General features: G+C 37.6%; 1 protein-coding gene across 1 annotated transcript; it reads left to right on the top strand.

Moving 5' to 3' along the window:
- The first annotated feature begins 33,836 nt into the window (after nt 1-33,836).
- On the top strand, nt 33,837-54,066 carry Rnd3 (Rho family GTPase 3). The gene is made up of 5 exons (XM_047547132.1): nt 33,837-34,238; nt 34,697-34,784; nt 45,980-46,089; nt 49,092-49,226; nt 52,004-54,066. The coding sequence occupies exons 1-5, from the start codon at nt 34,089-34,091 to the stop codon at nt 52,253-52,255; spliced, it is 735 nt and encodes a 244-aa protein (XP_047403088.1). The 5' UTR covers nt 33,837-34,088; the 3' UTR covers nt 52,256-54,066.
- The last annotated feature ends 18,023 nt before the right edge of the window (nt 54,067-72,089 follow it).

Genomic DNA, 72,089 nt, shown 5'->3' with positions numbered 1-72,089 from the left:
TTATTAGCCCTAAGTAATATGCTGAGCACAGAGTGAGGTGTTTGGCTGGACATGGTGCTGAAACCATTGCTGTCTCCTCCTCAAGGGAATGGCAATATTGTAGAGAAAAGGAATGAGCAGATAAATGAAGACGATTAAGTGTTAAAGGTATTCTGACAGTTTGGTATGGGTGATGCTGATAAGCAGGGCTGGTTTAAAATCCATTTGGGTGGTAAAACTGTTTTCAGTAGTCAATGTTCACAGGCAGAGTAGATTCCTGGAGTTCAGCAGGGTTGAAATGAGTGGCAGTGACAGGGGAAGATAAAGTACGTGAATCAATAGCAAGGTATGCCAGCAATCACCTAGCTGCACGTGGGATACTAGGATCTGGCCCCAGAGCCAAGTAGTTGGAGCATTTACACGCAAATGTGTTCACCATTCAGGGCAAGAATGGGCAAAAGAGAAAATCCAGAAAGTCATCCAAGCTAAGGGTGGACTGGACACAGGAAGAAACCACCTTTAAGTGAAGAAAACAGAAGACAGTGTCAAAAATCTAGAGAGAGGAGGAACATGAACGTGATGGATTCAGATAACTCGATTTCCTGTGACTCTGGGGAATAAGGAGATCACAGTGTAGCAACCTTTGCTTGCGGGTGGGGAAAGTGGAGTAGAAGGTGCCCTGTGAGTTCAGACACTGAACATGGTTTTAGACAAACATGTATTTGAGTTGTGGCAAAGAGAGATGATGATGATAGAAAAGTCAGTAAAGAAAAAGTTATCTATTGATACACAAAAGACTTTTAAAGTCAACACTGTTTGCTTTTTAATGGAGTTATTGGGGGAATCATTTGTGATGAAGTTTTCTTAATAAAAATAAAAGTGAGGTGTGACATAGAAACCATTACTCAAAGAACTACAAACAGCAAAGAAAACCACAAAATGCTTTCTGATAATATGTTCAGATAAGCAAATAAAGAATAGACTGCATGATCTCTATCCATATATATTTTCCTCAAATGCTCCTCTTCCTGTTTAATGTATAAAATCCATTGAGGAAATCTAATTTTAAAATTTCTAGAATATTTTGAGACTATATTTAGAAGCCTAATTTAATAATGTCTAGAATATTTTAATAAATCTTCACATTTATTCCTGTGTTTAAAGAAAAATTATTTTCAATCATTTCCACAAAAGATAAAAATAAAAAAATACAGCTCCTTTGAATTAGATATATATACACATATGTACACACACATATATAATACATATATACACGAATAAATACACACTTTTAGAGAATCAGATTGAAGATAATATTGAATTAAAATGAACAAATAGAAGCCCAGTACTTCAGTCATATCAAACACCTAGGTATTGTTCAGATGCTAAAAGAATTTCTTGGAGTAGTTTTTCCTTCTCTGAGTTAAGACTAAAAATTAAGTTGTTCACAATGTTATTTATATAGTTCAGAATGTCAATATTTCCCAAAAATACCTATGATGAAAATATCACTTGTGTGTCCCTGGGCGCATGCAACTATTTAAGAATGATTTCAGAATGATTTTTTAAAAATTCTGTTGTCACAGTGCCATTTCCCAGCAATGGTGGCAGCTCCAGTAACCAGACAGATACTGGTTTTTCTGGTTCAGAAGAATGTTGACAGAAAGCACCACCCCATGATTCACGTGTCACATCAAGGTTTAAATCATTCTTCAGCGGAAGAATTTCCAAGTTTATTCCTTCCCACAAGCTTGGTATATAAGTTACTCTGCTATCCCCATGGTTACCAAAAGGGGAGAAAATAACCAATATACTTCAAATTTCAACTGCTTTGCTGTTCAGTCCCACACACTTTCATCATTCTCAATGACTTTCATCTGAACACTGTCTCCTAGATGGTTTCATCTTTTTTTTTTTTTTTTTTCAATTGATTTGGGTAAGACTTGGCTTCTTCCCCTCAAAAACAATGCAACAATACCACAGTCATATAAAAATCATGCACCTTCTACCCTCCTAGACTTTTGCGCTCAGCTACATTGTTTAAATAATCTGAGGGGACTGAACTGGAAGGAAATTATCCAGGAAAATGTTTGTCAGAGAACCTCAGTGGGAAAAAAAGCAAACTGGAAATATGGAACAAAAGATGTGCTGAGTTCAGTTGTTTGCTTTTCATTATAATCGATTTCTTCTTTTATATATGCAGAAAAGGGATGAAGTGAGATTTCGAAGGAGGAAGAATTCATATCTGTTTGGAAATAAGAGATGTTGCTTTCTAGAGTCTGATCCTGAAGGTGCAGGAAGAGCTGGACCAGAGCAGGATGGAGCTTATTATAAGAAGACAGCACAGCCTCAGGAAAGGCCTGCGAGTTGACATTTGGGCCACGATGGGTTTAGAGTTAGGGGTACAGAGAGAATGTAGATTGCAACTCAGAGGCCAATAACAGATCAGTAAGTGCGCTCATTCTTCGGAGGGCCTAAAATGCACCTCAATCTTCAGACAACTGAAAGGAACTAAGAGTATTTTTAAAAAGTAGTGATTAAGCTTCCTAAAATGCAATCCTGACCACATACTGATATCTTGAAGTACTGTATAGAACAAAGGCAAAGAGGGGATTTAGTCATGGACTGTGGACTCTAGAAAAGCCAGTGGTGTCTACTGTCACAATACAGAGACTATCATGTGTCTCCTTCACTAGGGCTATCTACAGCATTTCATCCTCACCCCTTGCCACCACCATCCCAGCCCACTCTCCTGTGTTGTGCATACAGACAAGCCCCCTCCGTCATCAACTCTTTACCCTGGGGATGTTTCATAAACGATGCATGCATGCACTACACACCATCTCTCTCTTGGTATTTAAATAAAGAACCAGAGAACAAACAGCCTGAGATCAAGGGAATGCTTTCTGGATAGTACACTGGTTAGCTTCACAGGAATGTTCTACACGCTGTTTTTGGACCTTTCCTATCCCCTCTGCAGCCCTCCCTCTGACCTCGAACAGCCCTATGGAGATCCCCAGTACTTCCTAATGTTCAGGGGTACAAAATGAAATAAACGACTGCTGAAAGTATGCAGTGAAATGTTGTGCATAGAATATCCAAGGTTGGCATACTAAAGGCTGTGGACCCTGATATGCTGAACTCAGTGTCAGACCTTGCCTCGGAGACACAGAGAATCCACACAGCCCACATTAATGGGAACAATATCACCTCCATGATTGGTTCTCAGGGAATAAAAAAGATCTTACTGGTGTTATGCATAAAACACAACATATATATATATATATATATATATATATATATATATATATATACACACTACATAAATATATAGTATATCTGTGGTATTAAATTGTCATGGGGGAAATTTTATTAACTTACTAATATGTTAGGAACAAAATGTCCTGACATTATTTCCTTAGGACAGCAATGAGATGAGAAAGGTTGAGAAATGCTGTCATAGGAGCTTAGGAGCCTCAGCCTTGCTGCAGTGCATTCACAGGGGAAGTGGAAAGAGGGGGAGGGGGAATTCATGAGAAAACCCCACCTGACTCTGTCGCTGAGCCAAGGTGAAACTGTCTGAATCCTGTAGCATCTGCTCCAACAAGGTGGAAGGTAGCTAAGGCAGAGTATGAAATTCCCAGTCTCACAGACTTCAGAGATGGCCTGCTGGGTGGCAGCTGCGGAAGTGACAGGCTCAGGCAGCTTTGGAGTGGCGTGTTAAGCTTGAGGGTGGGGATTTCTCATGGCCCTCCTTGGAACTCAGGCTTGTAAGGACAGAGCTGGGCTTCCCCCAGCATTGCTCTCCACCCAGAAATAGACAAGCAAGGCTGAGCTTAGCTTTAAGTGCTGGTTCTCCGAAGGGTCATGTCTCTCCCTTCCCATGGGATGTGGAGGTACTCATAAGAAAGTCTTTGACTACATTGGGTCTTCTGTGAACCAGTAGACTGGTACTGAAGGACACTTTGCCAGTCAGTTTCTGCTTGGGGTGATGACATGTTTTCCCCTTTGTGACTGAGGGACAAAGAGATGGAGACAACCAGCCGTGGTCTGGGGCCACCCATGACATCAGACAGAGAGTCAGCTTTGCTTCTATTAGAGTCTCTGTGTAATTGTTTTGTCCACCCACAAACAGTTGGAATCTCGCCCAGTATCTGGGACTTGGGAAGGGGTTGGGGAAAATGAACTGGAGGGGAGCAGGCTGCTCTGTATGGAAAGCATGGAATGTGAAGAACTGTGGAGCAGAGGAGGAGGGCAGGGGGTGAGAGTGAAACTGCAGAAAGTGAAGGAAGGGTTATCAAGTCCATTTTGGCTCAGGAGGAAGAAAATATGAGGAAAATTGTTCTGAAGACTAATTGGCTAGATATGTAATTTTCTCTAATTACGTTATATGAGAAAATTATGCATATTTATATATGCCAGAGACTGCATATCCCGTACAAACATGCAAACACATGTATATCTCATCTTATGTGTGTGTGTGTGATATTTGAGTATGTAATTTTCTAATTTGATAATTATTTAATGAAGTTCTTTTTTCAAGGTACCTTCCTTTGAATTTCTTTTCGTGTGCCCATATGTAAAGTAGAAAGTGAGAGGATACTTCCAAAAATGGAAATGTGTCAAGGGAAGCAATGGAGACCTGATGAGGCTGTCACTCTTTAGATCTTAAAGGGATTTCTTGCAAAGCATGAATAATACTCAATATAATTACTCACTGAAGAATTAGGATGCATAGGATGCATTTTTTAATTATAGTTTATTGACATAAATGTTTATGGACTTGCGCCGACAAGTCTCAAGAAAGGTAAAAACCTTCTAAGTCCTGTGGGAGGAGAAACAGGTCCACAAAAGGAAGTAATATTATTATCCCACGTCATTTCATGTGAAATCAGCTTTGGAATTCATGTTCATACCTTTTATGGTTAAAACAATGGAGGCTTGATTTGCATTTGAAATATGTGCTCAGGTTCATATCCAGTCAAATCCATCTAAGCTCACACACCCATGTCATCCTGACAAAACTGAGGTGCAGCTGAAAGTAAGAATTCTCAGCGTCATTCAAACCAACATCTTAACTATGTCTGCCAAGCGTGGTGGAAGGATGGATTTAACCTCAAATCCAAGAAAGGAAACATCTCAATCATCCATACGTCTAAGGTTTTTGTCCACATCATTTTGTCAGTTCTGCACTTATTTCAATGATTATGTACACGTGCAGATTTTAATAATGTCACATTTACTCCTTGGTAAACAGTCCAATCTAAGTTTCAAGAGGAAAACTAATTACATGAGGGAGCTAGCTCAGCACAGAGAAAAAAAAAATTATTTGTCATAAATCAAATATGCACCATTGAAACCACATTCTTTCAAAAACAATGGCTTCCATCTGTACAAAAAAAATCACAGTATCTGAAAATTGTAAGCTATTGTGCCTCACTTCCCCTATCTGTCCCACTTAGAGAACAGTCACCTGTCACCAATACCCCAGTAATGCATGTATACATAAATCTCTGTGCCTCTTAAAAGGCACTGCCTGAAGTTTGCAGCATAGGCTTCTCTCCAAGCTGACACATACCTATAGAGGAATTTCCTTGCATGAGCTGTGCCTCACAACGTGTGTTTCTAAGTATGTTTTTGTTTGTTTGGTTGACTGGTTGTCATGAGTTCACTAATCTTCACTGTACACTTTATATGGAAGAGTCCAATAGTGTCATTACTAAATTCAGATTCTAAACAAGTATTTAGGCATAATAAAACTGAACAATGTAAGACAAATATGCTTTATCCAGACTCAATAAATCTTCTCTGCCATTTCCTTTCCAACACAACAAAAGAATATTTTTGCCATGAAGAGCATTTGTTCACAAGAGTTCCTCCATGTTTTATTTTATGAAGGAGCAAGGGTTAAAAGAAGTATAAGCAAATGCCAAAATGCATGAGACTCTTTTTGCTGTATTTTCCCTTCTGTTGTCTGAAGAATTTTTAGTAGTTTTATTGTTTTCTCTATTTGAAAATCCAGTTAATACAAACCCTTTTCTAATTGTGGAATCTGGCTTTGACATCATGTAATGAGCCACTCCTAAGAAAGTACAAAGCAGGAATAGCATGCATAGTTATACTGCAATTATTAAATCATCTTTGCAACACAATAAAACCCAGAATATGATGAATTAAAAATCAACTGTTTTCTAGGCAGTAAGAGAAATAAAGATCTTTACAAAAACAAAAACAAAAACAAAAAACAAGAATCTTTACACGAAAAATTGTGTTGTGATATTTACAGAGTGAAATAAGTGATCATTTCTCAAAAGAAATATTTTGAGGAAAAAGCAAGTTTTCATATAGAAACACACATTGAGAAAGGATTTCTTTTCTGGGAAACTTTTAAGTTTAAGCATGTAACACCAATACTAATGGACTTCCTTTTAGTTAGTCACACATTTGCCTTTTCCTGAGGTGAAACCAACTGTATGAACTACTAGTTCCCACAGTATTTCACCTTAATTGGAACAGAAGCTAAAAAGACAAAGATAAAAAACAGATTTCAACCAAAATAGAAAGTCCTCTTCTATGACCTAGGTCACTATGGTCACTATAAATACAAAGTCAAATGATCCTGAATCATGCATAAATGAATGCAATTTTTTTTCCACCTGAGGTGATATTTGAAAAGGAAATGAGAGCCTGTAAAGTACACCATAAGCTCTTCGTAATCCCAGTAATGTGTTAAAATACCGAATACTGAAAAAAAAAATCACAAAAAGGTAAGAGTCTAAAATAAAAAATTAAAATGAAAAAAAAAAAACCCAGAATATTATGAAAGAAAAGAAGGGTGTCTCATATGCTCTAAATAAATTAACTGAACCTGTAAGAGTTGAAGAATTTCAATTACTCAAGTTGCTGAAAAGGGCTGCAATATTTCTGAGAAAGAGAATTAGTGGCATGCAAAACACAAGTTGTTTGCATTCTCTTGTGACTTGTCCATAACCAATTCAAGAGTTATTTAGAACTGTCTTAATTTCACTAAAAATCCAAGAGGAGTTTATAATAACCTGTGCAGTAGGAAACCATTCAACCAAAGCTTGTTAAAGTCTAATTTTTATGATACGACTGCAATTTTCAGGTTTTAAATTTAGGTAACCATGGAAAATACACTCCAGAGAGATTATTCTACCATATTAGTCCTATTAATAATAACAAACCTTCATTTAGATGATCAGCAACCCTTACCATGTTTTCTAGAATATGATCTTTTAATTGGGCAACTTCTGAGAACTGACTTGTCCATTAATTAAAAAAAAAAATGCTTTCAGGATAAAAGAAACCCATTGAAATACTGACTTCAGACAGCCTGGGTCCTTCTCCAAGTCTCCTCATCACTTCGTATCTTTCATGTAGATTATGTTTAAAAACATCTTTCCTAAATTCCAAGTCAGTCTGTAAAGCCAGTGGATTAAACTGCTCAAAACATACAGTCATTTAACAGTAACAACCCCTAGAAACCCATTTTTTTCATCTGTAAAATTAGAAGACTGAATTGATTGATCTTGAAAATCCTTTCCAGATTTACAGTTCCTGTTCTAACAGCAAAAGAAATACAGAAAAGCTTCAAACAAAGTTGGACAGGAAGCTAATATTTGTAATGTCACACAGAGAGATTAGCTCAGCAATTTCCATTAATAGGAGTCATATGGTGAAATCCCCCAGAGCTATTTAGAAACAAGTCTCTGATTGCTTGGAACTGCAGGTAGAACCAATTAGGCTTTTTTGTTGTTGTTGTTATTATTAGAAAATTCAAGGCATTCCGAAGTTATGCTCTTTGTCACAATGGGGTAACAAGGAGGCATTTAGAGAAGAAAGTTGTGTTTTTCAGGTGAACTTGAGAAAAGACAGAACTGAGAATGACAAAGGGTGGAGAAGAATAAGAACGGGAGGTGCTGTAAAGGTCACAGCAACAGAACTGGGCTTTGGGTTGGCATGTGACCAGTCTTTCATTCAAGACCCGGGGCTTGTTGACAGTAGGCCAGCCTGGGACTTGTGGACAGCTGGCCAACCTACCCACTGTACTTAATACCCTAAACAAAAGGTATGGAGACATTATGGGCAGTGTGCTCATCGCTTTATTTTGGGTTGGTTGTGGGATAATGTAAGACTAGACAAATACCAAAGCCAAAAGAGGGGAGAGGGCAATCAAAGGATGTTCTCAAAGATTAAGAGAAACACTCTAATGTGTTTCCCTCCTTCCAAGTGGTGCCTTTGGATGAGTGGCTGTGAAGGGTGTTGGGAAGGTAGTGTTACTTTTCATGATCACATGCATTCATAAATTGTTCTCAGAAAACTGGGTAAAATGGTTCCCAGTTGCTAGATGGTTCACATTTCTGTAAATAAGAAGTTTCAGGTTATTAAAAATGAGAATAAAACTATTAGGAGGAATAATTTAAAAAAATAAAAACAAAAGAATATACTTTTCACATTCCTAAGATTCACTTTTCAATTCTTCTTAAAACTTTCAAAATTTAATAGCAATAAGATACCTAGATTTTGAATAATTTTTTATTAAAATATTTGAAAATCAATTTTTTTAAAGTCCAGTCTACTACGGACTTGCAAATTATTCTTGATTCATACAAAATTAATGTATCCTAAAAATTCAACAGTCTAATCAAACCAGTGTGTACAAAACTGTTAAGAACATGGAAATAAAAAACTAATCATTCCTTCTCTGAATTCTCCCTTGATGATCCATAGGTAGTCTTAGATGTCCTTTCTCCTTTGTCCCCAGTGTGTTTTTATGTTAAAAACTTGTCATAGTGATTTCTTTACAGGTGTTTCTGCTCATGTACTAGAGACTATTTGCAAACAGGGATTGTTTTCACCTTAGAAATTCTCTTATTACTGAACAGTGACCATTCAGTAAGAATTTGCTCAATAGTTTGGTACTATCTTGATTTATTTTTAAATGCACATAAAGATAAAGGTCAAACAAATAAAAATCTTACCCAATTATGTAAAGTTCTTAATGGTAATATTGGTAGACTTAAACATTAAAAAACTAAAACTACCTGGGAGAAAATATTTGCATCATTTTGATAAAAGGAATATTCCTAAAAGACAAAGAATAACACTATAACAAGAAAAATTCAAATAGCCAAATGGGAGAATAATAATCATTAAAAGATGAATGAAAGTACAAAGGACTAGTGAAAATATGAAAGGTTAAAAATCAGTAAACTTCTAAGTTTGCATATTTCATGGAGCCAAATTTTAAATAGTTGATAAGATCAGTGGTTGAGGGAAGTGTCCACTCTTATTGTTAGTAGGTGTGTAAAATGATACTGCTCACTTAGGGAAAGGACTTTTCAGTTTCTAACCTATTAAAACTTATAACGGGTGTGCTTTGAACCAGTAATTTTGCATCTTGCCACTTATCTTAGAAAAATACTTACATAAAGAAGTGTGTACCAGTTTATGGCAGCATTTTTATTGCTGTTATATTAGTGAAGAACTGGAGACAATCTAAATATTTATTAATAAGGTTCAGGTTAAATAAATTATGGCCTGCCCTTGTGTAGAAATATGTGCAGTCACAAAAAGAATTTCTTAATAAGGAAATATATCCAGGAAATAGGGTGAAAAAGAAAGTGGTTTTTTAGGCTTGGCCTATTTCACTTAGCATGATATTTTCCAACTTCATCCATTTACCAGCAAATGCCATGATTTTATTCTTCTTTATAGCTGAGTAATATTCCGTTGTGTATATATACCAGAGTTTCTTTATCCATTGAAGGACATCTAGGTTAGTTCCACAATCTAGCTATTGTGAATTGAGTTGCTGTGAAGTTGTCCCCCATTTGTGTGCAATGACTCAAAATGCAGTCTGTAAAAATAAAAAAAGACTTTAATAAAAAAAAGAAAAAGTGGTAGAAAAGCATGTACAGTATGCTCCCATGTTTTTATAACATATATAATCCCAACAAAAACTATACATGTTAGCATCTGAAAAAGTGCCTGACATTAAGGTTGACAGAGAGTTTCATTTTATTTTTTATATACTTTTGCATTGACTTAAGTTGCTACTTGATAATTTTTGAAAACACTTTTCAAAACTGTGAAATGCAGAGTGAGAACTTTGTATGCTTAGAGTAAAATTTGTACAATTAGGTATGTTGTTTAGTTTTATTATTAAATATGTTTGATATTAAATATTAAATACATATTTTTTTTTCTCAAAATTATCTCTTCCACTACCTGGGACCCTTTTTCATTTTCTGGCTGGATTAGCATCACATTCAAAGGGAATGAGATTATCCTTGGAATTTTAGGTAGGACTGCCCAGCCCCCAACTCCAGCTCCATGAATACAAATAAAGTCAGGGTTGCTTTAGGATGGAGGAACGGGTAGACGCTGGATAATCAACCAACAATGGCAACTACAGTTTATCCTGAAAAGGAACAGTTCTCTTTTGCCCCATCACTTCATTATTAAATCCCTAAAGAACAACTTTTAACTCCTTTTAATTTCTTTAGATAGTTACTACTGTATTTCTAAACAATATTCTTACACTGCTGTATCCTGATTAATTGCCTTTAGATGTTATCTGTGGAATTTAGTTTATTTACCATCTCTACCACCACTTCTACACACCCTGTTGTTTGATAGTTTGGCTGGGTTGGATACCATATATATATACATAATTTCTTGTTCAACCCATCAAAGACAATATCTTATGACCACACTTTCTCTGTTGTGGTATTACCCATTCCCAGCACCTCCTACAGATTTTTTACTCTATCAGCCCCCAATTTCTGCCATCTATTATTTTTATACTGACATGTTCATAACATTTTATAAACATAGGTAAACTTAGCTTTAATAAGCCGAGCTAAGTTTTCTGTACTTTGACTACAGGTTACTACTGAAGGTTAAAAATCAGCAATACTGTTCTTATTACAATGTCATTATTTCTCATTTTGTTTAAGTTTCTTTTGAAATTTTCACTGCTTTTGTTCTTGGTCCATTTGCCTTCATCATATCCTCAGTTGCTATAGAGTCTTCCTTTGTCATTTATTCTCTGTAGTTTCATTTCAGCCCCTGTCAGAGCAATACTCCCTGGAGCACTTTCCTCCCTCCGTCAGTCCAGTTGCCCTGTGACCCTCCTGGGAGCTGGCCTTCTTGGACCCTCTTCAGCAGTCTTCCTCACTTGGAGACATTATTTACTCAAGTTCTTGTGTCATTGTTTGGAATGCTGAATATGTTTAAAGAATTTTATTCTATAACCATGTGCCATGATTTAGATCTTGAATGTCTTCCAAAGGTTCATATGCTAAAGGCTTAGTTACCCATCTGTAGCACTACTGGGGGGTGGCAGCACCTTCAAGAGAAAGGGGTCTAATGGAGGGGCATGATCTTGCAGGGGATACTGGGACATTGGACCCTTTCTTTCTCTTTCTCTCCCTTTCTATTTCTGGCTACCATGAAGTGAGCAGCTTTGGTCCACCATGATCTCCCCATCATAATGTTCTATGTCACAACAGGTTGCAAGGGAACCAACTGACCTCGGATTGAAACCTCTGAAACTATGAGTTAGAATAAGCTTTTCTTTTTTATAAGTTGTTTATCTCAGGTATTTTGTCACAGCAATGGAAAGCTGACTAACATACCATGCTGTTTGATAGTTTGGCTGGGTTGGATACCCATTCCCCAGCTTCATTGACTTTTCATATTCAAAGTGACATATGCATATGTTTTCTCTGAAAGCTTTTAGACATTTCTCTTTATTTTAAATGTTCTGAAATTCCCAACAGATATTCCTTAGGTATGTGTTTTTCTTCCATTTTGTGTAGACATTGTTAAGTCCCTTCTATCTGAATGTTCATGTCCTTCTTTATAAGAAATTTGTTTCTGTTATTTTATAATAAAATGTCTTCTCATCTGATTTTACTGCTCTTTCCTTCTAAAACTCATTATTTGGACAATACACTTGCTAGACTAATTTTAAAATATTTTTTCACTTATTTTTTTATTCACACATAGTCTTTTGACTTTACTTTCTAAAACATTTTAGATACTTTCTCTTACAAACTTTGTGTTGCTATTTGTTTTCTCATTTCAGCAATGATTTTTAACTTCCAGGAAATTTTTTTTTCTTTGTCCATTTTATTTCTTTTCTTCTTTATCAAGGAAATAATATATCCTCTTGAATCTATCTAAGGATGCTCTTTAAAGATGTTTTTGTTGTTCTCTTCTGTTTCCTGAATTCTCTTATTTTTTTTCCAAAGTTAGATTTTTGATCTGCTTCCTTCTCGTTCATGCTGCAAGTTTTCCACAAATGCTTTTGTTTTGTGGATACATTATCATACTAATGAAAAGAGAAACATAAAAGTTCACTGTGAGCTCCAGCATAGAGGGGGATTGTCAACTAACAAACAGAGAGCTAGCTTCCTTGCCTTGGTGTCTCTCAATGGCAGTTTGGAGGTTTTCAGGTGGATTGTCAACTTCCACATTATCTGCCCTTATTTTCCTCTGGATAGTTACTTCAGTTACTTTAGAAAAGAATGTTTTGGTTATTGTGTTTGTGCCAGTAATGGTGTGGTGGTGGGTAGATGCCTCCATACCAGGCATTTTGTTACAAACTGGGCTGTGCCAAGAATTTAATTTCTCTGCTGTCAATCCACTAATTTTTTTTTTTTTATCTTCAGTAGTGCTTGCTTTTTATTTTATTTTATTTTATTTTTTCTTAATCCTTTTCAGTTGTCTTCAGAGAAGATAAGCTCTAGTCAGGGCCATGAGTCCTCATGGCTGTGTTTTCCACTGACTAATCATCCGCTGGTCCATCATCCGTGTTTATCTTCCAAAGATCTGTTAAAATCCTTGTCTGCTGATGTCTTCTCCCATACTTTCTCACTCTTGTGGAATTTTATCTTCATTATTCTTTACTGCTATTTTTAGTGGCATTTCATGTGAGGTGAGGTGAGGTGCTGGAGGCAGGAAGGGAATAAACACGGGTATTCCATCCGCCCTGTGGAATCAAAAGATGCAGAGAAGCTTCTAAAGAAGAATTTTCAACACCAGTTTAATATATTTTGCAGGAAGATTTATCATTTTCAAAGTATCCTGTCATGCAATGATTTAACTCTTCACCACAATTTCATGAGATAGACAAAATTATCTCTAATTTACAAAGAGCAAAAATCAGATGCCAAAGATTGTCGTGCTCCCTGTTAAAATACTAGTTAGATCGCAACTCTAAGTGCTGCAATTCCATGATCAGTGCACCATCACCAGCAACACAACTACATTAAGAGGTCATAGCCTTAGATATGCATCTACTTCAATCACTGGCATGGTTGAAGATGTCAAATGGTATCAGGTAAAGAGCCCTTGGCTGAAAGAGTCAGGAGATTTAAAATCTAGTCTTATTTCTCCTTTTAACCACACCTCTGTAGGCTTTTTATTTACTCATCAGTAAAGTTAGAGTGTCAGGTGCAATGACATTTCCAAAGTTCTTTTCAGCTTTCATGGTTTATGTTCCTATCAGCCTAGAGCACATGTCTCCAAATGATATTTGTTTGAGACTTAATGAACTTTATTGTATGTTCTGAGCATTCTGCTTTAGATTTAAGTATACAATGCCCTGCCCTTAGTGGGATGGACTGCATCAAGAATTTTCCCAAGGCACCAAATTAAATCTAATGATATTTAATAGTGAGGACTCTTGCCTAATCGGGACAGTCACACTCACTTAATTGAGATGCCTCTAGGTAATTGTGGGGTATATCTACAGAACTTGGTGTGACCAGAAACCAGTGATGTTTTGGACTTCTTCAAATAAGATGAATTGCTAGTGACATTTCAACAGAGCAAACACAAAGTAAGAAAACCTTTCTTCAGAAACATAATTTTTTCTAGGTAAGAAGAATCAATTTTCCCAGGAAGAAGATTACTCTCCAGTTCTTTAGTAAAGATCAATTAGTAAATGGCATTCTTACTTCCAGAGGGAAGGTTCTTCATTGAGGGGCTGTTCCAGAATGTTGTACATTCAGCCTATCACAGCAGACACAGTTGAAGGCTGTCTGCCTTAGAAAATTGTTTAATCTATAGTAAAAGATAATGGAAAAGAGGCAGGTGATTAATGTGGAGCTTACAAAAAAGGAAGACCTTAAACATCTCGCATGCACACACACACACACACACACACACACACACACACACACAGATTTATTACCTAAATCAGAGATAAACTCAGGTTCACAGATTCTTCTTAACAAACTTCATATCTTCGACAGATAATTTAACAACTGGATGCTATTAATCCATTAATCTTTCCCCTTTTTGATTGAATGAGGTCTCTCTTTAGTTTCTTAAACTGCCACTGTATTGAGGTTTGTTGTCATTATATTATGAAAATCTTGACTTTTGAATTTAATTCACTCTGTTTCCTCTATTTGGCCTTTATGACAACATTTCCCTTATCACAATCATATAGGAAAATTTTATAATACAGAAATTCATTATTTTAATTTTTTTTTCATTTTTTAAAAACACATAGACTGAGCTGGAGTTGTGGCTCAGTGGTAGAATACTCAGCACGCGTGAGGCATTGGGTTTGATTCTCAGCACTGCATACAAATAAATAAAAATAAAGATCCATCAACAACTAAAAAAAAAAAAAAACCCACATAGACCTACAAAATGTGAATTGATTCCCTCTTCAGGAGATTTTGGCTTTATGTGATGTATTGTGTAGCATACACTAGGGAACACGTCCTAGAAGAATCACAGTATTTCCTATAGGCATAGAGTTGAGCACTCTATACATACAAATAGTTTTTAATCCAAATACTCCTAAACTACAGGTTCCATATAATCACTGTACTTGCTAACAGCAGACCCATACTGCTTAATTTATTTATTTTTCCCAAAGGGGTGGAGCTTCTTAGATAATTCATTTAACAAAGTCAAAGGGGCATGTTTAATTATTGCTTTTCAGCAGTTTGCATGACATTTGGGCTCTATAATACCACGAGATTTCTTCCACCCAAAGCAGGAATGTTCCATGCCCTTGATTTCACTCCCTCTGAACCAGGTGAACACCTGCACTGTTATTAACAGAGGTATTTTACAACTCGCCCAGAATGCAGAGTTATTTTTCTCTACCCATCTCACTTAGGCCCTCCCGCTGACTCAAGAGACCAGTGGAAATTTAACAAGTTAATATGATGAAGTTGGGGGGTGGGTTTCAGCACCTTAAAGAGAGACTCAGGTGGACATTAACAAAGATAGGCAGTTATTTAGGATCTTTTTCCCTTCCCTTTGGTTCTTCCTCAAACTCTATAACCTGTACTGACAAGTGAATTAGCAGTTTTCACTGTACTATTTTAGATATAATAAAATATTTACTATCTTTATAATATCTATGATTTTTATTTTCAAATTTTAAATACTGAATATTTTTCAGATTAGTCTGAGACTCCCTAAGTACCACTGGAAAGTTGCTGACAATTTGAAAAACAGAATCATTGAGCCATTTTCTTAGTCGATACTGCCCTCCCAGTAGGTACTGAATAAATGACAATTGCTGATTAGTTAACTGTGGTAAATGAATTTCATAAAATACCCCATACAATATTTTACCAATAGTCTCCCTGATGATTGCTAAATATGCCAACAATATTTATTACATTATTTATTTTTCTAAGGAAGGTCACTTTATGAATTATTGAATTCCTACAAATCTCTATTTACTTTGAAATCCAGATTCATTGGATCAATTTTTGAGGTCAAAGGTGAGCTACCACTTACAGTCACCAGATTTCAGCTACAGATTCAGGTTGCACCTTGAATGCATTTTGCAGAAGAGTTTTATTTTTTACTGTGAATTTTAAAAGAGTATGGAGAGGAGGAAGAAAGGTTTTTGGATGAAATAATGAGGAAAGCAAAATGGAGAGCGGAAAGGCTGGTGGATTTGCAGAAGCTAATTAGCTTGTGGCTTTCTTTGGATGTCCACTTTGTGATCTTCCCAGTGCAGGCCCTGAACTCTGTTTCTGACCTCATAATATGATGCTAATGCTTTCCCACCTCATGTAGTTCCTCTGGAGGCATTTTAAAGCTTCCTGAACCTAGTAGCGCGTGATGAAACAAAGGCTGTTTTCTAGTATCTGAAATGTCTAAATGTATTTTATAAATACAGAAGTCCAGAAAGTTGAACAAAGATACAAAGTATTTTGCCTTAAAAAAATCTAGCAAAGATATAAAAATCGCATTTAGTTATACACTTAAACAACTGCCTTTTTTGGGAAAAAAAGATTTAAGTAATTGAAACAATGCCACTAAGAATTCATATTTATTCTCTTCTCTGGACTGATTGTGTGTGTCCCCTTCCCTAAATTCATATGTTGAAATCCTCAATGGGACTATATTTGGAGATGGGGTTTTTAGGATGTAATTAAGATTAAATGAGCTTCAAAAACAAAACAAAAAAACAGGGCCCTATTCAGATGGCCTCATAAAAAAGGAGAGGGAGAGAGAGAGAAAGGGGGGGGGGGAGAGAGAGAGAGAGAGAGAGAGAGAGAGAGATGCGCCCTTACATGTGCTCAGAGGAGAGACAGTCTCTGGAGACCATGACAAGGTGACCATCTACAAACCAGGAAGAGTCCTTCTCAGAAATTGAGTCCTCCCAGACCTTAATCTTTTACTTTCCAGCCTCCAGAACTGTAAGAAATTTTTCAAAATTGTTTAAACCATACAGTCTGTGGTATTTTGTTATGCCCATCTGTGCTAAAACATTCTCCATATGCATTAAAAGTACCAGAAATGAATAAAATATCATGAGTGGAAATCCATGGGAGTCCTCAGAATAGCTCTAGTGCAATGCCATCTGAAATGCCTTATAAATTGTGGCATGTAACTCTAAAAATAAAAATGCACTCTATTGTTTTGAGGGAGGGAAGGTCTGACTCTGGCATATTTCTAATTATCATAAGGCTTGGTAGGGTGACCAGTCAGGAAATGTGCCAGGGACTCAGAGGCAGAGGCAGGAAGATTATGAGTTCAAAGCCAACCTCAGCAACTTTGTGAGACCCTAAGAAACTCAGTGAGATACTGTCTCTAAATAAAATACAAAAAAAGGGATGAGGATGTTACTCAGTGGTCACCTGAGTTCTATACTCGGTACCAAAAAAAAAAAAAAAAAAAAAGGGAGAGAGATTTGTTTTGACCATGATTGAGAGGGTCACACATGCTCCCTCTGAGGTGGGAGAGTACTGAGAGCATGGTATAATTCCTGTGGACTTGCAGAGGTTGTTCTGCCCTCTGACACTGAGTTAGCACCATGACAAGCAGAAATATTAGCGTGGTCAGTCGTGAATCCTACCTTCCACGTCACCCCAATTAAGAGAATGCAATCAAGCCATCAACCATACACAAGAAGAAAGAAATGAACAGTTAAGGGACTTGCCCACAGTGCTCATGCACCATAAACCAAGAGAAAGTCAAAATTTGAAACTAGGTCTCTCAAATTTCATTGTTCAAGCTCTTATTCAGACCACTATGCATAAATCCTCTTGCTGTATGTGGAGAACATAGCGGAGTCTAAGAAAAATGCCGCCAGAGTTCAGGGAACTGGGAACTATTTATTAACATCCTCCAACATGTTCATACTACTCAGTAGGAAACCACCTAAAATATTAGTTATTTTTAAAAACACTAAAGCTATTCTAAACAACCAGCTGTTCGGTGTTATTGTTTTTCTTCCTTTACAAATTAGGTGGGATGTGGACAAGTCACATGGTCCCCACATATGTTCAAGAGAAGTAAACAAACTTATTTACTTCCTTGGTTGGTTCTCATTTTGTTGTCTTGTACAGAGCTACATTCTCAAAAGAAAAATAATGACTTGGTTGTGTGCCCTTTGTCAGAATCATTTGTAAACAATCTTCTGTAATGGAAAAGAATCAACCTTGAAATAAACTAAAACAGTTATTTTTCTTGACTGAAAGTACTTGCCTAAAAAAGAAATTCAATTCACTTTCAACTTTCAAAGATGCTAAATTGTCTTGTTCATGGCATGGACTATTTTGGGGAGAAGATAAATAACAACCAAAAGCAATCTCTGAATTTCTAGTCATTCAAGTTGTTCCCAGTTTTTATGTCTCTGAAATTATGTAATTCAGATTGTAATGTTATTTACTCTGTCCTATAAGCAAAATCTCCAACAGGTAATTGCTTTTAATTATAGTTTTTATGTAGCTTCTAGTATCCAGGATTTTATGTTCCCAATAAACTGGGGATGGGTTATTCTGTACAGCAATTCATGGCTTGACAGTTTAAAATTTTGCTAGTATTTATCAAGAATCCCATTTGCTATTGATGCACAGCTTCATACTCTCCAGGGTATCTTGTGAGCACATTTTGGTGAGCCAAGATGAGTGCATAAGTAAATTGTCCCACTAACACCAAAAACCCTACATTTCATAATAAAGGATCAAAGCGGTGCTCCCACAATGAGTGAGAAGTCAGCTCCCTCCAGGAATGGATTTGGATGGTGCGCAAAGAATATTAAATTGGCTTCTAGTTTTGCTTCTCTTTGAGTATACTGTAAGAAAAGTACGAAGTGCAAAAAAAATAGGGGCAAATAAAAGTCTGTAGTATAGAATTTTAAGGATCTTTAATAAATACTTTAATACTTTCTTCATCCCACTCTAAATATTACTTACCATCATAGATAGAAGAAACTGTAAAAGATCTAACATATGAGGAATACAGTTAACACTAGTACATTGAATTCAGGATGCTGCATGAATAGAATATGACTGCTCTTGACACACACACAAATGTGGAGAATTTATACCAGATGATGGATATGCTAATTTGTTCCACTACAGTAACCATTTTACTATATATGTATCTTATAAAATCATGTTGTAGCAGGACATGGTGTCCCACACCTGTAATCCCAGTGACTCCAGGAGGTGGAGGCAGGAGAACAAGTTCAAAATCAGCCTTAGCAACCTAGTGAAGCTGTAAGTGTGATGAGGCCCTATGCAACTTAGCAAGACACCGTCTCAAAATAAAAAATAAAAAGGACTGGGAATGTGGCTCAGTGGTTAAGCACCCCCTGTATATATTTTTTTAATTTATTTAAAAACACAAATAAAATCATAATGTATACTTTAAATATACACATTAATTTACTTTTAAAAATTAGCAGATATCTCTGGGGAGGAGATACTAAAAAACATGATGTTAATAGCAGTTATTAGAATAGTTCCCTAACATGTTTCCTAAATTCCTCCTGCTACATTTTGTTATATATTTCCTCTTGTTTAGTCCTCAGTAGGAATGAAGTCCCTTGTCAAAGAATCTGGAGATTTTCTAGTGACCATCTTTTTAATTAAAGATTTGCATGGATATTGTATCTAACTTAGAATTTGCTTTTTAAAGTGAAGAATCTCACTTTCCTGACTCTTTCCTCACCTAATTTCAAAATTCTGTCTACACTGAGAACTGGAAGCAGCAAAAGAAGGGATTAAAAATCAAGGTTGTAGCCGAGCACGGTGGCACAGGACTGTAATCCCAGAGGCTCTGGAGGCTGAGACAGAAGAGTTCAAAACCAGCCTCAGCAACTGCAAGGTAATAAGCAATTCAGTGTACCCTGTCTCTAAATAAAATACAAAATAGGCCTGGGGATGTGGCTCAGTGGTCAAGTGTCCCTGAGTTCAATCCCCCGTTTGTCCCCCAAAAAAGTCAATGGTGTACACACAATTCTGCCACAAATTAACTATGTGTCTGAATAACTTCAACTTCTCTAAGTTTTCTCATCAGTACAACGTGGAGTTTGGACTGAATTATCTCTAATTATTCTTGTATCTGTGAAGTCAGCTCTGATTCTACCCTGAAGTCCATCTAGTTCCCCCAGATCAGTCAGGACTCCAGAGCTGCATGCAGGACACTGAATCTGTGCAGAGAGGTCATGTCGTCATCTGACCTGCATTGCTACTGTGTCTGAATCCTAGTGTCACAACAGTCTTTTAAAATTATTGGATGACCAGGGTAAAAGAATCACTTTATTGTCTTTGTTGACCTCAAGATTTTTTTCCTGCTAATCTTGATCATTCTATTAGCTTTGAAATGCTTAGCTTTGTTCTCTAGCCTATCAGCTGAAGATATACTTAAATGACATTCCTTTGGGTTGTGACTGATTACTTCTCCAACATATCATTTTATAATATGATCGGGACAACCCAAACTGACCAGCCTTTCCACTTAGTAATACAAATATTTACTCCCTTAATTATTCTTACAAATCACCCAAGAAAATATTTACCACTGCCAGTGCTGGTGCTGGCCCAGTAGCACCACAGTTGACACTGATCCTTTCTGATAAGTCCTGCACACTGTGTGGCCTTGAGTTCAGTGATCCACCCTAGAACCTGTGCTCTCTGCTTGCTTATTTTCCACTTCCCTATTGGGTTAATTCTATTTAGTGCATTATGTCTTCTATTGATCTACTTCACTTGAGAGACAGAAAGCAGCCCACGCAGAGAGAATGACACCTAGGAACAAATTTAGATAACATATGACAAAAGAAAACAGCATGGAAGGAAAAAAAATAAACAATAAAAAAACATAGCAAACTGAACTACGTCAATTGCTACATTAAATCCAAATGGGTTAAATACTCCTGTTAAAAACAGATTATGAGACACATGATAATACAAGACCTAACTACATGCTGTCAAAAAGAAACATGCTTTAAATATGAGGTGAAAATAATTTGAAAGTAAAAAATATACATCATCTAAACACTAATTATAGAAAAGTTAGTATGACTGTATTTATATCATAGACATTATACTTTTAACAAGAAACATTAAAGACAGGAGAAATATTTTATAATAATAAAAGTCTGAATTCATCCCAAAATGACAATTTTGAATGAGATATATCTAATAGCTGCTTTAAAGTACATGAAACAAAATTAGACAAAACTAAATAGAAAAACAGACAAATGAACAATCATCTTTAAACACAGCCCACTCTCAGTAATTGATAGAAAAAGTAGATAAAGGCATCAATAGGAATACATTATATTCGAACAGCACTATTGTGTCCTATAATAGCGCACCAAAATCAACTAATGACAAATATGCATTCCTTTCAAAACCACATGGAATGTTAAGCAAAACAAACCAAAACAAAGACAAAAATATTAAAAGTACTCAATAAACTTCAAAGGACTGAAGTTACAGAGCATATTATCCAATCCAAGCAGAATTAGATTAGAAACCAATAAAAAAATTAATAAAAGTAGCTTGGAAATTAAGCAACCTACTTTTAAATGACCCACTGATGAAAGAGGAAGTCACGAAAGAAATAGAAAATAATTTGGCCTGAACTATAATGAGTAAAACATTGAACCTTGTAAGATGCACCTAGCTTGGAAATTAAGCAACCTACTTTTAAATGACCCACTGATGAAAGAGGAAGTCACGAAAGAAATAGAAAATAATTTGGCCTGAACTATAATGAGTAAAACATTGAACCTTGTAAGATGCACCTAAAACAGTGCCTAAAGGGAAATTAACAGTTTTTTAAATAAGACCTAAAATCAATAATATTCCCTTTAATATTAAAAATCTAGAAAAAAAAGAAATAAAAATTAAGATTTAAGGAAGTGGAAGGAAAAAAATAAACAGATCAGAAATCAATTAAATAAATCTCAAATTAGAAGAAATTAAAAAAATAAAAAGTTGGTTCCGTCAAAAATTAATAAAATTGATAAATCTCTAGCAAAATTGTTCATGAAAAAGAGAGAAATCACAAAACACCAAAGTCAAGAATTTAACAGGGGAGCAGGTATGGTGGTGCACTCCTATAATTCCAGCGATTTGGGAGGCTAATGCAGGAGGATCACTAATTCAAAGCCAGCCTCAGCAACTTAGTGAGGCCCTCAGCAACTTAGTAAGAACATGTCTCTAAATAAAATATTTTAAAAAGGGCTCCTGGATTCAACCCCTAGTACCAAAAAAAAAAAAAAAAAAAAAAGAATTAAACAGGTTATTACCACAGATCCTACAAACATTGGAAGGATAATAAGAAAAAATATTACTCTATCTCAACAATTTTGACAACAAAGATGAAGAAATATGCTTTGTGAGCTTATATCCAAAAATGATGATAATCTCTATATAACTGCATATATTTTAAAATTTGGAAAATTTCACACCAAAAAACTCTACACAGATGTCTTTAAGAATGAATTCTGTCCAACATTTAAGAGAAAATAAAAAAAATAAAACAAAGCAGTTGTACCCAATCTTTTTTGGAAAATGTGGAGGTAGGGGTTACATCCCAATGAAACCATACAACTCTAATTCCAAAATCTGAAAAGAATAAGGGAAGAGAATTTATAGGTCAACACCCTTCATTAACATGAAAGCATCTACAGCAAAATTTTAGTAACTGTAACCCAACAATATGTAAAAAAGTATGCTGCATTATGATCAAATAGTATCTATCTTAAAAATACAATATTATTGCACTAAGCAACTTAGAAGACCCTATCTCAAAATTAAAAAAAAAAAAAATTAAAAGGACTGGGGATATGGCTAAGTTGTAAAGTACTCCTGGGTTCAATTCCTGGTACCAATTGATATAAATCACTGTATTCACAGTAAAAAGGAGAAGAATCACATGGACATTTCAATGTGGAAAATTGAACAAGTCCCAGGAACCTGGGAATAGAAAGGAGCTTCTTCAATATAAGAGGAATTTATGAATAACATGCAACTCACATCCTGAATACTTTTCCACTAAGACAAGAAATAAATTAATTAATGTTTATTTTTGCCAATTCTATTCAACATTGTACGTGTCCTAACCATTGCAGTAAGACATAAAAATTTTAGACAACACATCTGTATGAGAATCCTAAAGAATCTACACAAAAAAAGCAAAAACCAAAAAACCTACTAGATCTACAAAATAAAATAAGTGATTGCATGATCTGAGGACTGGAATTGATATATGAATACCAATTATCTTTCTAGGTACTATCGATGAGCAACTGTAAATTAAATTGTGATAACACAAAATTTAAGACGTTTAGAGATCCATTTAACAAAATACATGTAAGATCCATACATCAAAAACTAAAATATTGCTGAAAAAATTGACTCAAGTAAAGGAGAGATGAACTATTTAACATAATTTAGGAGACTTGGAATTGTTAATATTCCAATTCTCCCCAAATTCATCTGTATATATGATCACATACCCAGCAGAATTTTTTTGAAACTAAAATTTATATGGAAATACAAAGGGCCTAAAATAACCAAAACAGTCCTGTGAAAGGAGAATGAAGTTGGAGAACTCCATAAGATTTAGTGTAAAGCGACTGCAATTAAAATACTGTCATATCTGTGTAAGACTAGATAATAGATTATTGGTACAATACATAAAGTTTAGAAATAGTCTCCTCCATTTTTGCTCAAAAAGTTTTTTTAGAAAGATGTCAAAAACTAACTGATAAAATAATTTTTGAACAAAAAATGCTGGAGAAACTGAATATTCATACCAACAAAAGTGAGAAATGACTTACTTTTTTCTTTTCTTTTCTTTTTTTTCCCCCTAGTACCAGGAATTGAACCCAGAGGTGCTTAACCTAGGAGTCACTTTCCCAGCCCTTTTTATATTTTATTTTGAGACAGGGTCTCACTAAGTTGCTTAGGGCCTCACTAAGTTGTTGAGGCTGGCTTTGAACTCAATATCCTCCTGCCTCAGCCTCCCATGCTGCTGGGATTACAGGTGTGCACCACTGCACCTGGCTAAATTGACTTTTTCTTTTTTTACATTGTACAAAAAAAAAATCAATCATGTAAGTTTTACAGATGAACATAAAAGCTAAAGTAAACCTATTCAGTAAACACTGGAGACGATCTTTGTGATATTATGGTGGGCAAATATTTATACACAGAATGAAAAGAACGCTGACTATAAAAAGAAAATGTACAAACAGGACTTATCAAAATTCAAAAGATACTAAATTAATTCAAATCATAAACTGAGATAAAATATTCACAGTGAATATACCTGACAAATAACAGATTCAAAATACCTTTTTTAAAAACTCCCACAAATCAATAGAAAGAAAAATTCCTAATCAAAATGGGCAAAAGTTTTGGATGGAGACCTCATAAAGGAGAATATATGATTGGCCAATATACACATGAAAATATGGTAAACACAGTAGGTAAATGAAAATTGAAATTACAAAGAGAAAACATTATCTACTTGCTAGACGGGCTAACATGAAAATACCAGAAAGAATGTAGAAAAATGGAAATGTTCACACATTGCTGATAGGAAGTAGAATAATCTAATTGCCTTGACAACTGTTTAAAAATTTCTTCTCAAGTTTAACATATGCATAAGCTTTGGCCTAGCAATTCCACTCCTAAGTGTTTACCCCTCAAAATGAAAACATGCCCAGAAACAGTCACATACAGAAATGTGCAAAGAATATTAATTTATGATTATAAAAAATTGGAATCAATCCAAGAGTCTTTCAGCAGAAGCATAGATAAGTAAATTGTATAATGTTCATATAATGAAATACTACTTACAATAAAAAGGAGCAAACTATAAATACATGCAATCACATGGATGAATCTAAACACCATCATGTTGATGTTATGCAATACCTAAAGTTCGAGAATAAGTAAAATTAATCCACAGAGATAAAATCAGAATAATGGTTGCTCCTAGAGGAAGACAGATTGACTGGGAAGGGAAATGAGAAAACAGTGCAGTGTTCTGTGTTTTGCTTGGGATATTGATGATGTGAGCATACATATTTGTCAAAATGCATTCATCCATATACTCAAGATCTATGCTTTTCGCTGTATGTAATTATACCTCAATAAAATAAATCTGGCATGTATGATATGACATATTTATGCAGTTATAGTTGTGTGTGTGCACATAAAGAAACCACTTTGCTTGACCATATTGCAATCTACACTTCTATGTTAGATTTGAATGGATTTTTCTCACTGCCATTTAAATGATATTAGAGTAGATGGAAATCCTGTGCCTTATTGGCCAGTGATCTAAGCATGTCCCATGGTTGGATTTATAAGTCCAAATATAAAACTGTCTGCAGAGAATCTAAGGTCTAGAAATATAGGACAAATATCCCAAATCCTCTAGTTAGGAGCCTAGATTCTGTGGTTTCTGGGAAGTAGGCAATAGACTACACAGTTCTTCCTGTTGTTCTAAAAACAATTTTGGTTGAAGGCCACGGTATACTAGAGCCCTACAATACCTTAGTGGTCATCCAGGCCAATTCTAACTGTACAGATGGAGAACTTGACATTCAGAGAAGTTAAATATTTGCCCAAGAACACACAGCCAGTTACTGGTAATCTGAGGCTAAATTCAAAATACCCTTATTCTCAACACTATGAGAAGTCACTATATCTGAATGCTTCTCTCAGCTATATCAATTATTCCTCATTTTCAAAACAAAAGTGAGTGGACCATCAGAGCATTCAGTCTAAACATTGACTTTCGAGTGTCTCCAACTCCTTTAAGGTTCCCTTTGATCTGTATTGAAACCAGATTTCGATTAGAAAGGGAGGAGTGTGTGTCTGCTTGCCTGAGCTCATCACCCTCTAGGTCCGGCTCATGACTGAGAAAGAACTTTATTTCAAGGTAACTGTGCTTCAGGTTTTTATTGCAACCTCACTACAGTGGTTTTAAGATCTTCACTGAATTTAATCTACATTTATTCTGCAAGGGGAACACAAACATTTCATTTGCATGTTAGTTTAAAAGTAGTAATATAATGGATTCTTGCTCTTTGATATTTAAGGAACATTTATATATTTAAGATATAAACAAAACTTTGCTTTCCAAATTTTAACCTCATTATTTGTTGTCACTGTGTAATTTTAGAACACCTAGAGATCTTGCTTGTGTCCCAGATTTCCTTTGGAGACTGGGTTTGTAGTCTAACGATGTTTACATTTTAAAGTCAACTGATTTTCCTCATAGTCGTGAAAGCCTTTGGCAGGCTTCTGTTTGGAAACTGGATATCAGGGATCTGGAATTACCCAAATAATTTGCCCTCCAGAGGACTTTTGTGCTTGCCCCCAAGCCTATACCTTGTTCTAGATCTGAGACATTCTAGACTGTGATAGAAACAGATTTTCAGGGTTTGATGGCAGTGCCCAGATTCTCTATCCTTTCACCCGAGAATGGTGGGAATCCTGTGATAAATTCTGTCACTACCAGTCTGTTTGGGAAGACTTAAGAAATCTTGTAGTCCATGGGCTGCCTCAGTTAGGTGAGAGCCACAGAACTGCAAAATCTTCTGATTCCTTTTAGGAGACGTGAAGAAGTCACATGAAAAGGGAGAAACTTGGCAGAGAATAGCTGGGGGGAGGAAGAATGACTGAGAAGCATAGGCTGTGTGGCATTCAAGGAGGATCAGGAGCCACACTGAGAAGGCTGGGGGAAATAAAACCAAAATTTCAATATATATACATTTTTTTCCCAGAAAATCTTTAGATAAACTTTTGAAAAATTCCAAGTATTGTTTTGGAAAATTTCCAAGACCTGTTAATTATAAAGTCACTTGTTAGCTTTTATGGAAAATGAATCAATGTTGAATGATTTTCCTTGTACTTTATAATAAATAAACCTGTCTTTAATGATGCTAGTATTTGTCTTTCTTTCTAATTCTTGTGTTTTAACAAAAGTAAATACATTCACATTTTTCCTGTTTTTCTTTCCTCACCATGTCTTGATTTCTGAGGCACCACAAAACTGGGATTCACAGACCTATTTTAGTTACATGTGAACCACCTTAAGTGCCCTCAGGCCACCTTAAGAAACTTTAGTGACTTTACATAGTTTAAATATTAACCTAGAATTCTACATGTGGGACTCAATGATACAGGACACTCCTGAAAGCAGTGTCACTATTGCTGTGACAATATGGACCCAGATCAGTGCATTTTCAGAGGCAGCATGGAGACTATAAGCAAGAGCAAAGGGTACTGACATAAATCCTCAGTAAATATTTATTATGATTGATGGCTCCATACTATGTGCTGATGGTAGTTTCTTGTTCTGAGTTAGAATTAAGATGAATGATATCATGGATGTATTAGAATCTCTTCTTTGGTTTTAAAACACAGGACAGTTCCTCCCCCCACACCCTCACAATCGATTAATCTTTCTAGTCACAAAACATTGCATCAGAATGCTTCATATTCATTTAACCTATGGTCAGTCTGCCCTAGTTTGGTGACAATGATGTGACCTACAGAAGAGTCTTGCATAAAGGCCGGGATCAGATTGTGATGAGTCATTTGTCCTTGACTTACATGGCCACTTTCAAGGTACTAACCGTTCATAATCACATTCCACAGTGCTCAATGAATGAGTAACACTTCAGCTGGCATCGGAGAAAGCAGTGTCTTTCAGGGAGAGCTTCTAGAAGCTGTGGTGGAAAAGAGCAGAGAGGATCCTCAGGACTAGAAGATACTTAGAGAAGGCAAGATTCTTGTTGGTTACATAAGGGTACTTTCCTTCTCTCTTTCAAATCTTTTTTAAAAAACAGTGTTTTGCAGACTTTATCTGGACCTACCCTACCTCAGATATTTTTTAATGCTGTTTTAAGCAGTTGAGCATATTTTCAATGATGCCTCCTTTCCCCCAAACAGTATCCTTCAAAGGAAAGAATAATATTTGGAATTTCAGTTTACAACCTGGACATAAAGAAAAATTTAACTGAAAGGAACCTTTAGGATAAGAACGGAAAGTCTTCTGAATAATTAAGTGAAAGCAAAATGAAATAACTGTGGTCCCACTTCTGTGACAAAAATTTAGAAAGCAACAATATTTTCATAGTTTCACTGTTATTATCAGATAAGTTATAGATTCATTGGTTAAGTATAGTCATGCCTCTTTAGCTGACAATTCAATCTGAGGTTCAGTCAGCTCTACTGACATCAAACTGGTTGAGTTAAAAGGAAACATTCCCCACACATCCCACCTACCACGCAAAAAAAAAAAAAAAAGTACATAGGAGTGGTTCTGATATACTAGGTCTGTCTGGAAACACTAGTGAGTCATTATGACCTTTGTTCATGGGTCACTAAGGATTCATGTTCAAACATAACCTCATTTAAGGTACTCAACTTTCAAATAAATATTACAGACAGAGTAAAAGCCATCTCTTTTCAATCTCTCCAGAAAACATCTATATATTTTTTTACCCTTGGTTGGTGGGTTGATTTTTTTTTTTTTTTGGCCAAAATAATAGCCGAACCCCAAACATTCTAGAGCTATTTATCTGAAGAATAAGCTGGGATTCAGTGCTTTAAGCTCTCCTCTTTGCCTTTGCCTAAGATAATGACTCTATTCCAGGTAGCCATGTCAATTGTTTTCTGCTTCTGTACTCTGAGTTCAGAAATGATAAAATAGTGGTTAGTGTGTGTGTTATTGTTTATAAATCTAATCTAACAATTATTGCTTTTTCATTAAATATGCAAGGATTTCAACTTAGTTCTTATATACTCTTTTGTTGAATATTTCAGCATTAGTGTAAGAATTTCCAAAAAGGATTTTTTCAGAAACTTAATAGGACATCTCTGATTCCATCTTTTAAGTCTTAGATTAAAATATCAAATGCCACTTGACAATGCACATAGCCATAAATAACTCAGCTCAGTCATATCTCATTAGATTGGCACTGAAGCTTGGGTAGTCTCGAAAGATATTCTGACTTTTGCTCAGTAACGATCATTGCTTTTCTTGAATACTTCTAAAATGCTGGAAAAGCTATATCTCTGGAATATACTATATTCTTTTCAAAGAGAAAAATTCATTTAAAAAAACCATCCTTTAAACTTTTTCTTAGAGAAGTTCCTAAAATATTGTTCATATTACATTAATAAGTTGATATAAAAATAATTGAATATTTAATATATTAAGATAATTTGGTATTAATCTGTTATTTATTACATTTCATCAAGAATCAAAGACAAATTTGGGAAAGGCAGTTGAAAAGGTTCATGCATGCTCTGTAATATGCACAACTAAAATTGTATGGTCCAGGTCTCTAAAGAATAAAACAAAGCCTGGTGCAGTGACACATGCCTGTAATTCCAACAACTTGGGAGGCCAAGACAGGAGGATTGTAAGTTCAAGGCCAGACTCAGCAACTTAGCAAGACTCTGTCCATAAAATAAATAAATAAATAAATAAATAAATAAATAAATAAATAAATGCAACAAATTCTGTGTTAAATTTGTTATAAACTGAGAAAGGGACAGATGATTGGGCAATGACTTACTCTTCAGCATTCACACAGCTGTGTTATTTCCTGTTGGCTACCATATAAAGGTTATAGTCACACAGCAGCATAAATCTTACTAGCAGTCAGCATTAATGAGGAAAAACAAGACCAAATACTTCAACCAAGGCTGGAGGACTCTTACCATATAGCCTAGACAACTGATCAATGCTCTCAGCAGGTGAGACTGGACTAATTTTAAGAGAAAATAAAAGATTCCCTTCCAAGAGAACAAATTCTTCCCAAATAGTGAGTTCAAGCTATTGAATTTTATGAACCTTCTTTTCTCATTTTCTCTTTCTTAGGTGGAGAGGGGAGGAGAACCCTCTTATTTTGTAGCTGTTATATAAGTAGTTAAGGGATCACCCTCTTTTGATCATGCCCCCAAAATAGACAACTGTGAAATTGCCACCATTTTAGTACAGAGTATTTTATACTCTTGCCCTTACTCTTCATGCTTTTAAAACTATCTAATATCAAACATCTTATTAGAATCTCAGAGAAATCCCATGACTCACATCCACATTTTCTGACATAATGTCTATGAAGGCATCCCAATTTCTTGTGTTTGCATCAGTTTTCTCTCTGCTCCTCTGATGTTGTCTGTAAGTGACCTGTACCTTCTCCTCATTGTGTGCTTGCTTCTTCAAACACTTCTTCTCAAATCTGAGGAGAGGCAGGTGACCAAGAATAAACAATCAGATTATGCCTTTCGGTATTCCACTGTGAGCTGAGATCTCCATGAAGACTCTGAATTTGAAAAGGGAGGTGTCTGTAATATCCATCTAAAGAGGAATATTCCAAAGGATAGGGTATGAATTTCTAAGCAGCCCTATTGTGCAAAGTAAGATAGAATCTCCCCCCCTCCCAAGGATGAAACAAAGGAAGAGAATTTTGGGATTGCCCAAGGTCAGGCAGTGTGTTGGTTTAACCTGCGCTAAAACCATGGCCCTGACTTGTAGTCCTGTGCTCAAAGAGGGAACAGAGAGCCGTTGTTTTATCAGTCCTCTACCATCCCTACATGCAGATCTCTCAGTTAGCCCTCCCTCCAGGCCCGGGATCAACCCTCTTTGTGTCAGAGGGAATGAAGTTTCCATGAGAGGAAGATTCCTCCTAGTTAGGGTTAACTGCAAGGAAAATAATTTTGAAGCTCAAATCTTTTGGGGGAGACTGATTATACATTATTAACAAAACCATATAGAAATATTTGCCATTTGTTTTCTCTTCTGTTGGTCTTAGGGGTAAATCAAAGAAAGGAGAAAGTAACAAGAAGACAAAGAAACACAGGAAGACTAACCAAAGGAAGACCATTAGGCGACACATGATCCCCTAGATGGGGCTTTATGTCTTCTAAATAAATGTGTTTCTTAGGGGAAATTTTTCAACGCAGTCTGATGTTTTAGTTTTCTCTAGGACTTTTGATGTATTTGGATCTCCTATTCCCACTGAAGATGAGCAGTTTCATTAAGACAGCTCAGCTAGTGAGTGACTTATGCGGACCTAGAACTTGAGCCATTCATTCGTCTGCTTATTCATTCATGTAATCATGCTGCTACCCTGCTCCAGGTCTTCCGGTGTCCGACTTCCCATTGCCCTGAGAATAAAGTCCAGATCCTATGATCCGTCATTCAGTCACTGCTCATCCTTCTGTCCCCACCTCTGCTCCCCTCCTTCAGTGGACCTCAGCCATTCTGCCTTCCTTCTGTTCCTCAAAGCTGCCAACTCTTCCCTCCACGTAACCTTTCCACGGTCTGTTCCCTGCCTAAGTGTCCTTCTGCTGGGCCTTCTCATGGCTGATTTGTCCTCATCATTAAAGACTCAACCTTCATAAGGAGGTACTGCCAGGTCTCAGGGTCTAGTTGACACACTAGTGTGCTTTATCATTCCATCCTGTTTTTCTTCACAGACCTTAGCATGTTCTTTCTTATTTAGGTACTTGCTTCCTTATATATTGCTTATCTTCTGTCTGGAACGTATGCTGTATGAGAGCAGAAAACAGGTCTGGCATGTTACTGCTGTATCTGTAGTTCCTAGAATAGTACATGGCATGTAGTAGATACTTGTGATAAACTGAATGTTAGATGATTTGAAATATCTATTAAATATACATCACACATCGAGTGCTAGAGAATCAAAAAAAAAAAAAAAACAACAAAAAAACAAAAACAAAAAGAATTCCTACCTTGGAAAGACTAAAAGCTGGGGACATAAAGCCATTGATTTTCAACTCTATAATACATTCTTCAAATTCACTCAGTTATTGGCAGATTCTTGGAGATTCAGGTCACCTGATTTCCATCTACTACGACTTGGGATTATTCACCAGTGAGGTGGTTATGATTCTGGTCTTGCTGGGGACAGACCTTTTAACACCTGTGTTCCTGTTATAACCATTGGTAGTGCCCAGTTTGCTTGTCAAAGTATGCCAGCTTAGACAATAAATTATGTGGTTACCTTGTTCACTAATAATTCAATTCAAAACAAATAACTGTTAATGCTAGTCAGAGCGTTTTAACCACATAGGCCACAATAATTAAGCAATATGAAAGGCCAAGTTCTATCTATGGAAAGGGGCAACTTCACAAGTCAAATAAATGAAAAAAGATGAGATGGACCCAATTCCAATGACTAAATTCACAAATGAAAGCAGGATTCCCCAAGATGTGTTCAGTGATTCTGAGAAAAGGAAATAAGAGTTACAGGGAAATATACCTTCAGGACTCTTTACTGTGCCAGAAACTCTTTTGCAAGCCTCATTTGCATTTCCTCATATATACTGTTATAACTCCTATTTTCAAGATGACGAAATTGAGGCTTACAAAGGTTAAAAAATTCATCCAATGTCACATAACCAAAATATGTGAATCTCAGGATCCAAATACACTTCTTTGTGACCTCCCTACCCAACCATTATGCCCACAACTTCTCAAATAAACATGTAAATAATTTGATAAAAGTTTATTGTGCTTAAGTAGGTTTGGGAAATGCTAGGTTCTTAAACTATGTTAAGTGGGCCACTTTTCCATAGGACTTTTTCATGTCCCTAACAAATCTAAGTGCCTGGTAAGTCTTCACAAACTGGTTAAGGGACCATTTGTGTGAGGAGAGGGCTAAAGTTCTTCAAAGCAACTCCAGAAAATGATGCTCTAGAAAACCCCAGCAGGGCCAGCTATGCCCTTCTCCATGGCTCTGCAACTGTATGAAATAAACCCATAAATCCAGTCAAAGTCAGTGCTGTCCTTTCAGGGGACACTCCAAAGTTCTTAGGTCTGAATGGAAGGGGAGACCATTCCTGGATGTCCTACACTTCATGGTCCCAGCCATTTCTACTTCCACCGGTGTTTTAATTGTCTTTCATTGTGCCTTTCCACTCTCCATAATGAACATTTTTTTTTTCCACCTCACCTTCTCACTTAGAAGTCTGGAAATTTCTATAGGAGAATATATAAATTGGTTTGGGCCAATATCCTTACTACAATTTAATAACTGAAACCTCCTGACCATGTGGGGTACAAGAGATGAAGATGAGTTTTCATAGAAAAAAAGAACAAAATGTGTGGGCTATTTGATGTTTTTGAGGTTCTTGCTGGGAGAAGAGTTGGAAGGCTAGGAATACTGATGTGGAGGAGGGAGTGGGGAGAGCTGGAGAGTTGTACCTAAGTTTTTCACCTAAGGGTATGTGGGCCTTCTGAATCCATCTGAGAGTGGTTGATTCCAAGGGAGATGGTGGCTACAGGTTAAGGAATTAAAGGAAGAGGTGTAAGGGTAGGGGTGGGCAGGAGACTGACGCTGTGTATTTGGTATATTAGTGCAATAAGGCTGTTTCCTGTGACCTCTGTCACTCAGTTATGAGCATCTTCTGCAGTTCTTTCTTCTCCCCTCACACTCCCTCTTCCCACTCCTCCAAACCTTTTTGTCTCCTCTTGAATGACTGAAATTGCCAGGTTTCAGAAGTCAGCCTCTTACTGTGACCCAGCAAGCCAATTCTTGCATCTGAAACAGCCTGGCTTAGCTATTGTTCCATGGACTATGTACCTGACACAGACCTTTTAATTTTCTTTGTAATATAACCATTTAACCCTTTGGCACCCAAGATTTGCTTCCTATGTTTTTTAAATATGCCTTGAATTGGGTGGGAAATACTTAAGTTCTCACAAAAATGTTCATGAGGTTTCTGGAGAAGATCACTTGTGAAAACCTCTTTAAAGGAATTTTTGTACAAATCGATGTGCACAGATATCTGTTTCTGCTTCCTCTGGACTTGTTCAGTCCCATCCATCAGAAAATCCTACTTGGGGTCTTCTAGGTGTCCCAGAGCTTTGCTCTGAAATCCATCCTGCACAGCCACCCTAGAGGGCGCGCTGCTTACATTTTCCGCAAGCAAAGCTACAGCGCTCGCTCCCAGGCTCCATAAAAGGGGAGGAGGCGGATCAGTTTCCTTCTCTCATTGAGAAAGAAGAGGATTGGAAGGCTGGGCGTATAAAGCCGCGCAGAGAGCGTGAAACAAAGCAGTCAGATCGGAATTGGACTTGGGAGGCGCGGTGTGGAGTCAGAGATAAAACTTGTTGGAGGGGAGTAACGAGCCGGCTCTTCTCGTTCTCCTCCTCGTCTGCGCTGCGCTTCAGGGGTTCCCACCAGCCTTGCGATTTATTTTTATATATGTTTTTTATATAGAGAGAAATATATATTTTTTTCTTCTTAAGAGAAAATTCCTGTTTCAAGAGAAAATAAGGCAACATCAATGAAGGAGAGAAGAGCCAGCCAGAAACTATCCAGTAAATCTATCATGGATCCTAACCAGAACGTGAAATGCAAGATAGTAGTGGTGGGAGACAGTCAGTGTGGGAAAACTGCGCTGCTGCATGTCTTCGCCAAGGACTGCTTCCCCGAGGTGAGTGAGGCAAGCCCCGGCATTTAGGGGGGCAGCCCATGAGATATTCCTTCTCGAGGTGCGTTTCCCCTCGCTTCTCACCCTTTCCCACTTTCCCCGGTCACACCGCTCGGAAAGGGAAAGTGCACTAGAAGCTTTCAGGGGTTGGGACGCGCCGGCACACTGGGTTTTTAGCTCCAGAAACTTGTTCATTTCTATGTGCAGAGCCGGAGGGAGGGAGATTTGGGTCAGCATGTCTCCGAGAACCGGGTGGGCCGACAGGGTTTCGGACAGAGTCCACGTGTTTAGTGTGTAGTCTGATGTATGATATTTTGTGTTTGTGTGTGTATTGTGTGTGCGTGGGATCTTTTTTTTCCACTGGGAGCTGGGGAGGAGATAATTTCAGTGTTCGATGGTGTCGTGTATTTTAAAATAATCTCTTTGCCCCCTTTCCTTCCTCTTCTATTTTGTTTGTCCAGAATTACGTCCCTACAGTGTTTGAGAATTACACGGCCAGTTTTGAAATCGACACACAAAGAATAGAGTTGAGCCTTTGGGACACTTCGGGTAAGAGTCATCGGACCGCGTGGCGCTCGGGGCGGGTTTCTAGTCGCTGGGGGGTGCGCGGCGGGCTAGTTCCACCCGCTCTCTGCGCCCTTCTATTTATTTTGCCCCCGCGAGGGATTCCCACGGCCCCTGTTGGGCGAAAATTTTATCCTTTCTGCTTGGGGGCGGGGTACAATGTGGGGAGAGGGGTGGCAATCGGGAGAGGAGGGCGCTGTGTGCCCTCAGGGTGACCCCGAGGTTGGGGCGGCCCCTGGCCCGGTGGCCCGGCGCGGTCTGCCCTCGCGGCCTTGCCCGAGTGGCCTCCGGGCTGCCAAGGTGGCTGGGAGAGTGCGCGCGCCCGGGTGGAACTGCCGGCACTCGGCGGGCGCCCCTACTGAACGTGACCTGCTGTTTGGCTGGGAGGCGGGGAGCGCTGGCGGAGGTGGGGGAGGTGGGAGAAAATCCCCGAAGCGGTGCGGTTACAAGCGGATTCCGCGCTTGGAGCAGAGTAACGTGCAAAACGGCTGCCGGCGCCCGTGACGCCTACTGCTAGGAATGCGCTGGCGGCGAGGGCAGCGCAGGAGCCCGGTAGGAGATGGGCCTCTTGCTTGCTCCGCGGGCGCTTCCGCAGCTGCCACCTGCACGCAACCTCCTCTTACCCCTCCCAGTGATCGCGCCGCTCCCCTACACCACGCCAGGCCCTCACTACCCCTGTTGCATCACCTTCCGCTAGTCCGCGGGGCCGCGGCTAGCACTCTTCCCCTTTGACCTTCCAGTCTACTTGAATTATTGGCGCCGTGGTGGGTTATTTTCAAAGGTCTGGGGTTCAAGGTCGGGTTATTACCTTCCCATGTGCCCACCCACCTACCTGGCTTGCTGTGGCAGAGAGGGTCAAATACCCCCGAATGGGAAGGCTTCCAGCCCTCTCTACCTTAAGGCTTTACGGCGGGTCAAGGTCGGTGGGGGCGGGGGCACCACCTGAGTATCTGGGGCTGGGATCCAAGTACTTCTTGCCCTGGTCATCAGTGCTCTGCTGTAAGGAATTGCTGTTTGCTGAAAGGGGAAGGGAAGCAAAACTACCAGGCAAGGCAAGGGAAAGGCCTCTGAGCATAGGGAACTGATCTGCTGGTGGATCGAGCCAAATGCTGGGCGAAACTAGCGAGGAGGAGTGCACAAGTGCCAACAAGCAGGTTTTGCTGTCAGACGGGGAGGCCCCGAGGTCGAACCGGGCTCGGTTGGGAGTGGCTTCGTGGAGGTGCTTTTGTAAGCCTTCCCACAACCCTGGGCTTGAACCTCTGTAGCTCCCGAAAGACGTAGGGGATTAGAGAGCAGGAGAAAGGGGCCACACCAACAGGGTCGCCAGAGGCAGTACAGGCACAAAGGCAAGCGAGAAGTCTCGCACGAGCGCCTCTCACGGTGGGTGCCAGATGCTCCCACTGCTGCAGATTTAGTTTCCCAGTGGAGAGTCAGGCTCTTCCTCGAGCTGCGTCATGGGCAGCAGAACCAGGACCTTGCATTTTGTGTTGTGTATTGGGGGTTGCCCACACAGACTTGATACTATCGAAAAGGTGTTGATGGACGAAATTCCAGTGGTTTTTTATTTCAATATTACTATAATCGGAATTATTCACAGCTTTGCACTAATGGGCTCCAATTCCCAGACATACCATGGAAATCGTTTGCCTAGTGGTCAGGACAGCTGATATGGTACCAATAATTAACACCAGTACTCTCTCCCCCACCCAATCCTGTTTGGACCTAATACTTGATAAGAATTATTTAGGCATGGGGTGGGGCAGTGGATCTGATCCAGTCTTTGATACAAAGCTGTGTTTAGATTTAGCTCCTGGTTACCAGGATTTCTGAGTATAAATCCTCTACCTCCCTGGGTCTCATTTTCATCGTTTGTAAAAACTGGACACTGAGCTAGATAATGTGCAGGGTCTGTCCCAGCTGTGCACTTCTTGGCTTTAGTACACTGGACAGGCAAGTCTTTTTGTTTCCCAGGATGTTGGTTGGCTTCAGCTCTTAGTCCCAGTGGATCTGGCGTCCTGTGATGGAGTTTTCACAGCCTACAAAGCAAGCCAGGTTCTGCCCAGAGCCAGGCTTCCTGGTGAATTTAGGAATGAGACTTATTTGGATTGGAAGGAGGAATGGGTGGGCTTATAGGAATGCTGGGTTATGCATCCCTGTCTCGAGCTTCAAGAGTCACAGGACCACCAACAGAGATTTTAGATTAGGTGCCCAAAGGGAAAAATTGGCTTTATTTTAGGAGAGAAGAGGCACTTTTTTTCAAAGACTAGAAAATAAACAAAATAGGCACAGTTTATAGTTGGAACTGTTCTTCAAGCATGCAGATAAATATCACTTCAGATATTTTTTAAGCATTTAAACAAAACATTGCAGTCTACACACATAACAGAATGCCTTGTACACAGTAGTCACCCAATAAAATCTGATGAATGAGCAGATGAACAATGATATGCATGGTTTCCAAGGAGATGAGGTTTCCTGACATTTATTACCACTGAATTACCTATGCTTTAAGAATGGCAACTTTAGAAATATTGCCTTTCATCAAGTTAAATGTAATCACCTGAAATGAAGTCAGTAGTGAAATAATCACTTGCATTTTTATTTAATGAAACAAAAACCTATCCATACTTAACAAAATATAAAGGTTTGAAGACTGTAGTTCCAAAAGGATTGAAATGCAAAATTTTCCAGTGTGAAATCTTATTTAGAACTTTAGACTTATACACTTGGAAACAGAGACATAAGAGAATTATTTAGAAGTCCATTATGGTGTTTTGTGAGGTGAGATGTTAGTTAAACAGTCACCAAGCACTGCTTTAAGAATAACCTGTTCACATCAAAAGTGGTTTGTCATTCATGAATAAAATGCATCTAGCAGGAACCATTGCATTAACAACTAATCATTTCAACTTTCAGAATTTCTCCATCTCATCACAAGGTTTACATCACAATTTTCTGAACAGGATTAATTTTTTTGTCAAACTTTGGCCCTTGAAGACATTTGTTTAGTTCAAGTTGTGAAAATATTTGCATGTACCTTATGCCTCTTGATATATTTAGTTTTTCCAATTGCTATCAACTGGAGAAAAGACCCAAGCCTAGTTTGTAAAGTCCTAAATGTCAATTTTTTATTCTTCTCAGAACTTTGTGAAAGGGATTTCTATTGGAAAATTGGGTGCATTTCATTCCTCTCACATATAGAATAGTATAAACTTTGTGCTTTGCATGGTATTCTATTTTGTTCAGCCTCTTACCAATGAGGCAACCATTTAGGAGACAGAAGCAATTTTTCTCTTATCTGGCCTTCATAATTGCACAGCATCTCATCACATTTCTCCCAGCAACTATGTGATCATACATAAACAAAACGCTGCCAACTTGGACATGGGAAAGATTGAATGAAAGTAGGATATCATGATGACTCTTTGCATCTAGAAAAAAAGGACATAATTTATTTCGTACTTTTAAGACCTAATATTTCTTTCCTTTCTCCCTCCTTTTTTTCTCCATCTACTATAAGCAGGCCCTCTGTCAGACTGTTGGATGCAGTGCTAATTAAAACATGGTCCTGCCCTTCTGTCCATATAGCCCAGTGGGGCAGTGGGGAGAAGGAATCTCCCCGTTTCGTGTAATCAACCTATGAGGAGCCCCGTATTGTCAAGATCTTGAACCCTAGTGCCCTTTTCCACCTGGTTGCCTATGTATTTCCCTTATCAGCTTCCCAAGACTTTATAGATCCTCTAGATCATCTTCAAGTAGGGAATCCCCCCCACCCCCAGTCACATGCCAGTTAAAGCAACCGCAAATGGCACTTTGCCTGTTGGTTTCACTCCAACCTTCCCAAAAGTAAACATAAAAATTCCACCGAAATTATCTAAAATGGGAGATTTATAAAGGTCATCTTTGGTCCTTTTTTTTTTTTCATTTTTCCTAACAAACGTTATTATAAACATTTTTTCTTAATCATTGCAGAAGTGCTCTGTATGATTTTCAGATTCTCCCAATGAGTTTTTGCAAAACGGTGGGCAATGGTTTCAACATTTTAAAGTGATAAGTGAGACCAAAGTAATCCTAGTATCTTGTGCTTCAAAGTCTGCCACATTTGCCAAGCTCAGAAGCAATTTGTAGCAAGCCAGATCCCTACTAATAATAGAAACTTAGTCATTTAAGGATCACCATATCTTTTTCTAAGAGGTTTGATTGCAGTGTAATTTCAGCACACATGATTTAGGGAGTAATAATCATTCGAGCCAGCTTTTAACCAAGGCAAGTTAGTGCACATATTATTTAAGGCATATTATTAGTTTTAAAATATTCAATTCAGCTACTAAAATTCTCCACAACTATGTTTCATGAATACTCTTTTGAATCTTTTTAGGCCCTGAGGGCTAAAGTTAGCATTTCCTGTATTATTTTTTTAGCATTATTAACAGATAATGTGGTATTCTTTAAATTTTACATTTATAGAAACAGGGAGGAAAGAAAAATCTTAATGACCTTATGGCTTCACTTGGAAGACATCCCCCTCTATAACCATAAATCTACCTCTGTTATTACACTTATAACTTATCAGGTTTGAAGAAGGGTCTTGGTAACAGGTGCTCCAGTGAAATATTTTTTAACAGGAATGGAAGTATCTCAGCAACTTCAGGGATAAGTATATAATTAATCCAGAAAAGTGGCTTAAAAAGAGATCACTGGTTCCCCTCCCCCCATTGCCTTTCTGTGATTTGACTTATAAATGGATATATCTGGGCAAAATTTATAGACTTGTACAAAACCTGTCAACCTGGTTGACTTTGTGCATACACAGCTGGTGCTATTGGGACCAGCAGTTGGTACCCACCTGAGAAAGAGCGTCTTCTGCCAAAAGATGCTCACAATCTAGTTAGAGTGAGGAGACAAATTAGAAAGGTCAAAGAATGGATGACTATAAAATAAGAAATACTCAGGTTCTTCTAGGGTAATGTCAGAAACCAGGCGAGGAACCCAGATTAGGGGTCAGGAGGTTAGATGGGAAGAAATGTTTGTGAACTGGAGCTAGAACAGGGTAAGGAATTCTTGGCTTGGCATCTTTCTGAGAAAACTCCCAGGACAAATGGAGGGCATGGAAACATTCAGAGCGAACCTGGAGTTCTGAAAGCTGGATTTCTAAGTAACAACAAGAGCCAAAGGGTTGTTGAAGGCCGGGCCAGCCCAAGCCCCCTGACTCAGGTCTTCTTGCTCATGGAAGCCAGACGCAATTCCTTTCCTTCTCTTGAAGCTGACTCAGTTCTTTGGAAGTCTTTACATCCCTACCACTTGAAAACATTATTTCAGGTATGGCTACCAAGGAAAACAAGATTTCAAAAGTTCAGAATTCCAACTTGAAAGGGAAAGCAAAAAATTTGGAGAAAACCACAGAAGTGTGTGTGCTGGTGGTGTGACTATCAAGGATAAAATTGCAGAAAATCAGGTTTTTCATTAAGTGGTAATGATCACTGAGAGCTTAGGGTTTCAAAACTAGGTTCAGTTTTTAAATTGGGTGTTCACACTCTGAAGGATAAGGCAAAACAGATAGCTTGGGTGGTGTTTTCCAATAACCAATACAGAATACTGCATTTGGAGATCTGTTTACCATGCAACAATATCCATTTAGAGCATGGAACCTCCCCAAAGAGAGGAGGAGGTGTGAATTCCTAAGTCTTCATCTGTCTCTAGATTTTTTTTTTTTAAACCCCATTTAATGCTGTGTTTTTCCAGTTTGGTTTCTTGTTAACTTGTGCATTTCAGTGAGGTGTCCAGATTGGTCATTCTGATGCCATCTGAAATAACCAGATGTTTCCTCATTAGTCCAGTTCTTTTGCATGTAAATATGACACCAAGGACCAATACTATCTCCAGTTAGTTCATGGTGCCTGGTGGGCTATGCCAAATGAATTAACAGTGCTTCAGTCCTTTTCTGGTGTCCTTGAAATATCTTTTCAATTACTACATATTGGCACATTTCTCAGAGTCCCCTTTGGCAAAAACAGGAATTTTACTGACATGGAATGTGAGTTGCCTCCAGAGTTTGACCAGGTGTTGTGCACATTGGTTTTGAAAAATGAGCCTGATGACAAAGTATGTGGAAAGGGGAATTCACTCATGGGACTTCACTCTGAGGAATCTGATTCTCATATATCATATGAAACATAAAAGCTTCAATCTGTTACTGAATGATAATGTAATTTTCAAAAAATTATGCCTACATAGTTTTATCCCTAAACTCTATGACTCACCATGGTTCCACTGCAAGTAAAATATTTTGATTCTTCTATATTTTTAAGTCTCTCAACATGATTAGAGTTTAAAGCTAACATTTCATTTAAAGCCCCAAAATAGCAATTTTATTTCATCCTAATCCTGACTTCTTATCCAACTGCATTCATTGCCCCCAGAAATAGAAAATATTGTGTCAAGTTTTATAACATCATGTAAGTGCCCACAAGTTTTCAGAACATTAAGTCTGATTCTATAGAGGAAACAAATTAAATATCATTCCTGGGAACGTTTGTGGCATATTTTGGGGCATGGTATTTGTTGTGTCAACAGTTGGCAAAAGAATTTTAAAAAGTCTTATACTGAGCCAGGTATAAAAGTTCTGCCCAGGCTTGATTCACATTCTTGAGACTGGTGCTCATTTGAAGTTTTCACTGTGGTAGAGATGGCATGAGGAAGTGCACTCTTGTAATAATTGGGCATATCATGCAGTCTCACATTAGCTGCTATTTGGTACAGATGTGCTCTTGCCAGTCACTAAAAATACCAGAAGTTAATATAGTTTCTCTGCCCAAAACTTGCAGTATCCCTAACTTACTGTTCCTGGTAGGAATTTCTAATAGGGAAAAGGGATGCTTTTCAAATTAAGGTTCAAACCTAAGAAGCTAGAGTTATGAAATATTCAACAAGAAGAGTTCTCAGTTCTTAAACTCCTCTAAATCCTCCCAGTGTTTGAACCGGTTTTGCAAAGGTCCATAAAGCCTCCCTTTTGGGCATGAATCTTCTGACATATACATTTAATTATGTACATATATGGTGTGTTTTATCTCTGTAAAAGGGTGACTTCAACAGGTAAGTATGTGTCTGAAGAATTAGTTTCTGGGCGAGGCACTTTGTGACTATTCTTAGTCTGGAAATTTTGCTCTCACCTGAAATTAATGATCTTGAAGACAAAGATGGGTAGAACTGCAATTTCAAAAGCCTTTTAGGACTTTGCTGATGTTTGCAAACTTGAGCAACTAACAATCCCCAAAACACACATACTCCAATGCACACCAGAACAAAACCCTTCAACTATAATTTTTTTGCTAGGGAGGGGGTGATATATTTTGTATATGCAATGTGGTTATTTTTTAAACAATAATGGATTTTCCTGCAGTTTTCCCTTTGATGGTCTGGTAGGTTACTTAGAGAGGACCATGGAACAGTGCTGTGGGCTTAAAATTTCATAGAGTATAAGAGAAATGCTGCATCTGAGAATTTCCATATGCATGAAGCCTATTCCACATGCTGAGAAAAAGTTTTATTTGACAAGCAAAGCTCAGTGCCTAGATTTATTGGACTTTAACTGTAGTGCATTCTTAGGTTCTTGAGTACAGACTGCATGCACACCAGTACCCACTGTGTAGTGCAGTTAAAGTTTAATACTTGCATACACAGTAAAATACGTTCAGCTCTCTTTCGTGTGTTGTGTTTATACAGTTAGTACCTTGGAAGCTTTTCATGTGCATCTTCAAAAAAATAATCTGTAGAAACCTTGTTGTTTGCCTTCACATGGTGTTGGACAGCTTTTCTGGAGGGATGCATGAGTCAGGGTAGGTATGCTTCCTGCTTTCTTGGCTTACTTTTGGCTCCTTCCTTGGGTGTCATGTCTGCTTCATTGTTGTGCTTCTCACTTACATGGGCATTCCTGGGATTCCTCTTCCTCTTTTCTTGGCTTGGGAGGTAGCCTGCATAGGCCTGGGACTGCCAGGCCCTCTCCAGCTTTGCTGTGCATTCTTTGATCAGTAACTTGGGCTTCACAGGGGAGAATTCAAAGTGGTTAAACTCAGAGTAAACACTGTAAAGCTACACAAGATTTTTTTCCCCTGAAGTTCCTCTTTAGCTGATGAATTGTTAAATCTTTCTTGGTAGGATGGTTCTTTTACAATTCTGTATCCATTTTGTTGCTGTGGAAAAAATAGAGGCAATAGTTTTCTCTATTCAAAAGAAAGTTTGACCCTAACTTACCAAAAAATAAAATGAAAAGTTATCTTGTTATTTTTAATGTCAAGTTAGTCTTATCCTTGGTGGTCAGACAAATTACGCTTAAACTAATAAATGCAGGGATCAGTTTTATTAGTACTCTTGGACACTCTTGTTGATCCAAAAGCAGCACTGTTTATTAACAGAAGTAATAGCCCCAGATCAAAGTGCAGTTGCTAATTAGATTGTGTAAAAGCCTTAAAAATTACCTGTTCACATTCACAAACAACGAGGTTTATTTCTCATGAACCTTTACACTACATATGTATTTTCATTTTCAGACTTTTAAACCAAATAAAAACAAAAGCAAAAACCAAACTCCATGAGAATTTGGTTTAGCTTGAGAAATCTGTTTCATTTTAAATTCAAGCTAGAGTCTAAATTTTGCATAGGCTCACTAAATACAGAAGCTGGCTCACTTGATTTCTGCAAGCAGAGTCTCCAGCCTGTGACAGAGGGCTGGCTGAACACAAAGCCAGATCTCCTTTGTGACCATAAAATGGGTGGTGGGGGAGGGGAATCAGTCTACAGAGGGTGGGCTATTCTCTGCAGCCATGTGGTGACCTGGATATTAAAACTATTCCACTGCATTTTCTTGGTAGTCCCAATTTTAATTAAATTACTTTTGTCCCCTTTGGATTTCTTCCACCACCTTTCCTTGTTTTTACATTTGGAAAAGATGGTCTACAATGTCATATAGGGTAGTCTAAGGTGCCAGACTAAGAGGAAGTATGCTTACATCATACAGCATCTCCTGAAGAAGTGAGGCACCTGGAGAGGATTGTCCTCAAGTTCAGGTCCATTTGAGACTGGAAAGCATCCAGAGAGTTGTTTTTGTTAATATGAATAACTTCCAAGAAAGGGGAGATTCCTAATCCGCTTAGGGTTTGGACAGCCTTGTCGGCAGTTCCGACTATGAGTCTGGGGTCTGGTCATTTTTTGCTAACTTTGAAGAGCAATGGAAACATCCAGTGTTTGCATTTCCACTCTGATCTGGAATTTTCTGACTATTTGAAAGCGATGCCTGCCCTGATGCTTACAGCAGGAATTGTGTCAAAGTTTGACATTGGACACAGAAGCAAAGAGGGCTGCCACAGAGACCATCTGCATTTTAGCACTAATATAGAGATACCAATGTATCCATAAATAGTGTTAAGCCAGTTTGTTTCTGATGCCTCTCAAAAATGGTTGAACTGTTTGTGAATTATTCCTGTGACCTCAAATTTCTTTTAAGTGGCAGGCACAGGTTGTCAATTTCAGGGATTGCCTCATTTTGATGTGTGACTGTCTTTAATGCCTTGACTTTTTAAACTTTAAAGCTTACACCCTGTAAGCTTTGAGGAAATATGTTTCAGTTGTCAGACTCAGCTACACCAGCTGCTGAGGCTCCAGAACCATTCTGGCTTATTCTCACTTTTCTTCCTGATTCCTGGGACACTCTTCCTTGGTAGCAGACACACCAGGTTTGAAGTTACTACTCTCCATCCCTAAAGTCAGTTTTGCCTGGGGTCCATAGTGAATGCCCAGGACTCAGACATTTTGGACATGAAATGAAGTGTCCTAACACAGTAACTTCTAGGTATCAAGAACAAACTTCTGAAATTTTTCATTTTGATAGAAGTATAAAAGATGATTTTAAAGCTTCTTTCTCTTCTCCGGTCTTTGTTGAGGTTTTGACTTATCAGAGGACAACATGTCATGTTTTTCTTCTAGAAATGGAAAATGATGTCAAAATCAAATAGTTTAAAAAGACTTTGGTGCTTTCAGTTTTCTTTTCTCTGAAATATGTATGTGTATATGTGTTTGCCTGGTAAGATGGTTTTCATGTAAGATTTGTGAAATGTCAGTATACTAAAAGCAATTTCTTAAAAAAGTAGCAATTGGCAAGCTGTATTTAATTTTATAGCCACACTACTTTGTAATTACTGGCCTCATTTAATTACCCATCCTTTGGAATTCTTAAAGGAGTAAAAGAAACTTAAAACGACTAGAGAGTTCTGTGGTTAAATTAACTGTCTGGTGGTGTGAACTTTTAGTGTACCCTGGATTTAACTCAAGCCAGGATCCTTGTATTATGCCTCATAGTCACTCTTGGAGGTGAATCTGTGTGGAAAAATGACGTGATCCAGCATGGCATTTACTGCATTCCTTGTTATAACAGGAAGAAAGCCTATAGAGGGCCTGGGAATAAGTTTAAGTAAGTAAGCTCAAAGGTCAAAGGCCTAACCAAACTTATATCTTAAAGATAAGGGGCCACTGATGTGGTTTACTGTGATTCTCTTTGCATGGTTGAACCTACCCTCTTCCTCCCTCTCCCCTGTTTGAATATCAGGCAGATCTTGAGTTTTGGTCTTCTTTCCAGTAAGCAGCTCTGTTTAGGGTGCTTGCTACCACTCAGATTTTAACAAGAGTGACATCCACTACCACAGTAATCCTAGTCAGTTCCTGATCCTTTACTAAATACCAGGCACTGCCTGGGTTTGTTTTTTTAAATCCCAGGTAGACATGCTGTCGTCATTGTCATTTTATAAGTGACGAATCAGGGGCACAGAGACCTAAGTCTACCAGACTCCCTCCCATTTTGGTGGTGGAGGTGGGGACACCTGGCCCCAGGTGCTGCCTCACTTCACCTAGGTGCCTTCAGCTTCTGTCTTTGAACTGTATAGATTTCACTTTAAGATCCTGGTCCTGCTCTCTGATTCAGGTCAGGTACATGTGAGTTGTCATTCATCTTCTGGTAGAAATGAATATATTACTAACATGTTTTTTGTATATTTGTTTGCGTTTCTTTCCCAGAAAGTAGGGGTGGGGCTGCACTGTGACAGTTGAGAAATTTAGATTAAAAGCAGAGAGTTAATGCATGATGGACACAGGGGACTTTAATCTGAAACTTGTGTGTCTTTGTTTCTTCTCAGGTTCTCCTTACTATGACAACGTCCGCCCCCTCTCTTACCCAGATTCGGATGCTGTGCTGATTTGCTTTGACATCAGTAGACCAGAGACCCTGGACAGTGTCCTTAAAAAGGCAAGTGCTGGGAGTTGGTGACACAGCTCAGTGCTAAGCAACGTGTAAGACAGAAACCTGTGCTTGGCTGGGGAGCTCCAAGACTCTAATTAGTTCCCTGCCTTATATTTTGTAATTTAAACACCAGAAAAGACACACCAAATAGGATTCCCACACACATGCATCACCATTTTGATGATGAATCTGCTTGAAATATTTTTCTCAAAGCTCTGAGACAAAATACCCTTTAAAAGCTTCCATGTTAGTTTTGTTTTGTTTTGTTTAGGGGAAATGATGCAGCTCAAAATAGTTGTGTCTGAGTACTATCATTCATGCCTGTCCTCCTTCCTTCCTTGCTTCCTGCCTACTTTCTGTCCTTTCATTTACCAGACAGATTAAGCCTTAGTTTATAGATTTATATTTGACCTCAGCTTAACTATTAAACTGAATCTAATAGTAGATATTTTAATAAAGAAGCTCTGTTTCAGTCATGATGTTATTTATTAGAAACAGAAATGGAACTGATATAAGAGAAACAGAGGTACGTCTCCAGACAAGGAACAGTGTAGTGATGATCAGGTGTGTCAGACACTAATCAAGACAGTAGTTGTAAGCACATTGCACATTATCACATTTCCCAGTTTCTGGAGGCAAAGATAAGGTGGGTTCTGTAGTGGAATAGGAACTTGAGGCAGCTGCATACCAAAGGGACCAGGGGGAGGTCAAAAGGAAAGGGACCAATTGAGGATGGGCCACAGGTCCTAGGGAGGCCAGTGGAAGGAAGAGATGTCCCTTGGCCTCCGCAGCCTGGAACTCAGCCCTCAGGTAGGTGCAGAGGCACATGTGTGTCAGTAGGGCAGCATTGATTAGCCATGAGCTATTTTCTCAACCCTGGACTGAGTGTTGTGGAGATTCAGGGTCAGACTCTTGCTGGAGCATCCCTCTCTTCATGCATTGTGGCTTGGACACAGGCTGTCAAGAGCAAACTGGGATCAACCAAGTGATCACCATGTGTCCCAATCAAAGTGAGCATGGAAGTGGGGGTAGAGGAGGACAAACACCTACAGAGGGCTGGAGTTTATTTTTTGTTTTGTTTTGGTTGGGTTCTTTTGTTTTTTACCTTTAGTGGGATTTGAAATTTTTGTGCTTTTATTAATTTGTACGTCTCTGTGGTATTTGATGATTTTGGCTTCTGTGCCATTAAAAAAAATTAGAGTTTAAAATTAATCATCCTTCTATCTTTACTATACATTGCAAACAACTCAAGGAAATGTGACCTTCTGAACAGATCAAAGGGGTTTTTTTGTTGTTGTTTTTAAACTTAACTCCTTTTGATTTTGAGTAATATATATCAAACACAAATAGGGCTGATGTTTTGTCAGATTCAGGCAGGAATACACCTTTCCTGTCTTTAATGCTTGTAAACAATCGCTAGACATGAAGAGGGAGGCCAGAGTCATTACACAGCTGAAGATCAACATAACGGCATGTCTGGTTCTGTCTGTAGATAAAAGAGGTTGCTTATTTACTGGGTTTTTACTTGATGTATTATCAGGTTATGCATAATTTATGATGAACAGCCTTTCTCTCCTGGCTTTTTTTTTTTTTTTTTGCTTTTGTCTTCTAAGACCAAATGAACACTGACTTTGGCCTTAGCAATTCTACTGAGTATATTTTACATTTGTGTTAGGTTTGAGACTTAGATAACCCCTGCTATGGTTCATCTCAATTAACTGAAGAGGTTAGCTTGACTTAAAGCAGGAAAAATTTCTTATTCTTGTTTTCAGTTCATCTCCGGTTCTGACTCCAGTGCTACCTAGTGATAGTAGATGCTCTTAAACAATTTCTGGAAAGAAATCCTGGGAAGGAAGACACCAGAGTACAAATTGGGTGTTTAACTAGAGTTCACTGCCCAAAGCACACCTCTAGACCTGGGGTTGCCTCCTGGTGGTCTCTTGAGTTACTCTTGCAGGATGTCCCTCTTGTCTAGTGTCACGTGCATGACTTCACCAGCCCTGCTGTTCTATGAATTCCTTTCTGGGAGAAACAGCTATGTCTTAGGCAATCTTTGTCATCACCAAAATCCTTCTTAGAGCGCATAGGACAGATTTGTGAATGTGGTTTGGAAGAGCCTCAGCCCCTTTCACTCCTGGGTCTCTGAGAGCCAGAGATATCTTGTGGATACTTGGAACCCCTGACTCCCCTCCTGATGGCCAAGAGCAAAAGCCCCAGGAAATGAAACCACAAAACCATCTGCTTGTTTTTAAAGAGCACAGTTAGCATTCCCTGCCAGACATTTCTGGAGGTTCTAATAATTTTTGGTTAGGTCATGAAACTACTAGTCAAAGTGGACTATATTAAAATATTTACAGTTTGTGTACCTTAAAAACTAACTCAAAGGCAAATGAGCTGCTAGACCTTGCTGATAACCCAAGAAATGGTTGATTGTACTTGCCGTTGTCTCTTCATTCAGTCACGTGAATGGAAGCTCCTTCAAGACAGCGGGTTCTGTTTTACTAATTCCAGCACAGGTCCTAGGACAGAGCCCTGACGCATGTGGCATGTGTCAGTCTTCCCTGACTAGCCAGTGAGTGCACACCTCTGCCTGATTTCTAACCTTCTACCTAGAAGCTACCTGCTCAACATATCTGAGGACATAGTCACTCATTGTAGTTATTCTTAAGGCACTTTTATCTTTCAGAGCTACCTCCAGATTAAGAAATTGTTGAGGCTACCTTCTGACAATACCTAATAAACCTCTTACTACAGGAGCACATGAGTTACAGAGAGGGAATGGATAATAATATGCATAGACATTCTCTAATGGATCCACTTTAAAGAGTAGTGAAACTTAATATCTGCTTAGGAAATAAATGCAAGTTTGCTTCTTTATCTGAAGTAACATTCATTTTAATGTCCTTTTGAAAGTCCCATTTCCAATGTCTGCCAGTAGAAAAATGGTTCTCATTCTGTGAATAGTGGTGCTCTGCTAATTTTCTATCTTTTGTTTTTCCCCCTCACAGTGGAAAGGTGAAATCCAAGAGTTCTGTCCCAATACTAAAATGCTTTTGGTTGGTTGCAAGTCTGATCTGCGGACAGATGTTAGTACACTGGTAGAGCTCTCAAATCACAGGCAGACCCCAGTGTCATATGACCAGGTATGTATGTTGTCAGTGTGTAAAAGTAGATTTTAAAAAGAGTGAAAGAAATGGAGTATCACTCATAATAAGTAAAATATAGCTGTTTTTTTAAAGACTCAGCCAGTGGTCAACTGTGGAATGTGAAGTGCCCTGTCATTCAGTAAGATAATTACATGATATCTGAGTACATAAATGGTTGATCATATGCTACCCTTGTGTGTCTGTCTGCAATCCCCTTGGGTTTTAAGTTCAGTAGTTTTAGAGAGAATGTAGTCAAAATCAATAGTTCTCTTGAAGAGAGGTACTCTTAACTTTGGACTGTGCAGAGGAGAGTGAGGGGAACGGGTAGGGTGGTGGGGATGGGAAGGACTGTAGAATGAGACAGAAATTATTCCCCTACATACATGTATGATTACACTACGGATGTGACTCAGCACCATGTACAGCCAGAGGAATGAGAAGTTATGCTCCATTTGTGTACAGTGTGTCAAAATGCATTCTACTGTCATGTATAACCAATTAGAACAACTACATCAACAAAGGAATGAAGTACTTACACATGCTTTAACATGAGGGATCCTTGAAAGCATTCTAAGTGAACAAAGTCATTGATATGTAATGTCTAGTATGGGCCAATCTATTGAGTTAGAAAGTAGATTAATGGGGGCTGGGATTGTAGCTCAGTGGTTGTGTGCTTGCCTGGCACAGGTGAGGCATTGGGTTCGATCCTCAGCACCACATAGAAATAAATAAAGGTATTGTGTCCATCTACAACTAAAAAAAAAAAAAAAAAATTAAAAATCAGCGAAACTAAGAGGCAAACTGAAGTTTTTAACTATAAAAAAAAAAAGAAAATGGATTAATGGTTGACTATAGCTAGGGAGAAGGGAGATGAGGTTTGACTTCTCAGAAGTACAAGTTTTCCTTTTTTTACTGAGGGATGTTGAACATGTTCTAAGATTAGATTATGATGATGGATGCACAATTCTGAGAAGAATGAATACAGGACAGGGTAGTGAGGCAGGTGGAGGCGGACTGGGGAATTAGTGGGAGATAAAAATGTGGGTTCAATGAGTCCAAATAATTCATTCAAATAGTTTGTGAAGGAGAGGAGAGAAACAGGATAGTACCTCAAGGTGACATCAGATTAAAGGAGAGAGTTTTAATGTTTTCAAGGTGTCACAGATTTGTGAACCTTTATTCTTGATGAGGAAGAGAGAGTACAAGGGAAAGCCTGAAGACACAAGAAGATGTGGTGGAACAAGAGTCTATGATATGGTTTAGATGTGAGGTCCCACAGTGGCTCATGTGTATGTCGAAGCCGATTCACAATAACGAGTTGTGGGGGTGCTAGGGAAGAATGGAGTTAACTTTAGATTAGGTAGAGGGGAGTGATGGGAGGGGAGGGTAGAGGGGGTAGGAAGGATAATAGAATGAAACAGACTGTTACCTTATGTACATATATGACTGCATGACTGATGCCATCCTACAACCTGTACAATTAGAAGGTTGAGAAATTATACCCCATTTATATTTGATGTCAAAGTGCATAAAAGCATTCTACTGTCATGTATAACTAAGTAGAAGAAATTGAAACAATTTTAAAAAAGAGAGAGGTACTCTTTTTAAAAAGAGAGAGGTATTCTTTTTTTACACCCAGAAGCCCAATAGAATACTGATAGGCAGTTGCAAGTAAAGTAGACCACTCCATAAAATAGTCTTTTAGAGATTCTTCATTTCTGCAGGAGTTTCCCATGAAACCCTGAACCAGTTCCAAAAGTTCATTCTCTAAAGCCCGTAATCAGATTCTAAAGAGAGTTTGTGTTGAAATAGCTAGAAAGATAGTTAGTACTCATCACTTAAAATACTGCCATCTAGGACTGTAGATGCACTGGTAGAGCACTTGCCTAGTATGAGCACAGCCCTGGGTTTGATCTTCAGTACCACAAAAGTATGGGGAAAAAATATTCTTATCTTCTTCATTGTGCGTTTCTAATAAACCAAAATGTAGTTCTTTAAAGAAATCATTTACATGCTTACTATTGTAAATACTGCTAGAATCATCCACATTTAGAAATGAGCTATTTCATGTTTCATAAAATAACTGATGTCATAATACTATTAATCCTTTTCTCAACTTACTCAAGGACACAAACAAATTTATTTAAAATTGCTTTTAAACTCTAATCATTGTCCTTGTGTTTTGTTCAACCTGTTGACTACCTTCAGCTGCCACTTATAGTCAAGAAGTTATAGAAAGGAAAGTAAGTCCTCATGAGGGGCCATATTGCCCCTGCCGGAGATGTGTGGCAAGTGCAGAGTCTGTGTTCATGATCTTGGGCTGCTTGTTTCAGTAGTAAGATTTTATGCTTTTCTGTGACCCTGGAAGAACCTATGAACCAATGACTCTTAACTACACTTGGAGGATGACTTGTACCCTTAACTCCTCTCCTACTTCACCTCACATTAAATATTTGATGCTCAGGGCCCTCATCTATTAATGACCCAGTGATGCTGGATCGGCCTTCAGCCTCCATGGGAAGCCATAGCAGTATCTATTGAGTACCGACAATTGAGTATCTCAGAACTGGATCTTGACTGCAAATACTTATGAAGTAATAAAGCAGTTCAGTTTTTTAAAAAAGCATTTTTTTTTTGTAATGACATTTGGAAAATAGTGTTGACGTATTAGAAAATGTTTGACAATGCCGAATTGTTTTGTGTTATTAGAAGATACTTTGTAAGTTTCCTCCAAAGTCATACTGCTGATTAAAATCCCTTCTTTTACTTCCCAGGGGGCAAATATGGCCAAACAGATTGGAGCAGCTACTTACATTGAATGCTCAGCTTTACAGTCAGAAAACAGCGTCAGAGACATTTTTCACGTTGCCACCTTGGCATGTGTAAATAAGACAAATAAAAACGTTAAGCGGAACAAATCACAGAGGGCCACAAAGCGGATTTCACACATGCCTAGCAGACCAGAACTCTCAGCAGTTGCTACGGACTTACGAAAGGACAAAGCGAAGAGCTGCAGTGTGATGTGAAACTTGCGTTACCTTTAAGGAGGACAAAGGAATCTAGTGTAAAAAAAACAACACGAGCAAAACAAAAAGCTGAAGTCCAGTGAAGTGCACAGCCAAAGTCACGTGTCCCACAGGCTAGAGGCCCCTGAAAGGGTGCCTGTCTTTTTGGAATCCTGTCCTTAGGTTCGGCATGTAGACCGAGTGTTGAGAAGTGAAAACATTGAAGAGTTTTGAAGTGTGACTTGAAAAATATGCCAAAAAAGTGAGATTCAAATGTGCTAGAGGTAGATGAGGAGAAATGCGAGTACCTCCAAGAAGAAAAAATCACACTCTGAATGGTGCTTGCGGTTTTTTTTGTTTTGTTTTGTTGTTTTGTTTGGCTTTTTTGTTGTTGTTGTTCCAATCTGTTCATGGATCTCTACTTTGATTTAATTTTTAAAATGTTTTAATCTCCTTTACAAAAGTATATATTAATATACCGTCCTCGTTGGGGAACTGGCACTGTGACCTTAGCGTTTAGTTTTCTAGAGGATGTGATCTAATTTCCTCCTAGCTCATCATTAAAATGGAAATTGTATCGGAACCCGTGGGATTCCAGAGGAAAACTTCATGAGGCTTTGAAATCTTGCCTTCCTGAAGATCGCCGCTGAGCGAGATGGTTCTAAAGAAAGGCTTTTGCAGCCTTGCAAGATGTGTAGACCAGCACTGCACAGATCGCATAGATCAAATAGAAAAAAGTGTTTTTTATTCAGTCGGATGTTCTGTTCATCATTGTGATTGTCATTAACAAGTGGTAAATTGCTCAATGTAATATTTTTGTGTGCTGTTTAGAAAAGAGGGTGTGTGATTTTGTTTTGTTTTGTTTTTTGCCATCGTTGATAAAAATGCAAAGTCAAATAAAAGTTGTCTTGGTTTGATGTCATAGAATGATCCAAGAGGGAAAATGTAGGTACTATTTTCACCAGGAGAGGTAATGAAGGAATAGTAACAGAAAGCACAGTTTGTGAGTAAAGCTGTCTGGAACAAGTTACCAAATATACAAAGCAAAAGGACAATTTGGGGATGAAGCTCCAAAACTGGCAGCATCTAATGATCTGCAGTTTCTTTCACTTTCTTTAAATGAACCTCAATTTGAGAAGGACCCCCTTACCCAAGCTTTAGAGAATCCCTAGTAGAAAATTATATAATGTCAGTCCTGACGTAACACTAGGCCATTTCTAGAGCGTGATTGCTGAACCTCACTTAACCACATTCAGCCAGGGTCCATATTCAAAACTTGATTGTTGTTTCATAGAATAATAAGCATTTAAACCAGTTTACAGATATTTTTTGACCAGTTCCTTTTAGAGATTCTTTCAGAAAATAAACCTGATGGAACCCGTTTATTGTTGGCGCTTGTTGAAAACAAGCTTTCCTTCCAATGATAATGCTTCATTTTTGAAGTGTTGAAGCTGTGCTCCCATTAAGTTGTGGCAGGAGAGGAGATTAAGGTAATTACAACACTCAGTTCTATGTCTTACAAGCACTTTGTTTTGTCTCTGCAAGAAAATACCATTCCAGTCATTTCCCATGAAATACAGACATTTTACCAACATAATATGCTTTGATTGGTGCAGCATTATGCTTTGGGCAGTATTACAAAATAGCTGGCAAGTGCTTTCTGTATTTAAATATTGTAAAAAGAAAATAAGTTATAACTGCTATAAGGCAGAACTTGCGTTGCATTTTTTTTTAATGTTGAAGTCACTTTGTATGTTTGTTTGGTCAATGTTTCCGCAGTATTTATTAAAACATACTTTTTTTTTTTCCTTCAAATAAAAAAGTAACCATGTCTTTGTCTAAATGTGATCTGTCTTTTCTTATCCACTTTCTGATTTTACGGTTCAGCTTTGTTCTTTAGTCTAGAGAAGATTATAGAATCTGGTCTAACTTTTCCTGAATTAGTTTACTTTGGAACTTTTGGATTGGGGACAGTAGTACTTGCTCAAAGAAAAACAAATCTTCATATATGAGATTTTCATTAAGATTTCAAATAGCAAGAAGAAAACAGGGCTTTCTTGGATTGAACCATTTGATAACAAAACAAGCCATGATACTGCCTAGGATTAACGTGCAGAAAGCATGGAAATTCCTTGAAGTCTCTGAGTGAAATGGTATGATGTGGTCTCAGGTCACAGGTTTAATTCTAATGTGAGCCTGGTTGCTATTCTTTCTTTCCTCTGGGGTCCAAAGTCTTGGTCCTTAACCCAGTCATCTGCCTTGGAAGGTGTTCTCTTGCTCAAAACAGCCAGATGCACAGGTGACCCAGGACCCAGTTACTGTGACAAATAGTTGAAGGACAGAACAAAGCAAAACAAAAATGATCCTGTTTATGGTGGTAGCATTTTTAAACAGCACAGAAAATACAGGCTTCCCCACTGATCTGAAAAGTAGAAAGCAAGCTTGGAAGAGCTTGGGACAGAGGGAGGCCAGGATCCCCACAAGTCCAGTTGAAGCTCAGTCTTAAGCTAAAATTCTTGCCTATAAATTTTACATAAATGTACGAAGATATTCCATGTGGGACTTTAAAACTCTGATTCTACACAGCTAAGACACTTTATTTAAAAACTGCATTCTTGGGGCTTTAAAAAAAAATGGCTTTAGAAATCTTTGAGGCATGGTAACTTGCTGAGAAATCTCAGAATCTCAAAGCAAAGGGAAAACCAGAAGATCCAGCATGAATGAATAAATTAAAAGAGCACTGACATTAAAGGATAGCCACATAATTTTTTTTTTTTTTTTTTACAAAACAGGGATTTACTGAACATATTTTTAACTCATTCCCATCATCAACTAGTAAAGGAAATAAAAGTACTTTCCAAATCCTTGGTGTTGAGTAACTTCTAAACATGACATCTAAGACAGGCTTGCAAGAAACGAGTTTCTCAACAACCATTGCCACAAAAAAAGAAAAGACAAAAAAAAAAAAAAAAAAAAAAGCTGAGGTTCTGCTGACCTAGGCAGTATTTTATAGATTGTGCAGTAATGTTTCCCTCTGGTCAGTTGTTCTTTCTCAGCAGCTTTAATTTGTTAAAGAAGAAAAAAAAAAAAAATTGTTGTCTTCAGCCCTGGGCATGTAAGCCTCCTTTTCTGTGACTTCTTGCCTTAGCAAACATGTATTCTATGTATTCTGTGAACATTCCTTTCTATTGCTAAATGATCATGATTAATGCCTTTTTAAATACTAAAAGGTGGTTTTCAAACTCTGAGTAAGATTTCAACTCTGTCTCTTTCACCTCTATTAATCTTTTCCAGGAATAGTTACTGAGAAGATTCCAGTCTGAGAGGGAATGTGTCTTAAGTGTAAACTTAGAAATAACCAAGGGAATTTTGTTTTATCAAAAGGAATTTTTTTTAAATGACCTCATTCTCTAAGACTCCTGATACTAAAACCTGCTTACCCTCCTTCTGATGGATTACTTTGACATCAGCATTCTGTTCTAAACCATCAATTTTTATTAATTTTTTTATTTTTTCATTCACCAGATATTTACTGATTGCCTACTACATGCCTATCACTTTTCTAGATTTGGCATTTAATCTTGATTTAAGTACAATCTCTGAGCCGGGGAAATTTCATAATCCACAAAGGAGAGACAATCACAAACCACAGTGCATTCCATCAGGTTTTGATCTCTATTGGCATTAAATGAGTCGTGGATATTGAGTTGGCGACAAATATTCCAGTATGGAAGCAGGTACACCAAAGCAATAGCCATGTTACCACATATCTGTAACGCAACAACATGATGTTGCAAAAACTTTTTCAGTATATCCTTAAAGGCTAGAGTCCATTCATGGTGATTGTAAGAACAATGAAAATGACTGTGTTGCCAGTCATCGTTGTAGTATTTGTACAATGATCATAGATTGCTGTGACTAGTTGAAGTTTCAATAGGAAAAGCAGTCTGTCACAACTGATCACAAACAGTCCTTTCAAAGAGTTGTCTGTGACATGTGCTAGACTTGCTATGTACATTCTCAGTTGCTGAGTAAACTGGAAAAGAGAAATTGAAATAAAGTTTGGCATCAATGAAATAAAATTCTATTATAAAATTGAAATTTTAATTCTCAGAAGATGACAAAATTCAAAGAAATTGCATACTTTGGTCAAAGGTAGAGAACCCACTGTTATCTTACATTGAAAATATTTATTTTGTAGCAGTCTAAAACATCTTTTAAAAACTATCCATTCACAGTGAAGTCTAAGGCTATTTTCTAAGTCTCTTCAACCTGGGAACAGGAACACCAGATACAAAATCTAATGAGCCCCAAAATAAAAATTTATAGGACTTTCAAGCCAAATCCTCTTTGAGATTTTACTTTTAATTTTTGTTTCTTTGAAGGAAACTGTTAGTACCTGTCTTCTGTGGTCCCAAGTAGGCCTATATTTTAAAACAGCTAAATTCAACAAAAAAAAAAAAAAAAAAGAGAGAGAGAGAGAGAATCCACAATGAGAAACTAAAACTGGATCAATATATAGTCAATCCTACTGCCAAAGTAACAGCTAACATTCACATTGCACAAATATGTTCAAGCACTGTTCTAAATAGTTCTATATTACTCTTTGGTCTCCTACCACAAACATATGCAGCGAGTTAAGTTACCAAAAAGCTCCCTGTTTTGCACATGGGGATTCAGACTTCTCCAGATAATGTTGGAAGACACAAGATTAGAACATAAGCAGGCTGATTGAGTCTGCAATTCCAAGCTCATCCACACCACCTTGTCGTGGACAAACCCTTCCTCAGTATGTTGCGCTATTACAGGTACTGACAGTTGAACACCAGACCCAATGTTGCATTCTGAGCCACAATGTGGCCAAATTCCTCCTGACCTCCCAAAGTCTTCACCCCCATGAGTCCTCCTGATTCTGACTACTTTCTGACTCCTGTCCCTTGTGTCCACTCTTCCTTCACCTTTCTGTTTTCCCTGCTTATGGGGCAGTGGAAGCATTATGGGGTGAAATGAAAGGACACATGAATGGTTGACACATGTGGCCATCCATAGTCCAGGCTTCTTGAACTCTCCTGGAACCAGAGGTTCCTCAGCAATAGTCTGGAATCCTTCAGCCCAAAATGAATGCTGTGGAGGACAGAATTAAAATGAATAAATAACAGAAAAGAAAAAGATTTGACAGACAGCTGGGCTCACTTTTAGTTTCCCAAAGTTTTGCTCTCGATGAATTGCTATTTATGTGTTGAAAAGTATCTAAGAGTGAGTTACTTTCCTTGACTGGGGCAGACACAGTCCCTAAATACCAGGAAAGAACAGAAAGCACGACTCAATACAAACAATGCAGTAGTTTCCATTTGACCATGATCATAAGGGTGATTGAACTGTCAACAGAGCTCACAAAGGTGCTACATGCCACCTGTCATCCAAATGGGATGATGTTTTCTCTTCTTAAGATGCCATTGTATACTTCTGGAAAACAAATTTGTTTCATTGCTTTTCTTATCTAGAACCCAACCTATTCAGCTCTCGCCCTTCATCCACTCTCTGACCTACTGAGCCAAAAAAATATTTAAAATCCTTTATCCATCTTTCTTCAATCTTATTCCATGAAAAGAGGACAAAAAGTCAATATGACTTTCATGGTCTTTTTAATATCATACAAAAATCAATTAAAGTCCCAGACTTTCTTGGTAATACTATGAATGTCTCTCCCCAGTCATGAGTGTGGGCAGTTAGGTCTCCTCCTCCTAGGTAACAGGCTCTCTGGGACATCTTGAAATGTTCCAACTCTTAGATTCACAAGAAAGGGAATATGATGTGTCCACATGGTCATCTGGTTTATATTTGCTCCACCTCCACCCTCCCTTCACCCTTTGCTCACTTCTGCACAGCACACATCTCTGTCCCCAGGAAAATATCATTTTTTATGATTGGAATGTGTCCCTGGAAATTCATATGTTGTAAACTTGATCCCAGTGCAGCAGTGTTAAGTGGTGTATCTTTGGGGAAATGTTTAAGTCATGAGGTAAAACTGTCATGAATGGATCATCATTGTTAAAGAAGAAGAAGAGGAAGAAGGAGGAGGGGGAGGAGGAGGAGGAGGAGGGGGAGGGGAAGGAGAAGAAAGGCTTGCAGGGGAGGGTCCTCTCTCTTCTGCTTTTCTGCCATGTGAGGACATAGAATTTCTTTCCCCTTGCCCTTTCTGCCTTCTGTCATGTAAGAATGCAGTACAAAGACTCTCACCAGATGCTGACACCTTGATCTTGGATTCCCAGCCTCCAGAACTATGAGATATAAATTTCTGTTCTTAATAAACTACCCAGTCTCAGGTATTCTGTTAGAGCAAAACAAATGGACTCAGAAACCAGAATAAGAGACTGTTACAGAATACTCTCATTTCATTGAGCACTAATGCACATCTATTGGATTATTATATTATTATAGCACATAATTATATTATAATGTTATTATTTTTAAACCCTCCCAATTTTCCATTCTTCCACATGAATACTAATGTAGACATGGAAGATGTAATAAATTGTAAGGGAGAAGAAACGCTTTCATTCTTTATGTTCCCCAGAGATAATTGGTGACTTGCTAAAAACTCTGGATTCCCTTCAGCTTCAGGCACAGTCTGTTCTCTTTTCTGACCACTTGTTCATATACTGAGCCAAATAAATTCTCTTTCTGCTTTTTCCTTCTCTGCACTTAATATCTATGAACACAACTGTTCCTGTAAAACTCTGGCATAATAAATACAAGTAAGCAAACACAGTTATTGTGGTGGGCTGAATAATGACCCCCCAAATGTCTACCTCCTAATTGTATTAACTGTTTCCTTCTATTATAGAAGACACTGCAGAACTGGTCCATTAAAGACCTTGAGATATGATCATTGTGGCTTCTCCAATGGGCCTAGCCACAAATCCTAAAGCTACAGAGGTCCTGGAGAGTCAGATGGTGGCAATGTGATGACAGAGGCTCAGGGAGAAGGATAGACAGGAGATTCGAGGCTGTTACACTTCTGGCTTCAAAGAGGGAAAAAGAGGGACCATGAGCCAAAGGATGTAGTTGGCTTCTGGAAGCCGAAGGTTGAGGGAAGGAATTCTCCCCTCAGCCTCCAGAAAGACTGCAAACCTATATAACCTAAAACCTATGCCAAACTTCTGACCTCAAAAAGTATAATATAATAAATTTGTGTTATTTTTTATTGGTAGTTTATTATAGGAGCAATAGGAAACTAACATCCATATGCTAAATAAACTCTTCTTTATTCACCCTTAAGTTTGATTTCCTTTGCTCATGGAATTTATACACAGACCCAGACCGTTCCTTTTAAGAATGGCCTACCCATGATTCCTGAGTGTCATGAAACTTCAATTTCTTGTCATTGTTGGTCCCCAAATTTCTTGAACTGTCATCTTACCCCCTTGCCCTCTTATGTGGACATTCTTAGCAAACTTTCCCTCTACTTTCTACCCTCTGAGCTCTTTTTGAATAGGTGATATATATGGTCTTTCTCCTGAGAGGCATAGAGTTTCCAAGGGAATACAACCAATGTTCTAGGTAAAGTAAGTCTACAAAATAATATCTCCACATCAACTATGAGCATAACTAATAATTCTTGTGTGGAATCTGGAGAAGTGAAAGGTCTAGTCCAGCTTCGGATATATGGATGAAGTTTAACATAGACATACCTATTTTAAGTGACATGAAATGGCAAATGAGAAGACAGAAAACAAACTTGCAGAATAGAAAGAAAATATTGTGGGCTGATGCAGTTGTAGAAATTTTTATACAACTGTAGAAATTTTATAAAAGAGAGAATATCAAAATGTAGTTATTCGGGCTGGTGTTGTGGCTCACTGGTAGAACACTTGCTTAGCACGTGTGAGGCACTAGGTTTGATTCTCAGGACCACATATAAATAAATAAAGGTTCATCAACAACTAAAAATTTTTTTTAAAAAATCTTTTTTGAAAATGTAGCTATTCAAGATTTTCTCTACCTTTTATAGATAGTTTTCTTTGGGGCTGGGGATATAGCTCAGTTGGTAGAGTGCTTACCTAGCATGCAGAAGGGTTCAAACCCCAGCACCACCACATAATCCCTTTTTCTTAAAAAATACATAAAAACATATGCTGTTAGCCATAATGTACACACAGCCTCGGGAAGTTCAGAGACCTTTCCTGATCTTCATCCATGAATCTATGATTTTCAGGTTAGGAATACCTTTGTCCAACTCCTCTATTTTGCACAGAAGAAAATGGAAGTTAGTTATATTTGGGGTCTTGCCCAAGGTCACTAAGGTAATAAGAGAGACCAAAGCTCAGTCTTTGAATTCATGTATAGCTATTCTCCCAGACCTGGGCCAAAGAGTAGGCTATTGCATGAAAGACCCAGTCACCATGTGTTTGCCATTTAATGGAATCTTTCAAAGTCAGATGTAGCACCACTGGCAATGGAATTTTTCTGAATGGAAAGTATCACAGCGGAAATAGTTGTTTGGATGATGCCTTTGCTTTTGTAGACCCAGTCCTTTATGTATTAAACAAAAATTTTCTGAATACTTTCTATGCCTCACACATTGAGTTTGTGCTAGGCATAAAGACAGACAAATTAGGTCCTGTCCTTGCCCTTATGAAGGACTGTCTAGTGGGTGAGAAAGGCAAATATAATTAAAATAAAAATTTGAAGTGATAATAATGTGAGGTATATAACAGAGAGTTCTTCTCCTCTCTTTGTTATTATTTTTGTTGATGTTCTCTGTCCATGTTCTAAATCTCTAAGATTCTTTGCAGAATTATAGGACAAATAAGATGAGATCAGATTCCACTCTCTTGATATATTGTTTCCTCTGAAATTCTATGGAGAATGATGAATATAGTAGTTCCTTTTTATCTACAGTGGATACATTCCAAGACACCCAGTTGATGCCTGAAACCAAATATAGTACACACACACACACACACACGTGCACACATGCGCGTACACACACACACACAATGATGTGTACATTACAAGCCTATGATAACATCTATAAATTAAGCAAAGTAAGGGATTAATGAGAAAAATAAAAGAGAACAATTACAACAACACACTTTAATAAAATTGCTAGCATCACTATCCCTGTACTGTGGGACCATTGTCAAGTAAAACATGTGTTCCCTGGACACAAGTACTGCGATACCTCCACTACCAACTGACCAAAGACAGGTGGCACATCCAGGGCAGATATGCTGTACACAGGAATAAATCACATTCCTTTTGAGCTGCAGTAGGACAGCATGAGATTTCATTACATTATTCAGAATGGCACATAACACTTATAAAATTTCTAGAAATTTCTGTTTAATATTCTTAAATTCTGGTTGGCCACAGATAATTGAAATGGTAGAAAGTAATACTGTGAATAAGGGGACACTACTGATGTCTGATTCTGTTCATTAATAAATGTACTTCTTTGTCCCTCAAATGCAAATTCATATTTTCCTGGGATTAAAAAGGAAAAGGCTCAGATGTTTTCCCAATGCTATAAGCAGAAGCAGAAAGGTATTAATTTTCATAATCAATAAGAAAAAGAGTGACATGTTTTCTCAACAAAGACACAAATGCTACAGTCTGAGTATATATTGATGCAAAAAAGAGGAGACTGATTTTTAAAATAGAGCTGGTTAATTTTAAAGCAAAATGGGAGTAACAGCTGAACTGTCCCAAGGAACAGAATTAAGACATTAATTCCAAATCCTCGATTCCATGGCAAGAAACCATGTGAATGTCATCTTTCTTTCCATCTCATACCAAGTCATTTTTCTGTGGGAGACTTTACTAATGCTCACCCCAGGATCTGTTAACCACTTCGGGCAGCTTTAGATAGAAGATGGTGGGGAATTCCTTTAATGTTGATCTAATGACAAATAAATGGCTATATTGCTACCCTCTATTCTTAAAGACACAACCAGAGTTTTTGAAGTCTGTCTTCCTGCTGCATAGATCTAGATGTGGTCTGCAAAGCAAGATCCTAAAATGAAACTGTCAAACAAGAAAAAGCATCACCTCTCAGTCATCTCTTTTATATCAAGGCAATTTTGTCATTTCTCTGAGGTACCGGCAAGGTGGAAGACAATTTCAGGTTAGAACGTTGCCACACCTTCCTTAGCATCTCTTGACACCAATCAAAAGGAAAACTGGGCTGGATTTCCAGTTCCCTAATGAGACAGAACAGGTTGGGGAAAGGCAGAGGAATGATGGCAGTTTGTGGGAAACCACAGGAAAAACAGTAAATGATGAGTTTCCAGACAGTGCACCCCAGTTGGCTCCATGTTTTGTACTTAACTCTCTTAAGTGCATTCCACAATTAGATGCTGAGAAAAATCTTTTTTAATGATAGCTTAAATATAGTTTTGCTCTAATCAAAGCACCCTAAAATTGTCAATGAGGTTGTCTCTTATACAACTGGGAATGGACAAAGTATCATGTCATTCCTTCTCCTTGCTGTTTAATAGAGAGCCAAGGATGTGACTGGAGAAGGAGTAAAACTCCTGCTACTTTTTCAGGTAAACAAGAGAAACTGATTTAAGACTGTGGCTTCCCATTGCTCTTACAATCACGTTCAAACATCTTGACAGGGTTTGCAAGGGGTTGTCCAGTCCCTTCTGCTCCTTGCTTGCCAGTTCAGTCTTATGTCTTACCACATTCTTCCTCTTCCCACTGGTAAGGTTCCCTTCTGCTCCTTGTGGCTTCTGCTCCAGCTATAGGAACATTTTGAAATTCTCTTAAGTTTATGATTTTCAAGGACCATGGATCACTAGTTCATCCAAATGAAGCTTCCAAATGGATCATAATCTGATCCCTGACCTTATAGAATTATTCCATGAAAAAGGATATTTATGTAGTATTACATTTACAAGATATAAGCTTTTTTCTCCCCAATAACATAGTAACACATTACTGTATGTTCTTCCATATTTTTTGAGTTCGAATGAAAATTAAGAATACAGAGACAAATGAGATCCTGTCACTGCTGTCCCTCTCCTGACCTTCATGTGTGCTGTTTCTTCTGTCCCAAACACTTCTCTTCTCACGGTTGACCTGGAAAATTCATCCTGATGCTTCAAATTTCAACTTTGGTCTTGCTAATTCAGATATGTATCCCACAGGTCCTGCAAGTTGTGTTAGGTATTCCTGTTATCTGGATCTATGGGGCTTCCCACGCCATGGGCCATGTCACAGTGCAAGGACAAATTTGCCTTTTGCACAGGTATAACCAAGTATCTGACCTGGTTCCTAGGACATATCAGGGCCTCAATAAATATGGGTTCGTTACGTGAACAGCAACACTTGTCATTCTCCACACTAATATTAGCTTGCTTCAGCAGAAAGGGAGAGATCAAACCACGGCTATGCTTATCTGAAAGCAAGATCTGAAAACTCAATAAGAACATGTGCTAGTTACACATAGGACTTGAAAAGGGAGAGGCATGAAAAACTATAAATAGAGAATATAGAACATAATTAACTATATTTGAGAAAATAAGAGAAGAATCTAGGACATTTTTAATATGACCCCAAGTGGATACATGAAAAAAGCAAGCAATTATGTTTAAGAAAATATATTCAATCCTGGGGTGGGGTGGTGGTGAGGAGGGGGGTGTTCAGGAGAGCAGGACCTTGAGAGTTCCACACTCTTCAGAGGGTTTATCAACACAAAGCCTGACACAGAATCAGACCTCTCACATAAAACAGGAACTGAAAGGGTCCAGAGTGCACCTCATAATAGAACTAGCTCTAGCCAAATGAGAATATTCTAAATAGAAGGAATATCCTCATTATTGCCTTCAGGGAATCCATTTGATTTCAAGGTAAGAAAATGAAGTAACAAGATTTATTTTTCAAAGGTGGCTCATGGAATTTAGCTTTGTCACTCAGCTGTCATTATTCAGCTCTGAGAGAGTGTGGGCAATGCTTTTCCTAAGTAAATAAATAATAAAGGCTAGCAGAAAATATAAAATACATTTGCTCTAAAGAAAAGCTTGCCAGTGGGAAAGACTGAGAGTCAGTCTTTGATGGAACTTCTTTGATGGAAGCACTGGAGTCTAAGAACAGACTCCCCCACGTTGGGAGGTGAGGCTAGGGAAGCTTCTCAAGCAAGGTGCCTTCCAGCCCAGAGGGAAGCCACATCCTTGGCTGGGAGCATTCTCCCATTGTTCTCCTGGGAAAAGATCACCAGGACTTTCTCTTTCTGCTTGTGTGCTTGTTTCTTCATAAATGTGTATGACTTCTACAGCTGCCAACAAGAGAGTCCAGGAGATGATGGGGAGCATTAGGAACTGGAAGACTTAACAATTCAGTTCTTTCCACGAATGTTCCCAAAGGAGATTTATCTTTCTTTGTCCTCCCATCACCACCTACAACCTCAGCCAACCCTCAGACAAACATGCCTTGAACAAGTCTACCCGAAACCACAAGGACCACATCCTTAAGTAACAGATAATTACACAGTAGTGACTTTTCTTCTGGCTAGCTTATCTATAATTTTTCATCCTCCCTGCTGTTTTCTCACTGTCTCATGGCTCTGTTCTTTTAACCCAATGTAGCTGCTTCTGTTTCTATGTATACTCCACCATAATTTTCCTTCTCCTCATAACATTCCCACAGTGTACTGCTGAGGCAAACAAACATCACAGAAATTAAAACTGTTTTATTTAAAGGATTAAAATTAAATTCTTAAGGATTCAGTCTCTACATCTGAATTCCTTTAATTCCTTTGTGAGATCTTCCAAAATATGTCATGTGGATTATAATAAAGACTGCCTAATTGTAAAATCAATGAGCCTCAGTGTTATATTCCAGCACCTAATATGGGATTAGTATATAATGATTCCCCAATATGTATTTGTTCAATAAAAAAATGAAAAATTATTATACACCGAAAGCATAAACTTCTTTATAAAAAATGTGTTTTAGCAATGAATGAAGTACATTTGGATAAAAGTTGAAATAAGAGCATTTATTCTCTATGCTATTAAGATTCATTGAGCTATATTGTAGTATGGTATTGTATAGCAGTGTACAGTATAATATAGTATGATATTTCAGAGGAGGAAAAGAATTTCCAGTATTATCTTCTCATGGTAAATAAAGTAAACAGTAACACAGACAAGAAAAAACCTTTTTACTAAAATTATTCAAGTCATTTCTAAAATTGAATCCTACAGTGTTCATTGACTTTATCCTTACTTCACATTGCTGGCTGTACTCTTATTTTTCTCTATAGCGTATTTCACACATGTTCACTAAATATTGTTCTACCAGTGGATAAATAAATATTGTAAAGGAATTTTTCTGAGTTGATTTACCTACCTCTTCTTTTCGATCTCCTTTGCCCTTTTGCTTTTATGAGCAATTTGATTTGGGGGAGACCATCAGCTGACATTTTCCCTTTCTAAGGGGATGATTCTGAATGCGCTTCTTAATGCATCAAGGTTAATCTTCCATGAGGTGCAGATTGCTCACACACTAAGATAAAATACCTATGAAGAAGGTATTCTTTTCCTCCTGTCAGATGTCCATATCTCTATATAAAACTAGATAGTGAAATTAGCCCAGAAGAATTATTTGCACAAACTCAAATTTTATTCTCTTTCAATCTAATAGGATGCTCCCTGGTTTTTGAGAGATTCTAAGAGAATTCCTTTGTGTTAACAACACACATTCATTTAAAATCTTCCTATTGTTCAGGAGTTCACTAAAATCTAACATCAGCCTTAGAAACCAACTCATTTAAATCTGATTTTGGCACCCAACGTATTTGTGTTTATACCTAGTTACGTATCACCAGTGCAAGACTGTGGGTTCATGAAGTTTTGAAAACTGGTGATTTTCAGTTTAAGATTTAAACTAGTTTTAGGGACTATAAGTTTTAGACTCTCATTACATAGCTGTTTATGTAATAACAATGAAGCAAAGTGAATTTCTGAGATGTAGAAATCCTAGTCATAAAACTTGCTCTATAGGCATTGACTCTAGAAATTAATTGACTAGATAGAGGGCATTCTCCTTTTAGGAAAATAAGACAGAAAGAAAATCCCACATGACACCAGACTCATGAAATGCCTACCTGCTCTCTCACTCCCCCATGCCCAGGATTTCAGTTTGGCCTCTTTTTGTTCCACTTCACTTTTCTTATTCACCAGTCATAATACCCATATATGTCATTTTTTATTACCTTTATTTACCCATTCAATTTTGGCACTTGGCAGTGAATCAGGAACCAGATGACAGAACCATTTACTCTTGGGACAAAGTTCCCGTAGACGACATCCTCACAATTATCCATAACCCACCCCAATCACCACCACCACCATCACCATCAAAATCCAGCCATTAACTGTCTGGACAGTTCTGGCCCCTCACATCCCTTTCAACTCTCCTTTTCTCTTTTATTTTCTTCCAAAAAGTATTTCTTAACATTTCCCAGATAAGAAAATTAAAATTTAAAAAACAAGGTAATAACAAACTATTTTTATGACAGTTCAGTTCTCTAAATCTAAACACCTATGTAGGGTCTTCTAAGATATTATTTATCTTTTATATCTTGCCATATTCCAAGAAAGATGAGAAGTGATTTTTAAGTCATAGACCAAGTCAGATAATAAAATAAATAAAGGAATAAAATAATGGAAAATAAATTGAGTCAAGGTCCATATCATATAGAACTGTAATTGCTTTAAAGGAGACTAAATTTTGACTTTTGTCTCAGTCAATCAAAGAGGGGAACTATTGACCACAAAGGTCATTTTTAAACAATAATACAAATTTAAGTGCAGTTCTAGTTTCAATAAAGTGAATCTGATATAAATACTTCTATAACTGAGGGGAAAGAAAAGAAATAGCATCAGTTCAACCTTCTGAAACATTTTAAGACACAAAAATTGTCCAAAATCTCCTTCCTCTAAAAAACGTGTTTTCAAATTAACAAAATTGTACTGAATATGTAACTTATTATTTAGTCAACTTTCAGATATGGACACTGGACATGTGTATTATATAATCTACTGTTTACATAATCTACTGTTTCTTCTCTTTAGAACTAATAAGGAAGACACACAATTCCAGCAAAGCAAAAGCATGTGACAAGAGGATTCACAGAGTCACTTGGTGTGGTGGATACACATTAAATTGTAAAAACCACTGGGACACAGCCTCAAATCCTGGCTCACCCCCTTCTCCATTGCTAGATATATCTGAGACTCAACTCTGTCTTCTAAGAGAGGAAATAATAAACTTGGGTTTAGATGATAATACATACTCACGGACATCTTAACCTCTTTTAGATCTTTGCATGATGAGCACCATCCCAGGAAAACTCTTCTTAACCCTCCAACAGTGCCACTTTGCCCATCAGACACTCTCATAGAACCTGTGCTTTTCCTTAGCACTCGTCATCATGGCTGTAATCTTATATTTGTATCTGCAATTTTTTGACAAGCATGTTTTCTTGGTACCTAGTCCAGTGGCTAGAACCTAGTAGATGCTCAATACTTTTTGACTGAATGAAGGGATAATTGAATGAGTGAATGGGTAAAGAATTAAGAGCTATAACTTACTACATGCTTACTCAGTGCCTGGCCTCTTGGTGATGCATGTCCCCTTGGTTAGGGACATACTTCCATTGTTCTCACAGAAAAATATTCTTATCATTGGCTCTTCAATTATCTAGGAATTCACTAGATAATAACTACAAAAATTGTTATGACTATAGCCTAGGCTGATTTTTGTCTTACTCTGTTTCTTACAGAGCTGATACAGATAAGAAATCCATCTGGATTCCTTCCAGTGAGGAAAATAGTTTAAGCTTTTGGCATTACAGTTAGATAATCAATTCAGATAAAACTTTAAAAATTATACTTGATATGAATATGCCATGATAAAACCCTCCATTCTGTATAATATGTACCAATTTAAAACAAACAAAAAAAGTTGCTTGAGTTGTATTTAATGGTTTATTTTATTCTCTGATCTCAGCTATAGTAATGAGAGACATTTTCTCATAAATCACTTAATACAGTAGTATAAACCTGATCTGTTTACTTCCTGTGTATTAAATAAATGGCACAAAATGGTAAACACATGTAAATATGTTTGTCACAATTATTACTATCTATTTGATTTCTCAGTTTTCTGGTGGAGCATGAAATTAGTCAAAGGTGGGGTTGTCGCAATTCACATCATACTCAATGGTGAAGACCAAGACTTTTCCCTGAAGAGTAGAAATAGGACACAGATCTCCACTTCTATCATTTCTATTTAACACAGTACTGAAAGTTCCAACCAAAAAATTAGGCAAGAAAAATAAAGAAGTTGGAAAAGAAGGAAAGTTTGTTCACAAATTTCTGTGTGGTGCTAGCATGTATGTAAAGAACCCTAAAGATTACTTACACACACACACACACACACATAACCATTAGAACTAACACATAAATTTGGCAAAGTTGCAGGATACAAAATCAATACATAAAAACCAGATGAATTTCTAGTCACTAAAAATGGAGGATCTGAAAATGGAATGAACAATCCCATTTTGATAGCATCAGAAAGAATAAAATACTTAGGCATGTATTTGACAGAGGCAGTGATGGAGTAGTACAGTGAAAAATAAAAGATTTTGAAATAAATAAAATGTAAATAGATGAAAATACATCCATGTTCACAGATTGGAAGACAATATTGTTATGATGATCACATTTTCCAAAACCATCTTCAGATTCAATAAACTTCCTATAAAATCCCAAGGGTATCATCTACAGACCTACAAAAATTCATCCTAAAACTCATATGACATGTAAAGCATCCAGGAAGAGAAAAAAACAACCTGGATGGAGGGGCTAAGTGGAGGATTTAGTTTCCTGTTTTCAAAATTCACTATGAGCCTCCAATTATCAAAATGATATGGTACTGGTATAAGTTTAGACAAACAGACCAGTGGAACAGAATAGAGAGCCCAGGAATAAACCCTTATATGTATATGTATGACCAATTTGTTTTTGACAAAATTGTTGAGACCATTCAAGAAGGAAAAGACAGTCTTTTCAATACATGATGTTAGAAATATTGGATATGTGCATGCAAAACAAAGCATTGGACCTTCATGTTACACCATATTGAAAATTAACTCAAAATGGGTCAAAGTCTTAAACAAAGGCTTAAAATATAAAATTTTAGCGAAAACATTGGGTAATATCTTCATAATATTGGATTTTGCAATGATTTCTTAGGTATCACAGCAAGAGCACAAACAATAAAAGGAAAAAATATGCTTTACTCAAACTTTAAAACTTTCCTCAATGAATACCATCAAGAAAGTGAAAAGACAGTTTGTAAAATGGGAGAAAGTAGTCTGACAAGATATTAATATCTAGAATATTAAAAACAACCCTCTAGAACTCAACAACAGCAAAAACAATGCAGTTGAAATATGGACCTAGGATCTGAATAGACACTTCTCTGAAAAAGATATACAGATGACCAGTAGCATATAAAAAGATGATCAAGATCACTAAGCATTAGGAAAATGGAAACCAAACCATGAAAACATATCACTTCATGCTTTTTAAGATGGTTATTTTATCTTATTTATTTTATTTTTTTAAAGAGGGGAGAAAAGGAAAAAGGGAAGGGAGGGAGAGGGAGGACCAGAGAGAAGAAAGAAGGGAAAAGAGTAAATGTTGATGAAGAAGTAGAAAAATTAGAATCCTTATGCTGCTGGGAATGTAAAATGATGCAGCCTCTGTGGAAAAATTCCTAAGAAAGTTAAACAGAATTGCCATATGATCCAGCCATTCCACTTTTAGTTATATGCTTAAAGAAAATGAAAGCAGGAACTCAGATATTGTACAGTTCATAGTAGCATTATTATTTGTACCTACAGAAAAAGGTAGAGATAATTCAAATGGCTAATAGATGAATAAAGAGAAACATGATATATCCATAAAATGGAATATTATTCAACCTTAAAAAAAACAAAATTCTGATACATACTACAATATGGTGAATGTGGAAATTATCATGCCAGTTGACATAAGTTAAATGTAAAAGTACAAATATCATATGATTTTACTTATATGAGGTACCTAAAATGTCAAATTCATAGAGGGGAGATCAGAGTTGACCAGTGACTGAGGAGCAATGGGGAACTACTGTTTCACGCACACAGAGTTTCTCTTTGGAATGCTGTAAAAGTTCTAAAAACAGCAGTGGTCATGATTATTGTGAATTTATATGATTGTGAATATTGAATAGTGTATTTAAAAACTGTTGAAATGGTAAGTTTTATGTTTGTATGTTTTGCAACAATTAAAAAAGAAGGTTAAGTTGCTTTCACAGGGAAGGAAGAGGGACACATTATCGAACAAGATGTAGTATAATACCTCTTTAACACTGAAATGGCTACTCAGGGAGTTGGTGTATTTAAAGACAAAAGACAAGTAAGGACAATGAAAAGACATCATAAGTGTCAATTACGTTGTGTTTTGATTTGTTGAGTCTGAATTTTAGAAATAAGAGTGTGTAAAATTATGACACATAGAAAGTTGAAATTTCTGTGTTCACAAAAATGACCCAACACATTTACTAAATTACTTATGAAAGTAGTATAAACTACTACCTGGGTCTCTTTCTTCCACATAAAATGCTCTACACAATCCTAGACTTGTACTGAAAATTTGTCACATCTTATTTTAAAATATAACTTCAAAGATAACTGTATTTCTCAGTGACTGCATATAGCTTTAGATTAGGTAAGCAATGAATATCCTTAAAAAAATTCTTTCTTCTTAGAAATTAGAATGCTGAAAATTTTATTCCTTTTTTATATTTTAAATCTTTCTTTATCAAAGACATGTTGACTCACCCAAAGATTATATCTCTCTTCATTACATTTTTTAAAATCATCCATCACATCCTGTCAGGGATGTTAGTGGTTCTTGGCTGGTTCCCAGGACCTCTGACAGGCTTTCATCTTCAGAAACACAATTACTTCCTGTATGGGTAACCTCCGGAACAAAAAATCCCTGCTCTTCCACCCATTCAGAGGGGAAACTAGCTGTATAGTTTATGCTGGCCTTCTTGCTAAAGGCAAGTTCATCCCTGAAGCTCCTCACACATGAAAGTTCTTGGCTTTGCCATCATCTTCTTCAAAGCACACATTGCCAGAAAGAAATCTATATACAGTTAGTTTCATTTTAGTTTCTGAAATTGCTTTCATTCATATGTGCGGTCCTCTCCATCCTTCATTTTTAATACAATATTTGTGCTTTTCACTTGAGAAAAAACACACACAGGGACACCCACATTCTGTGTATAGTACTGATATTGGCTCTTTGCAGACACTTAAGCAGACCATTAAAAGCAAAATGCTTCTCTGAGTTGTTGCTAAGCTTTTGTCCACATGGCCACAATCAAGCAGAGATTGGTTCATTTCCTGGTTTATTAGAATATTTCTCAAGTTGGCTCTTAATATTGTTACAAAAATTAGATGATAGTCAAAACTTTATTACGTATCAGATTTAACACATATACATGGTTGCATTTTAAATTTTTTTAGCATTATTATTGTTATTTTTATTTTTATTATTATTTTTGGTACCAGGGATTGAACAGAGGGGTGCTTTACAACTGAGACACATCCCTGCCCTTTTTTATATTTTATTTAGAATCAGGACCTTACTGGTTGCCCAGGGCCTCCCTCAGTTGCTGAGGCTGGCTTTGAACTCTCTATTCTCCTACCTCAGCCTCGTAAGCACATTACTTTGTTTTCATAGCACACCAACTCTTGTCTGTTTAGAGTTGATATCATTAT

This window comes from Sciurus carolinensis, chromosome 3 (assembly GCF_902686445.1).
Source record: "Sciurus carolinensis chromosome 3, mSciCar1.2, whole genome shotgun sequence".
Taxonomy (NCBI): domain Eukaryota; kingdom Metazoa; phylum Chordata; class Mammalia; order Rodentia; family Sciuridae; genus Sciurus; species Sciurus carolinensis.
The sequence above is the reverse complement of the archived record's forward strand: the minus strand, read 5'-3'. Positions and strand labels throughout refer to the sequence as shown.

Bases quoted from the DNA above. Each gene is read 5' to 3' on its own strand.
- Rnd3 (XM_047547132.1), top strand. From the start codon at position 34,089: ATGAAGGAGAGAAGAGCCAGCCAGAAACTATCCAGTAAATCTATCATG. The intron at 34,785-45,979 runs GTAAGAGTCATC...GTTTCTTCTCAG, and splicing joins GAGCCTTTGGGACACTTCGG to GTTCTCCTTACTATGACAAC. The intron at 46,090-49,091 runs GCAAGTGCTGGG...TCCCCCTCACAG, and splicing joins TGGACAGTGTCCTTAAAAAG to TGGAAAGGTGAAATCCAAGA.